Source organism: Cnephaeus nilssonii (genome assembly GCF_951640355.1).
Source record: "Cnephaeus nilssonii genome assembly, chromosome: 4".
Lineage (NCBI taxonomy): Eukaryota > Metazoa > Chordata > Mammalia > Chiroptera > Vespertilionidae > Cnephaeus > Cnephaeus nilssonii.
In genome coordinates, this window is record NC_137075.1 from 35,996,086 (window position 1) to 36,068,174 (window position 72,089).

The window sequence follows — 72,089 nt, forward strand, 5'->3', positions numbered from 1 at the left end:
ATATATATATTTATAGTAAGGCAGCTGTGTTTTCCCACAGAAGATATGATACTGGATTTAGAAGTGAAGATGTAAAAGCAAAGGGTTCTACAAATCCCAAGAACAGAAAGGCAGAAGTTAGTTAATGCAAATCCTTCCTATATAACAAAAGGCTAATATGCAAATTGACTGAATGACAGACCGACCGGTCGTATGACACGCACTGACCACTAGGGGGCAGATGCTCAATGCAGGAGCTGCCCCCTGATGGTCAGTGCACTCCCACAGAGGAGCGCTGCTCAGCCAGAAGCCAGGCTCATGGCTGGTGAGGGCAGCAGCGGTGGTGGGAGCCTTTCCCGCCTCTGCGGCAGCTCTAAGGATGTCCAACTGTCAGCTTAGGCCTGCTCCCCGCATCAGTCAGACATCCCCTGAGGGCTCCCAGACTGCGAGAGGGCACAGGCCAGGCTGAGGGACCCCCTGAGTGCACGTTTTCATATACTGCACCTATAGTAACTTATAAAACACTTCAAAGACTCTCTTCATCTATTCTATTCTTTCCATAATTCTATACATATCCCAGCCCCAGGTCTGCTGTGGTAATGTTGGGATTTTTGCATTAGTTTCATGAGGACTTGACTGTCAACTACTGCCTCACTTGTTTTGTGAGTTTGCCCTTTTAATCTCAATTGAGCCAAAGAAAAGCAAATAAAACATTTGAATCAACATTTTTTTTTTGCCACAATGTGACTTCAGAATGTATAAATGGAGGGAATGATCTCATCCTGTTTGATTCTACAGAGATCAGACACTGTGCCTTTACAAGTTCTGGGGTTAAGCAGTACCTGGGCAAACTGCAGTGCACTTGGACTTAGAGGGGCTGAGAAGTATGAAAAATGAGTAACAGTGGAAGGTACTGGGATATTTAAATTGCTGAAATAAATGGAGGGTGATTATTTAAGAACCATACAATCCCTTTGTTCTATTGGAACAGTGGAAGGGTAATTATTTAAGAGCAATACAATTTGTGCCATTTGATCCCTGAAGTTCAGAATTAAAAATAATAGTTAAAAGTTATAGGGAAACACCTTGTAACTCAATATGGAGGATGACTTTCTTACAGAGAAACCTACCCAGTGATGGCACAGGCTGCTTCAGAAGACTACTTTATATCATGACTTTGTTAGATACAGGCTGGGAAAGTAGTAGAAAGGATTTAAGCATCAGAAGCAAATTTCTTTTAATACTGAAATTCCATTATATGAATCTAAGATGTGTCAAGAAAAAAAGAAAACTATCCAGATAACGTCAATGAAATAAAACAAACAAAAACAAACATGTAATGGGAAACAGTAAGGTTAATGAGAACTTGAGGTTTTTATCAACACTGACAAAAATGAACCGTATTTTCTAAGGATCATTAGTTGACAGCAGACAAAGGGGCAGGGGGAAGGAATTCTGGAAGGCATTCTGGATTGCGGATTGGTCAGCAAAATCCCAGAATTATGCCATGGGACTACAAATAGTCTGCTATTAACTGAAGAAATTGTTATTTTTTCCTGAAAAAGAAAAAAAAGTGTGGAACTCTTTCACTCAATGAGCCAAAGACTGGGGTTGGGTGGCGGGGGGCAGGGGGTGGGGGGGGGGGCAAGGCCCGGGGTGGGGGGGGGGTGGGGGTGGGGGGAGGGGGGGAGAGAAGGGGGGTTGGTGTTCCCCAACTGAACAAGGAAAACAGATATGACCACGAGGTGGCAGTAGCACACACAGTTTATTTGGTGCCTTTGCTTTGACAGATTTGAGGGCAGGGGAAGCTGTTTGCCTGCTTTACCTTTGTAGGAAGGTAAGTTGTCATTGGTTAGAGATAACTGAAAGACAGAGTGGAGAATGTAGACTTGGATGTGACTCAGAGGAACTGGGGCCAAAGCCAAACTTTGTGATATACAGCTGTACCAAGGTCAAAAATCACATAAACTTTATGTACTCAGATTCCTCACAAGTAATATAGAATCAAAACTATTGTTCTCCCCATGCAAGACTGTTATTGTGAGAGCCTCTTCGAAATTTTGGATCTTTGGTGAATTGAAAATATGGCTTCAATTTAGCTTCAACACAAATACCTCATTGATTCTTGCCCCATTCCACTAGAATAAAGTACTTTTTTTAAACAAACAAGCAAATACATTACTTTCATGGGGCAGAATGAATTTATTATGTGTAATGCAGACGTGGTTCTAGAAAACATTTTATGTATTATTTTTTAGGGGATGCCTTGTGTTCAGAGGACTAGCAGGTATCACAACTGTTTTTTGAATGAATATCTCGTTTCCAAGTGCTAACATGTTATCCCATTGGGATTTGGTTTCTCCGTGTATCACTTTTAGTGTGGCAAGTCGGCTTGAGCTGAGCATTGCCTGTAGAGCACTGCCTTCTGAGCCTGCCCTCCCGAGATGTGCTGGGTCCAGGTCCCTGCTGGGAGTCCTCTGGCTTGGCTGAAACTCCTTTCCAGAGTCCCTAGTCCTCTCTCTCTTGCCCAGCTTTCCTTAGCCTTTTCCGGAGCTGTTCACAGAAGGCATCCCACTCAACCCTCCCTTGGGACAAATCAAAGTAATCTTCCTTCTGCAGCCACCGGCCCAGGCGGTGGTAGCTATGCAGCTGCCGCCGATCAATAGGTTCCAGAAACAGGAGCAGAAGACAAGCAGTCCCAGGCTTGGCCACCAAGTTGTGGGTGGCAATCCTCAACTCCAGACTGCACCAGGGGCTTCCCAGGGCCTGGTGGCTGAGCACACAGAGGGTGGCTCTGCTGCTCTCCATGCTGGCAGCCGTAGCATCCATCCTGTCCTGCCCAACCCCAAAGTCCCTCTCAGGCAAGCATAGCCTCAAGCCCTCGCCATCTGGAAGAGGCTGCTCCAGCGCAGGAACCAGTTCTTCCAGCACCCAGGCTTGGTCCTGCTCACAATAGGATATGAAGACATCATAGTGGAATTGATTTCTGGGGTGCTGGCCACCCAATTTCCACCACCAGGCATGAAATAGTGTCCGCAGGCGGTGAAGCCAGGGCCATTTAGGACAGCTAAGCAGTGCAAGGAAGGTCAGCAGGAGCACCAGAGTGGTGCTGGTGAGAAAGGCCTGAAACTCAGAATCATGTGAGCAGTGACCAGAAAGGAAGGTGAGCAGTGGCGTCTTGGAGTAATCAGAGGCATTGGCCTTGCAGATGGATTTCTCCAGCCCATACACAAAGGTGTTTGGGGCCCGTGTTGCCCAAGGCCCCACCCAAGAGCTTTCACACTGGCAGGTGAAGGTGACATCTGAGAAATAAACATATTGCGGCATCTGGGGGATTAGTTCCTGGAGGCTGCTGTCCAACCCCAGGGCCCATTCGGAGTTGAGCAGCAACAGGCGAAGGAGGCCCAAGCCCCTGAAGCTGGAGACGGAGAGGTTCCCGAGGTTCAGGTTGCTCAATGCCAGTACCTGTAACTGAGGCAGCTCTTTCAGTAGCATCTCCAGCTGCACGGGTCTTGCATTATAGAAGAAATCCAAGTCCCCCAGCTCCAGCACTCGCAGCCTGGGCATTCCAGATAGACGCAGATCTCCTGCGCCATTGTGATCAGACCAGAAGTGCAAGTGCTCCAGGCGAGGGAGCCCGAGGAAGACTCTCGGCTGAGAGAAGATGAAGGTGCTGCAGCCTCGCAGAGTGAGATGACGCAGGGAAGGGAAATGGAGTGTGGCGTTGACCGGACGCAACAACATATAGGTAGTTTGTAAGGTAAAGTTCTCCAAGAACAAGAAGGGTTCTGCCTTGGGGACCCTAAACTCTATAGAACTCTCTGCCCATAACTCCAAGCTGAGCAGTGCTGGAGGCCAGGGAGGGTAGATCTCCAGCATATTAGAGGAACCCAGCTTCAGATGGCTCAGCTTCAGGGGACCCTGGAGCTGTCTGCCTGAGATATGCTCTAAATGGGTGCCCAGGAGGTTCAGTGAAGTAAGGGCAGGAAGAGAGGAGAGCCAGTCCAGCTTTAGCATCTTAATTTGGTTCCAACTCAGGTCTAGGGTCTTCAGCCACCTCAGTCCTTCCAGGCTCTCCCTGGATAAGTTGGAGATGTTGTTACCACTCAGCCAGAGCTCCTGGAGTTGAGGAAGAGAGGAGAAGGCCCTGCAGGGCAGCACGCAGAGCTCATTGTGAGACAGATCTAGCACTCTCAGATTTGAGCTGGCCAGCCCTCCTGGGAGCACCAAGGTTGGGCCCAGCTTATTCACTGACAGATTGAGCCTCTGAAGCTGGGGCAGGGCACTCAGGAAACTGGAGGGAAGTAACTGAAGGCCATTGGCATGAAGGCTGAGGAGTTCCAGGGAGTGGCACCTTAGGAGATCTCCACCTTCTAGGTTCCGGATTTGGTTCCTCCCGAGGTCAAGTGCACGAAGTGCAAAGTAACCTGTCACATTCCCAGGCAGTTTTTGTGCACCAGTCCCCACAAGGTAGAGGGAGTCCAAGTGGAGCAGTCCTGAGCCTAAAAGGTCTAATGCACTTAATGGGGTGCCATCCAATATCAGGGAATGGAGCTGGAGGCCACGCAGAGCCTGGCTACCCACACTGCTCAGTTGCAGGTTGGCAGACAGATCCAGCAACTCCAGGAAGGGAGTCCGTGGGCTGGGGCTGGGTGTGTGTGAGGAGCCAGAGACAAGGTTTGGGAAGAGCCCTTGCAATTCCTGCAGGTCTGTCAGACAGCTGTGCCTCAGGGTTAGACGACTAAGGCTGATGGGCAACTGGACATCCTGGCTATAATTCAGGCAGTAGCCATGGAAGGAAAGGGTGTTGAGGAATCCGAGGGGCTCCAGTGCATCTGGAGGGAGAAACAGGCTCAGGCAGCAGGGAGCTTGATGCTCAAAGGAAAGGTGCTGTAGCTGGCCCAATCCTTGAAATGTCCCAGATGTAATCCTGATGGTGCCCAGCTGCAGTCTCAGGAGCTGTAGTGTGGGGAAGTGTCCAAAGGCATCGGCAGGCAGGATGGTAACTGTGCCCTGGAGACATAATGCCTCTGTATCCCGGGGCACTGCTCTCAGGGTCTGAGCCAGGTTTTTAACATTGGAGCATGATGCGAAAAGGTGCAGTCCTGGGGCCAAGGTACAGAATGGGATGTAGTAGGAGATGTTAGGTAATAAGGAGCTGTCTCCTATGGTGCAGTTGGGAGCAGTCCATGCCCAGCTCATCAAGCCGAGGCTCATCAAGGCCAGCAGTAAGAGTGAGAGGAGAGGGAAGAAGAACCGAGGTCTTTCCATCGTTGGTCCTACTTCTAGGGAAAGAGGGGACAGAAGATGAGCGTCAAATCCTACAAAAGCCAACAATCCCAGGTCTGGGCCTTCTGATACTGACAAAACACAATATGTGTGGGACAGTTCTGTGATTACCATATAAAGGAGACATTTGGCCAAGCAGAGGACTCAAGCTATGCTCGAGCGCTTAACTATGCCCCTGTGCAGACAGAAAGCCAGTGGAGAATGAAACAGAGACAGACCAGCAAGAAGAGCCTGCAACGTGTGAGAGATCTCAGCAGAGAAATTGGTGTCACTTCCCAATTCCACTGCTGGGGACGATCAGCTCAGGTTTCTAACTTCTTTGGAGGGGAGCTGTGAGCTCTAAATGGGCTACTTTCAAGACTGGGCAGCAACTTTATTTATTACAAAGTAGATTGGAGGAGAAACAAATGGTAATGATACAAACATAATAAGATCTGAACATACACTCTTTTTAAAAAATATATATATTTTATTGATTTTTTACAGAGAGGAAGGGAGAGGGATAGAGAGTTAGAAACATTGATGAGAGAGAAACATCAATGAGCTGCCTCCTGCAAACCCCCTACGGGGGATGTGCCCACAACCAAGGTACATGCCCTTGACTGGAATCGAACCTGGGATCCTTCAGTCTGCAGGCTGATGCTCTATTCACTGAGCCAAACCGGTTAGGGCACACTCTTTCTTTCTTTGTTTTTTTGGTGTTTTTTTTTTTTTTTAACATACACTCTTATTTGATCCTTAGCCAAGTGATATACATGGGCCCAATATTAGCCTTATTTTACTCACAAATGTCAAAGAAGTTAAGTGACTTGCCCGAGGTCACAGGAGTAAAAGTGGTAGAGCTGTGGCTACAGTCCAGGTATTCTGCCTCCAAATCTGATGGTCTTTGCACTCAAAAGTCCTCAGGCAGGACTAAAGAAACATTCCAAATGAATTCTACCATTGAGTTTATGTTGAATTTATATATAGAGAGTAAAAGTTAGTTCAGGTGAAATATAAAGCAAGTAGAGAAAGTGGGTGGGAGAATGAAGTACAAAACGCAGTAAAAGGGAAAAACAAAGCCGTGATACTTTTGTGTTGAGAACATAGTGCAGAGGGAGGAGGTCCCACTGACCCTTTCTCACTACTGACTATTCCTTTCCAATGGTAAGGCCTCCAATTCCCTATCGTGAAATGAGCAGTAATCATATATCTCCAATCTAGGTCACTGAAAAGATAGGAAGAGGCAGGAGAGCAGACTGGTCCTCGGGGGGAATTAGAGGATAGTTAACCATAGTGAAGGGCACTGTCCTCCTGACAGGGTTTGGGATTATTCAGAATTCATGCCTTTGGCAAAGGAGGATTTGGACACTTCCCCTTGAGTTTGTCATGAGGATAACCTGCCTGGGTGATCGCATAAAACTGCCTTTCCTCAAGTCCTATTCCTTCAGCTAAGAGCATCATAGCTGTATGCGCCTCAGACTTCAGTGAAAAGTTCAGAGGAAGTCTGAGAAGGGCTGGGGAATTCATCATCTGGGTGACTCAACCTTGAAAAACTACCAGTCTCATTGCGAATGTCACTCAATGTGCTCAAATGCTGCACCGTTCTATTTCAATGGCTACTCTGGAATGTTTGAAAGGCTGTTTCTTGAGCCCACACTGCAGTCCCTGACTTGTCTAATAGCGTGCCCCGTTCCTCTTGAATTAGCCTCTCTAATCTAGTATTTAGGGGGATTTTAGGATCTGGAATAGATCTCAAACCAAGGAGACACATGGCCTTGGGGCAGAGATCCTAGGAATACAGAACAATTCCGGGTTGTGGAATGGTCTGTTGTCCGTAGGAAATCAGCTTTGATGGTATTACTGGAGGCAGCACTGAAAAGCTCCACATTGACATTTCCTCATTTGGACAGTTCGATTGTGACAAACTTTAACCCAAATGTTCCCCTTAAGTTCTGTCTAACCCCTGCCTAGCTTGAGGCCTCCAGCCTCCCCTGAAAAAGGCCAGGGGCACTGTAGGGGGAAGGTCCCCACTTTTGCTTTCTTGCTTGCTAATTTCACTACTTGCTCACCCACCTTGTCCACAAAACTTACCTGGCACTCTGTTTACCACTGAGCAGAGGAAATGGAGGGCAGCCGAGACAAGTTGAAACTTCTCAGGATTTTTTCTCACCTTCTCCTGCAGGAAAGGCGTAAAAGCCCTTTCTTCCGTGGTTCTTTCCACTCCAGTGGCTGTGCCCTCTCTCCCACATGGGACCAGCCAGGGCAAAGAGGAGAGTGGTTTGCTAAGCTCTTAACTTCTCCCCAAAAGTTCACTCTTCTCTCTCTTCCCTCTCAATAACTTTTTCTATTTTATTATTTCCTCTTTTTCAGTCTGGTTTGGGGATTTCGGTTCTCACTATTGTATCATATCCTCCTAACGCCTGAAATAACAATTTTTTTTTCTCCATTTTCCAGGATCATATTCTTTCTTTCTCACAAGAGTGACCCACTATTCCACCATTTTTTTTACCTCTTTCCTCTCAGTCCTCACAATATTCTTAAGATTAAGCTCCTTTGTAGCAGGACTATCGAAGAGGTACTGGAGGGAACTGGACCTTCAATTCGAGGTTAGGAGTGCAGAGGAGAAGAAATAAGAAAGAGAAAGCATTTCTATCTAAATGGCTGGATCTTCTTTTCCAGAAGATATACGCCATTTTGAGATTTCTGGGAGGAAGTCATGAAATCGGAGCCAGGACTGGGTTTGGTAATTTAATATTCCCAAAAGGGAAGTGTCCCCCACATTGTAATTCATATCATGCTTGACTTGACTAAAACTCTTTTTGGATATATAGTTTTATGGCTTTGTTTTTTGGAGTAACAATTGCATAAGCTTAATTATGGCAATATTAAAATATTTCTCTCATCATTTATCCCAAGCATTCATTTTTTAAAAAGTATCACATGAGTTGCTTTTGTTTATTCAGGATTGGAGAAACAAATTTACGTTTATTTTTTCACACCCATTCATCAATTTTGACTAAAATCTTAGGCTCTATAGAGCCTCATTTTATTGTTTTTATTAATATGTTTGTCTTTCAAAACTTTTCTATCCACTAAATCTGTCTCTCTTCTTGTGTTTTTTGGATATAAACAAAATATAACATTGAGAAAAGGGGCTATTTCTAAAATGTCATCATTTTTTTTACTTATTTCATCATTTATTTACTTATTTTACAGCTAATACATGCGTATCAGAGTATGTTAGCTGCATACTTACTACCCACTTTTCTTATTTCCTGATTAATACAGCCTCAATTCTATTCTGGTGGCAATGTGCCCAGCTGGAAAAATGATATTATGACAGCCTTCCTTGTATGTAGGGGTCATTGACACTTCAGTTCAATCAAAAGCTTTTGCTGTTAGAAGCTTTAGCTGCCATCTTCAGATAATAAGGTGGTTTTGAGAATGAAAATATGTACTAAAAATGGTTTGTCAAAAAGCCAGGAGAACCTGAGTCCCTGGTGGCATCTTAGAACTGCCTAACTCTGGACTGCCTATCTCTACAAGTTTATGTGGGAGGAAAAAAAGCTAAATATTTTGCATTAGCTGCTGTTACTTGGGTTTTTATTATAAGGAGCTAAATCCAAGTCTAATGTCTAATGTCTATGACAACTCTGGGTCCATGGATAGATCTTGAGTTTCCTTTTTGTTTTCATCATTCAAGTGGGTAAAATGTAGATTAACTGAATTATTTAATGCAAAATATTATTTGTTCTTTTAAGTCTGAATTCTTTTCTTCTTTTGAAGTAGTGGAATGGTCATTTTTTAAAAAGTGTGTCTGTTTTTATTAAGATGATTAGAGTATATATATATATATATATATATATATATATATATATATATATTGGCTTATATTTTTTTAAAGAGATGAACATTTGAAATAGGTTGTTAAAAAGAAACAAAAGTAAATAAAATATAGGTGTTCAAAGCATCATAATTCAAACTCTCTTTAGTGAAAATTTGTTCTTATACTAGTGGCAAGCAGGGGGCTCAGGTGAGAGATAGGAAAATGTAGATAGGAGGTCTCTGGGGAAATTTTTCCTGTTTGGAAAGATTCATTTTATTGCACGATATGTTTCTTTATTTCCTCTCTTTTTCTGTCCCAAGCATCCAGACCAAAAACTGTAAATCCAGAGTTTTCTGCCAAGAACCCCTCTCTCTTTTAGAGAAAGAGCTGATTCTGAGCGAAATAAAAGCACGAGGGAGCCACATTTACTCTTTTCCACAAAGTGAACCCTATATAAAAGTCTTATAAGAAGCTCTGGAAAGGCATATGTTATAAGGACCTCCAAAAGACAGTTGCATTATTTTTTCCTAATTCATAAAGTAGAGGGAAAGCTTAGGTAAGTAATACGTCTGAAAGTACCACTCTAAATTACATATCCCTTTCTAAACATTACATTTTAAAAATATATTTTTATTGATTTCAGAGAGGGAGGGAGAGAGATAGAAACATCAATGATGAGAATCATTGATTGGCTGCCTCCTGAATGCCACCCACTGGGGATCAAGCCCAGGATCCTTAAGTTCTCAGGCCGACCCTCTATCCACTGAGCCAAACCAGGTAGGGCTAATCATTATGCTTTAAACTTCCCATTCTTTTTTCTTTGCATTAGATAAAATATACATGTTTATCATGAAAAAATGAGGAAACAGACATCAACATAAAAGAGGAAAAAAAAAGAATCTAAATTGCCCATAATATCATCACGCAATACTTAAGTAAGCTTATATGATAATAGTGTTTCATGATATGCCTTTTTCACTTGGGACATATTTTACTTATTAAATATTTTTAATAATTTGTATAGTAATTGTCTTAAAAATGAAAAGTGTAATATACAAATTATACAAATTACTATACAAATTATTTGTGAGGATGAACTGAGAGAATATGCAGTCTTTTGTAAATGGCAAAGAGTTTCACAAAAGAAAGATATTTATAATATTAACTGAAATAAATTACACTGTATTTATAAGATCTTATTCTGGTTAACCTAATTTATTCATCACAGTGACAAAAGTATTGTCAATAGCTCTATTTTATAGATTAAAAAATTAAGTTCACACGAGTAATTTGCATAAGCCCACACAGTTAGTGACAGTACTTAGGTCTGAAACCAGTCTATCTGATTCCAGAGTGTTGGTCCTTCTTCCCTATGGCAGTAGAAGGGTGTGGGCTCTGTAGTTGGTTAGCCTGCCTGGGGTCGAATACCATCTCCAACTAATTAAGTTATTCTGGGTGCCTGTTTCATCCTTAGTAAACTGGAAATACAATAATTCTGACCTGAAATCATTGGGTTGTCATGAGTAGTACATAAAGTAACACATGTAAAAGACTTAGAATGGTGCCTGGCACCAAACAAAACCAGTGGCTCACAGTGTTATTATTCCTTCCAATGTTGTAGTGGTGAATTTGCACATCTAAACTTGCTAAAATAATAAATTCACCTTTTCGTTTTTTTATAATATTGTTCTACCATGTGCCCCATGCCCTTATTTTTCCTGAAATCCTGTACATACAAAATGTTTGTTTTATAAATATTACTTTGTGAGGGAGTTAGTTGCAATTGAGAGAGATTCTATGTTTGGTCAGCTTAACAAGGGTTTGAAGGCAGCTAATAAACACAATGACTCATATTTGAAAGTAAAAAATATTTTCTGTTTTCATTTCCTCTGAAAGAAACCATTAACCAGAACAACTATTTTAAAATATCACCTTGCTGTGTCCTTTTGAAAGCTTAACTGTTCAGAACCAAAAAAGAACACTATTTTCTTACAGCCACCCCTAATGCTCTTTCTCTCTCCCCATCTTTCTCTTTGGGATGCAGTTGGCTTAAAAAAAACAAAACAAAAACCAATCACATAGAAGTTATAGTGGTATGTCCAATATTTAATGTGGAAAGGCTTGTGAATCAATCATAGTGTTTGGGGTTGCAAAAAGAGGCTCTTGAAAAGCCAGTGAAACATATGCGCTTAGTAACTCAAGGCAGAGAGTGCTGACATGGGGGACATAGTTCCAGCTGTTTCTACCTATTCTTGAACCCTTTGCTTATCTGATCTCAGGCAACTTAAAAACCATGTTCCCTGGGAAAGGGTGTGGAGTTAGAAAACATCCTCAGTAGACCAGATAACTGGGAGATATTTGGCAGCATTCTGATAAGATTAACTAAAGAGCTCGATAACTTCTCACATCAAAGCCTTTAAAAACTGGAAAAGGCAAGGATGTGGGTTCTCCCTAGATGATTGCACCCCTCCTACACCTTGATTTTTAGCCCAGTGAGACCTTGTCAAACTTCCAACGTACAGAACTGTAAGATGATAAATTTATTTGTTTAAGCCACCAATTTGTGGTAATTTGTTACAGTCCCGTGCAACAGAAAAGTAATACAGTTGTTTTTGTCTTTCCTGCTCATTGTTCTCAAAAAGTCATTGTGGGATTCTCTGAGGCCTAGGAGGAACACGCCTTCCTCCTCAGAGGATTTGGGTTTGTGACTGTCAGGCACGTGAGGACACTATTTGTTAGGGACATCCTTAAGCCAAGGCAAAGTCTGAGATTCCCACTATGTACACCAAGGCTGCCACATCTGTGAGGGCTTCTCTGTGGCCCTAATTTCTCAAGGATTATTTTCTCTCCCTTTTTCTCTCCCCCTGTACTCATTGTCAAAGCAACCTTCCCTACAGTTCTCTAGAATTGGGATGTAAAATATGCTTAGCTCTTTGTATGTCAGCTTAAGTTGCAGAGTATCTCCTGTAAGGCTTCTCATCTAGGGGAGATCGTGGGCCTTAACTCTGATCTTGTTTACAAAGCTTCTGAAGTGAATCCCAAATTTGTCATGGTTGGGAATGCTCTCAGGGAAAATGAAGGTTTGATACTCCAGTTTTTTGCTCATCTCTCTGACTCTGAATTACCCAAAGAGTCCAACATTGTTATTCCCTTCTATCTGTTAACTTACTGATACATTTTTTTTTCTGTTGGTAGTAGGTCTAAATAATCTAGTTCTTCATTACTTCTGTCATTTCTACTTCTAAAAAAAAATCTTAGTTTGGCAATTTCTCTTTACTTCTGTTTTCTTATATTTCACTTATTAATCCATACCTAAGAATGTCTAATCGCTTTAAAATATCTAATCTATCCATTTATGCCTATTTTCTTTGCCAGTACCCTAGTGTAAGCTATTATTGGTTCTTTTTTTTTTGGAGAGGGGAGGCAGCCAGTTACCTGCTTTCCTGTTTTCCCCTATCTGGATTTTCCAGTGATATTACAAAAATATTTATGAAATAACTGCAGTCATCTTTTAAAAACCTTTCCAATTTCTTTCAACTCCTCTTAGAACAAAGCAAATAATTCCTCACTATGACTTAGAAAACTCTGCAGGTTCTGACTTCTGGTTACCTTTTCAAACTCATGCTCTCTCTTGTTCACTGTATTTTAGTCACTATGTTATCTAACTTGCCTCTTATCAAATTAATTCATGCAATTATAAAAATCTGTAATTATTTTGTGTGTTGCTTGTCTTCCATATTAGAACGCTTACTCTGCGAGTGCCTCTTCTATCCTATTTAAAACCTTAATCACTTCAGACATTAGTCAGTGCCTGGCATATATTTTCAGCTCAGTAATATTTGTTGAATAAAAATATATTTTCATTTGAGCCAGTTTCCAGGAGATAGAGGTATTCATAATGAACACTTGGATAAATCAGTTTGGTTTGGTCATTTTGGTTTAGAAAGAGCTATATATTTTTTCTCCATCATCTTATAATAGGTTGGAATATAACAAACATGCATTTTATTTTTTGTGTGATTTTGCTTTGTTTTCACATAGAAATACTGGTTAATATGATCTTCATAAACTTCCTCTACTAGTTTCACTTATCAGATGAGCTAGCATTCCTTCTGCATATCTAACATTATCAAAAACTAGAGGCCCGGTGTGTGAATTCATGCATGGGTGGGGTCCCTCGGCCTGGTCAGCGATCGGGGCCAATCGGGGCCAATTGGGGCTGGCTGGCCAGGGGCAGGGACCACGGGAGGTTGGCTGTGGGAGCTCACTGATCACCAGGGGGCAGCTCCTGCATTGAGTGTCTGCCCCTTGGTGGTCAGTGCGTGTCATAGTGACTGGTCGACTGGTCATAATGGTCACTTAGGCTTTTATATATATAAACTAGAGGCTCAGTGCATGAAATTTGTGCATGGGGGTGGGAGGGTACCCTCAGCCAAGCCTGCACTCTCTCCAATCAGGGACTCCTCAGGGGATGTCCAACTGCTGGATTGGGCCTAAACCAGCAGATGGACATCCCTCTCACAATCTGGGACCACTGGCTCCTAATTGCTCACCTGCCTGCCTGCCTGATCACCCCTAACTGTACCCCCCGCTGGCCTAGTCACCCCTAACTGCCCCTCCCTGCTGGCCTGGTTGCCCCTTACTGCCCCCCCTGTCAACCTGGTCACCCCCAACTGCCCCCCTCACCAGCCTGGTTGCCCCTCATTGCTCCCCTCTGCTGGCTGATTGCCCCTCATTGCCCCACCCCTGCTGGCTTGGTGGCCCCCAACTGCTCTCCGTGCTGGCCTGGTTGCCCCACACAGCCTGCTGTTCAGTCCTTTGGTCGTCCCTCACTAACCCCCCTGTCAGCCTGGTCACCCCATGCAGTTTGCTCATTCAGTGGTTTGGTCATCCCTCACTAAGCCCTCTGCTGGCCTTGTCACCCCTCGCAGCCTGTTTGGTTGTCAGTTCGGTTGCGATGGTCACTTAGGCTTTTATATATATAAACTAGAGGTCTAGCACACAAAGTTTGAATGTGGGTATGGTCCCTAGGCCTGGCCTACAATCAGGGCCATCTTCCCCAGCTGCCCACAGCTGGCCCCACTCCCCACTGCCACCTACCCCTGGTTCCCCATCGGGTGATCAGAGCCTGCTGGCAGGGGAAAAGGATCAAGAGGTGGTCAGTGCACCTCACAGTGACTGATCTAGTGGTTGTTCTGCCATTAAGGTCAATTTGCATATTACCCTTTTATTATATAGGATAGAGGCCTGGTGCACGGGTGGGGGACAGCTGGCCTGCCCTGAAGGGGGCCCTGGATCAGGGTGAGGAGTCCCCGCTGAGGGGTGGGACCAGCTGGGGGAGGGGCCAAGGGGTTTGCAGGCCGGCCCCGCCCCAGATCAAGGTGGGGGTACTCACTGGGGGCGGGGCTGGCCTGGGTGAGGGGCCACCGCGGGTTTGCAGGCTGGCCACAACCCTGGTCAGGGTTGGGGCTCCCCGCTAGGGGGCAGGCTCAGCCTGGGTGAGGGGTTGCGGGTGGTTTGAACACCCGCTATGCCCTGGCTTTGTTAGTTAGGATGTCCCAAATAACGTCCGGAAGACGTCAGGTCTATCTAGTCTAATCAGCATATTACGCTTTTATTAGTATAGATGTAAAATTATGTGTTCAACTAAATTGAATTTTATTTTTGACAAATGTTTCTGTTATCAACTGTGTTGGTCTGCAATGTGTTATCTGATACATAATTTCCAATATTCTTTCTTAATATTAGATACCTAGACAATTTTTAGTAAGATAGAATGCAAAAACATTGATTATCAGGCATAGTTTAAATTTTCTTTCTATTTTAACATATTATAGAATGGTTACCACTGATGAAGTGATTAACTATCTTTAGAGAATGTTAAAGCACATATTTATTTTGGTATCTTTACAAAACATAAAAAGGGATGTGTGTGACTATAGGCATTCATAAAATATATGCTTATTGCTGATCTGCTGAAATGCTTGTGTGTGACAGAAATAAGTATCAACTCCTGTTTTTCTTGATGCTGGTGAGGAAATAAAAGTGAGTTACTGTGTTAGCTTGTTTGAGCTGCTATACAAAGATACCATAGATGGGGTGGCATATAAACAACAGACATTCAGTTTCTATGTTTCTGGAGGCTGGTAAGTCCAAGATCAAGGTGCCCACATATTGGTGTCTTGTGAAAACTTGCTTCCTGTTTAATAGATGTGTCTTCCCATGGAGAAAAAGTGAGGGAGCTCTTTGGAGGTCTCTTCTAATCATGGCACTAATCCTATTTATAAAGGCTCCACATTTATGCCCTAATCCTCTCCCAAAGCCTTCACCTCCAAATACCATCACACTGGAGGTTAGGTTTCAATATATGAATTTTGAAGAAACACAAGCATTCAATCTATAGCAATTATTTTGCTTAAAAGTTATTTATGAGTGGTTGAAACTGCTAAATACATCAGTGGCAAGGAAACACAAATGTATATGCAAAATAATGAATATGTTTTTGTTTTATGTGTAAGTTTTAAGAGCAAAGAAGACTTATTTGTTTTAAGGTGTAAGTGTCTGGTTGTGCCAGGATGTGAAATAAAGTGGTAAATGCTAAAATGATAAAAGATAGAAGTTTCAAGGAAATTACATTTTATTTACCTTAAAGTACCCACAAAGAATTTTTTCTTAGAAGAAATTTTACTTCAGGTTAATTTCCTAGCTCTGTTCATTGGAAACCTAATAATGGTAGAATGTTAAGTAGTCTACTAGGAAATATTTCTTAGGTAAAAATGAGTTAATTGGTAAATTTTTTATCTGGAGTAAGATGATGAATGACTTATTACTTCTTGGTGAAAAGTCTAAGATTTGGGTTTTCCTGAGAGCAATGACTCCAGTGACTGAACATGTCTCTTTCAGGGATTTTGGAAGCTAATCTGACAGTGTTGGGACAGGAGCTATGGACTCCTACGGGCCTGGATCTTCTAATCAAGGTGGATTCTACACACTCACCTGTGTATATCTCATCTTGTCCCCCTGAGCTGTCACGTTGCAGAAAAGAGGAAAAGTCTGACAACTGGAACGCTGTGACAACTCTGCAAAAGAGAAATGTCTGATGCTGCTCTGCTGGTAGGCTGTGCTTCCTGTCTTTATCCTAAGTGAAATCCAAGTATAAATGTGACTTTTTATTCATATTGTCACATTAAAATATTGTTTAACAAGCTTACTCAAGGTCATCTAACTCTAGGGGATGTAATTTTGTTTAACTTAGTCCTTCCTAGTGCTGGGATCTCTGATGTCAAACAATTACAGAGTTAGAGGTAATAGAAAATTGCTAAATTATGTTAATTTCCTTTTCAATATGGCAGAAAAGATAATCCCAAAGGTTATGGTTGTATTGCCGTATTGCCCATTAGAACATTAACTGATTTACATATAAATTACTTCAGTGTTCTTTTTTATACTCTGACATATAAAGTCACACAAGTCTTTTGAATTGGCTTTCTCATCTTACCATCCCTCTTAAGGAGTTAGATGCAGTTTTTAAAAACAATTTTATTTTTAAAAATTTTTTTTAGAGAGAGAGGAAGGAAGGGGGAGAAAGAGAAACATAGCTGTGAGAGGAAAACCTCTATCAGCTGCCAACAGGGAGTCGAGCCTGCAAACTGGACATGTGTCCTGACCGGGAATTAAGCCAGCGAACTTTCAGTGCACAGGGCGATGCTCCAACCAACTGAGCCACGCTAGGGCTCAAGTGCAGTTTTTGACATGTATTCATCACCTATTTGCTTGAGAATTACATTTTGTAACAATTAAAAATTGTACTTCGACAGCAGCAATTTATAAAAATATTAAATTGCTAATGACAACAGCTGTATTTTCTGTATATGATCCAAGCACCAATTAGGTAAAATGTTGAGGTGTTGCCAGGAGACTTGGGTATTGTTTTAAGGCTCTGTAGCACCTTGAAGGGTATTTCTGCTTCTACAGTTTCCAGTGATAACTCGGAATATATCATCCAGCCTAGCCCACTCCAGGATGTATGGTTGAGATAGAAACCAGTGAGAAACATTTTACTCAGGTACAGATTGACATGTGGAAAATTGGTAGCATACCTTGCGTCAAATTAGTCAATCCAAGGTAGGTAAAAGGGGTGAGTTGTGTTATGCAATGAGGTCTGACTGTTTCAGAACCTGCAGGGCCTACGGTCACCTTTCCAGCAAGAACTGAGATGCAGACAATTCAAACAGCAGCAGCCTTGGGAATCCCAGGGCTCATTAAGCTGAGCAGTGGCGTAAGGACTATAAAATCCTCAGACATACTCAGAGCCCTAGGATGAGAGATCTTTCCAATCTGTACAGCCAGCTCTCCATTAGGGCTTGACTTACTAGTATCAGAAAGCAGTTAGGCACAGACTGGGCAACTGTGATGGTTATCTCAGAATTTCTCATTTTGCTGGCTTGGAACTATGAAGAAGGGTCTGGGAGATGAATAACAGGGTAACATATCCCTCCCTTAAACCCGCATGGCTCCTGACATGCAATGATGTAAGTTTCTTAGATATATTTACTAAAAGATCCACTCACCACCCCTTGCTCTTCTTTTTGTCTCTGAAACCATTTTTATACCCCCTGTTGTCTGTATTTTTTTCTGTATACACTCTGTCATTCATTATTTTTACATTTAAGAAATCATTGGAGATTTCTTCCTCTAGGTTTATACTCTTAGGCGCATTCACATAATAATGAAATTCCTATAGCAGCAGGGAGTTCTAGGACTGGTGGTGTCTTCGAAGGTGGTTACAAGGTTTGGATTCAATAGGATCAACTGTATATAACAAGGCAATGGATTGATGCAATATTGTGATAAGACTACCTAATTCTACAATAGTTCCTCCTAGATTCTATTTTCTATTTCTTAAATCCTTTTTGTTGCTTTTTTTTTAAAAAAAATCTTCTTCACTTCCCACAATTTAAAATGCAATAATTCAAAGCCAAAAATGTTTATTTAGAGCATAAAGATGATGTCTATCTTCAATGAATGATGTCTATTTCTTGGTGTTTCAGACGAAATTAGAAAACACATCAGATATCTTCAAAAGGAGTTCACATGGCACTTAAATTCCAACTAGACGATCACTTTCCACCATTGTTTTGAAGTTTCTTTTTCTGAGAATGTTTTAGTTCACAATAGGCAAAAATAAACAGGCAAACTAACAAAATATGTGCTCTATTTGAAAAAAATCCCTAACAACTTTCAGGAGGAAAACTTTACTTCCATTTTTAGTATTTTCTGCACAGATCTCCCTAGTTCCCTGATTAGAAAAACTAGAGAATAGCTGCTCAGCTATCCACAAATAGTCCTCGACTGGGTAAAGAGCTTGATTTTTGTTCTCTCCCCTTCATGCCACATTTGGGTCTTTCCACAGAGACTTTCATTTCCTTGCTCTAAAGCAGGTAAAGAGGATGGTCCCATATTTGGTGTGAAAGAGACATCCAAAAGTTCCTTAGGCCTCCAAATCTGTCTTCTGCCTTCTTATCTTGAAATAATGTACACAGAGAAATTTCTTGATATTAAGAATTTTTCTTTTTGAAATTCAGGTACTTTTCTGCATTGTCTATGTAAATCCTTGACACCTAGTTTGAATGACTATCAGATAACTTTCCCTGAATGATTTGAAAGAACCAAGTGCAACATTGAATAGGTAACTAGTACTGAGGACAGAAAAATACAAATTCTGTCTCACTTAACATTTTGCCTAGAGCTAGTTCTAGATGGAAAGTATCCTAATCTGGACAGACAGCATCTACTAATTCTTAAGTGCTTCAATGGAAAAAATGTATCAATGTTTCCTGATTTTTCATTTGTAATCCAAGATATTCCCACCCCATGTTGGGGGTGACTGTAGGTGTAGAGCAGGAGTAATGGATATACAATATCTTAGTATGTTCTTTATTTCTCTTAAGTGGATATACAATATCTTAGTATGTTCTTTATTTCTCTTAAATGGGTGTTGAAAAGTCCAAAAGCAGCATAATTCTCATTTATCTTATTATCTTTCCCTACAAAATGGGTCATGGTGAGCCTCTTTTGTACATGCCTCAATGTTTTTTATTTTGGTAATTAGTGTGTCCCAGCAACTATCCTACTCATCCTGAATTTGTTGTTTTTCTAAACTTTAAAGGCAAAGATTTATTTCTTCTAACCTAATCTCTACAAACTTCCCAATTTTTCCTTCCTAAATAATTTGTTTCTTAACATGCTCATTTTTAATAACTACTAACCTTTGTACATTACAATTCACAGCATAAAATATTCTTCCATCAATTTGACAAATTATGATGCAGTAAGCACTATAGTACCAGTACAAAGGCAAATAAGAAATATTTCCTCACTTTGAGGGACTCAGTCATTTTTGGGGAAAGTGTTTGTTGCTCAAAGACAGATTACATTTGATTCTCAAAGCAACTTTGGGAGATATTATCCCTGTGTTAGACTGAATAAACAAAGAATAAAACTCAGGTTTAATACCTTGCCTGAGATTACTCCATTGGTGCATTAGAATTGGGCATTGGATCCAGATACTTCATTCCAGAACTCTTGTCCTTAAAGAATATGATTCTATCTATTTAAAAAATGAAATTATTTTTATGCTCTCATCATCTCATGCCCAGGTTATTGTCTATCTTCCTAGTTTGTTGTAAATACAATTTAGAGGCATTGCAGGAATAAAAAGTTGGAAAAGATACAAAATATTCCTTGTTCTTATTTATATAGAAATGTATATTTCCTACCTCACAGAAGTTGCTTAAGTTTTCAGTCTTAGAATATGATTTATAAACACCAGATTAAAAATCTGATGACTTTTTCCCCTTTTGTCTAACTTAAACCTCTCTTGTTCCAATTTAATTCTTCTAGGTCACTTGGTCTTCTTGACTTAGTGAAAAAAGAAAACAATTCAAAGGTGACAGAATTTGTTCTTCTGGGCCTATCATCCTCGTGGGAGCTGCAGCTATTTCTCTTCTTCTTATTTTTGTTGTTTTACATGGCTATTGTCCTGGGAAATCTCTTGATAGTGGTAACAGTGCGAGCTGATGTCCGCTTACTCCAATATCCTATGTACTATTTTTTGGGCCATCTGTCCTTCATTGACCTATGCCTGGGCTGTGTTACTGTGCCCAAGATGTTAGGGGATTTTCTACAGCAGGGCAAGATCATCTCTTTTCCAGGATGCCTAGCTCAAATCTACTTCCTGCACTTTCTGGGAGCCACGGAGATGTTTCTGCTGACAGTCATGGCCTATGATAGGTATGTTGCCATATGTAATCCTTTGCACTACCTAACAGTCATGAACTGCCAACTCTGCTTTCAGCTGGTTTTTGCCTGCTGGTGTGGGGGCTTTATCCACTCTATCACACAGGTCATACTGGTCATCCAGCTCCCCTTCTGTGGCCCCAATGAACTGGACAACTTCTACTGTGATGTCCCACAGGTCATCAAGCTAGCCTGCATGGACACATACGTGGTAGAGGTACTGATGGTCTCAAACAGTGGTCTGCTGTCTCTTGTCTGCTTCTTAGTCTTGCTCTTCTCTTATGCTGTCATCCTCATCACCCTGAGAACTCGCTTCCGCCAGAGCCAGAGAAAGGCACTCTCTACCTGTGCCTCCCACTTAACAGTGGTCAGCCTGATCTTCGTGCCGTGTGTATTCATCTACCTGAGGCCTTTCTGCAGCCTCTCTGTGGATAAGGTGTTCTCCGTCTTCTACACGGTGATCACACCTATGCTGAACCCCCTCATCTACACACTCAGAAACGCTGAAATGAAGACAGCCATGAAGAAACTGAGCAAAAAGCATGTGGCATCCTGCTGCTGCCATGTTGAAGGTTGAGCAGGAAGCGGTGATTCAGAAACCATACTCTTTCTTGGGACACTCTTAACTCATCCTGTTACCTGAGTACATGCATGAAAATCAATTTGGTGACTTTGGTAGAAAAGAGAAACCAGCATAAAATTATCACTCTTGATTATAGTTGGAGGTATACGTTACTGTCTCAGGTGTTGAATATTAAGCAGGGAATAGAGGAGTGCTTACTGCCCCACAAATAAGAGCAGTAATTAATTGAATACTAGAGGTAAGAGGATGCCTTAAAAGATCAACTCTTCTATCCTTTGCCTATTAGTAGTCTTACTTTATTTAATTCACTTTACTTTTAAACTCTATCCAAGTGAGAAAAGATATCACATCTCCTTTGGTGTCCTGCTCCAGGGTTTCAGAATCCGGGGTTTGGTGTCAGGAAGTTCCTTCTGATGTCTCATCAGAGTCTTTTCAGAAGCAGTGTGACTCCCTTTTGTCCTGTCTCTAATGAAGCCTGAAAACATCACTAACTCCCTGAATAGGAGGGATCACCCAGGAATTGTGTTCTGTATTGTATCAAGTTTTAGAAATGAAGTTGAACAACTCACAAAGTTTATGTGTAAAAAGGAATCTGGGGAGTATTGGGTGATGGCAGCTTTTTAGTATTCTGCTCTAGAAGAGGCACCCCATTTCATTTTGAGGTTTTCTTTGAGTGGAATTACGGTGAGGGAAAGTTGATAACCTGACTCTTTAACTGATTATAATATTTAAGAGCTACACAGTCTAAAGAAAAAAAGAAAAAGAAATGAGCTGTCCCTGCCCTTGAGGTTATCATAGTTATTACCTCTCAGTCTCAAAAGTGCTTTGAGGAGTAGATAATATTATTCAACTTCATTTTTATAAATAAACTCAGATTTGTTAAGTGTCTTGCACAAGATCACTTAGAAAAAATGTAGTCAACCAGGAAAGCTAGTAATTGTATTATAGTTAAGATTAAGCTAATTTTTTCTCCACAGAAAGAGTATTTATCCCAAGTACATGGACTAATTGCTTAATTTTGATTATATCTGTATAGGAGCTCCAGAACTAGGATGTCCCTAAAAACTTTCCCTTAAACATTTATATTTAAGGTTATCTATTTCTGATATAAGGCTCTTTGCAACTTTATGGCTAGTGAAAGGCATTTATTTACTAAACTAGAGGCCCAGCGCACAAAATTCACGTGTGGGTACGGTCTCTAGGCTTGGCCTGTGATCAGGGCCATCTTCCCCAGCTGCCTGCAGCCGGCCCTGCCCCCACCCCTGCTCCCACTGTAGGTTGCCCTCTGTGTGTGGGACGACCGGCAGGGCAAGGGCCTTGGCTTGGCATTGCCCAGGTCCCCCACCACCCATCCTCAGTTCCCCATTCACCATCAGGCAATTGGAGCCTGCCAGCTGAGGGAAGGGCCCAAGAGATGATCAGTGTGCTTCATAGTGACTGGTCCAGCAGTCCTTCTGGTTGTTACTCCATTAGGGTCAATTTGCATATTATCCTTTTATTATATAGAATAGAGGCCTCGTGCATGGGTGGGGGCCAGCTGGCCTGCCCTGATGGGGGCCCAGGATCGGGGTGGGGGTCCCTTCTTGGGGCCGGGGCCAGCTGGGGTGAGGGGCTGCAGCTGGTTTGCAGGCTGGCCACTCCCACGATCAAGGTGGGAGTCCCCACTAGAGATGGGGCCAGCCTGGGCGAGGGGCCGTGGTTGTTCTGGTCTCTGGTCATTCTGGTCGTTCTGCCTTTTCAGCCACTGGGCTTTTATTATATAGGATAATAACATAATGATGCACTTTTAGGAGTATTTTTATATTTGCTTTATTTCCTAATCAATTGCTATAGAGAGACTTCTCTGATTGCTTAGCTGAAAAACATACCTCAGAAAAAAAATTTCTAAAATCCGAATACTAGGATTTTACTATGCAATTTGTAATACCCTTCAACACATAAGAGCTTTCTTTACACTGAAATAAAGAATGGACTTTCATTTTTGTGCTGAAAGTTAGTGACTTTATGTTTAAGAAAACATGTATATATCTGTATGTATATTTGTTTGTATGTATTGCTACAGAAGGACTCTTAACAGACCAGGAACAAGGCTACCTCTTAGATGATTTCTTTAGAGAATGATTGAGGGTGAGAGTAGCATCCCTGGTATGGATCACACTCTCCTCTTTCTTGTTCACTCCACAGCATTTCCATAGAGATCCATTGCCCACAGTTAATATCTAGAAGAGCAGACAGGAGGAAGCTGCCAGACAGAAAGGAGCACATGGGCTGGCAGGAAGGCTTAAGTGATGCTGTGAGCCAGCCAGGCACATTGCGGGAACAGGCTTTCTTTTTGTATCAGCTGACTGCAAAACCTCATTTTTCTAATGTCCTTCTTTCACAGCAAAACTTAAGTTCTTAGGGAATAATTTTAAATGTCTTGTTGATAGTTGGGATTGGTAGCATAATATTCAGAAAAACAAGAACTTTGTATATTCCTCTTGGCATTTTCAATCCTCCAATACTTACTTGATCAATGGCCAATATTAATTATCTTAATAAGCTGATAACACTTCTGTTCTTTAGACTGTACATGATTGATATTATCTATAGAGCTCCCTGCTCAAATGCTCTGAGCTCACTTCCAGGGTCTGCCTGAGTCTCTTCCTTGGGCCTGTCCTTCTGAGGTTGGATCATACTGATGTGTAGCTGAAGGGCACTGTATGTAAAGAGTGTGGGTAGAGCCATCTGGGATGCAGAGTCCACAATCATACATGGGGACTTCTTGTGTTGGGATTTGGAACCAGGAGAAGAGGCGGGCTGGGGACTGAGAACCAACACTTGCTCTACCCACACTGCCATGCCTATTGTATATTTCAAGGAGTCTAAAGATTTTAAATTTGAAACTAGACTTCCAGTAATTACAAGAGTATGAGAACACTATTCTCTCAGAATGTTTTCAGGCTTTGTTAGAGACAGGACATTTAAAGTTTATTACTTTGATTTATAGTTTTTAGATATATGTACCTGGGTTCCATTTGTATTCTTGCTCTGAGTCCCACAGATATTTGGGGTGGGCCTTCCCCTTCTTCTAGCTCTTGTGGTCCTTGGGCTACTGAAATAACTGAAAGGAGACAAAGAGAATCCTGCTTTATGTGATCATTGTGATAAGATTATTGACTTCATATTTTCAGAACACATGGGAATGAAGAATGAATATTTATAGCCTAGCTTCAAACTACACATTGTCAATGAGCCAATAATAGTGAGGGCAATAATAGTAAAGAGGCCAATAATAATAAGAAAAAGTAGTGTTTTATTTGTTATTGTTGTGTTGGGTTAGCGGTCAATACAGTAATACTTAGTGGTCCAATATAGCAACACTATACCACTTTCCTTGCCCCAACTTTGAGTAAATTGTGCAAAATTATATGAAAATGACCTAAATATTTACTAAATAGTTATTTACCAATTACCCTTTAATATAGTTTTATAAGGAACAATTTAGTGGGGATTTTTAGAAGGAGAAGTTTTTCTCTCTAAAATTCTTAGAAACTAGGAAGTATTATTGGAAAGAAATCAGCATGCCATCACATTTACCTCAAATTAAAAAAACAACAACATTTCCTGTGAGATGTTCCTCTAATAGATAACTCATAATGGTTTTTTGGATGTTTTAATATTAATTTAAATTTATTATCCATTTATTAATCTAACAACTGTTTGCTGAGTATCTTTTATGTTCCTGGAAATGTGGGAGACATCTTTTCATTTGGGCGTTCCTCCATGCATCAATAGACCACTGAAATATCTAATTAAAGATCTCTCAGTATTCACAAGAGGAAGGTAAATAGCACTCCAAGACAATATGTGAGCCCAGATGACTGGGGGAGTAGAGCAGAGAGATCAGAAGCATGAATTCTGGAGTCAGGTAGCCTCATCATGATCCAATTCTATCACTTTCCAGAGGGCAAGTGACTTAATCTCTCAGCACCCCTTTGACTGTAAAATAAACAATAGTATCTGCTTCATAGGATTCTCAGCAAAACGAAACAAAATAATAATTGTTAACCTCTCATAAGCGTGTCTGCATATGGTCAGAACTCAATAACTCAGAACTCAATTGACTGCTTATGTTATTATTATTGCTAATTGTTCTGTGACATTAAAAGGGAAATAGAGACTGAAAGAAGACTGCACAATTGTTTGATCTTAGAGAACCACCGGACAAAATGCTGAATTAGAGCTTTTGACTCCAGAACCCTGACATGTGACAGTAAAAGCCCTAACTCCCCCATCCATATTAAAATCAGCCCCAAAACAAGACATTTCGTGTTAGGTGATAGTATATGCTTCCACAAAATTATGTAAAAAGTCACATTTATAAGTCCTTTTTAAAAATTAAATGTTCTGTGTTCTTGGGATAAGTATCTGCTCAGGTCCTCTACCCATTTTTTTATTTGGATTGTTTGTTTGTTTGGTGTTGAGTTGTATGAGTTCTTTATATATTTTGGATATTAACCTCTTGTTGGAGCTGTTGTTTGCAAATATCTTCTCCCATTTGATTGTTTGCTTTTTTGTTTTGTTTTCAGTTTCCTTTACTATGAAGAACTTTTTAGTTTGATATAGTCCCATTCATTTATATTTTGCTTTGTTGCTACACAAAATTAGCCTCAAAAGTTTTAATGAGATTGAAATCATACCAAGCATATTTGCCAACCACAAGGCTTTAAAATTAGAAATCAACTGCAAAAAGGAAGCAAAAGTCCCCCACAAATATGTGGAGATTAAGCAACATGCTATTAAAAAATGACTGTGTCAAAGAAGAAATAAAAGATGAGATCAAAATATATAGAGAGACAAATGAGAATGACAATACAACATATAAAAACTTTTGGTATGCAAAGCAGTAATAAGAGGGAAGTTTATATAATTTCAGGCCTATTTCAAGAAACAAGAAAAACCCCAAATAAACATTATAGCATTACATCCTAAAGAACTAGAAAAAGAAGAACAAAAGCAGCCTGAAGTCAGCAGAAGAAATGAAATAATAAAAATTATAGCAGAATTGAATGTAATAGAGAACAAAAAGACCATCATTTTTAAATTTAAATAATTAAAAACATTTTTAGAATAATTTTAAATTCACAGAAAAGTTGCAAAGATAAGTACATAGAGTTTCTGCATACCTAAGTCCATTTCTCCTTTTGTTGACATCTTATACTACTCTGGTATATTTGTCACAATTAATGAGCCAATGCTGATACATTATTATCAACTAAACTCCATATTTTATTTATATTTCAATAGTTTTTACTTACTGAATACGCTTACCCAAATTATCTAGCTTTATTTTTGTGATAGTTATTGATTTATTGTCTTTATGCTCTTTATGTTCCTAAGAAGCATTTTGCAATTATTCCATGAACAAACACAGACATGTGGTGAGTTTCTTTTACTTAAAGGAAATGGCAAAATATATAATGTAAATACAGTGCATTCAGTTTCTATCTCGTAAGTGAATACTGGTATATACTGGTACAGTGCAGTCCTTGCTCAGGCTAAAATCAAACTAGCTGCAGCTGGGTTGGGGAGCCCCAAACCTATCAATAAAAGGCCCAAGACCTGGCACCAGCACCAGCCTGCCTTGCTTCATAGCTGGGCCTCATCGGGGCACTTCTAAACCCAATACAAAGAGGAGAAATCTGCAGATCTTTCTGTAGCTCCTGCTGGGTGGCCCCAGGCAGTGGCTGACTTTGTACCTTCCTAGAGACCCAAGAACCAGTGTACCCAGTGGTCAGTGTCAGACCATGCCAGATTACAACTCTACACATCCATAAGTGACACACTCAAGGGGCAGAATCAGTGAGCACCAAAGCCCCACTGAAGCAAGTCCTGTTCATAGGGGTGTCTCCTGCATAGCAGCTCTTCCATTGTTAACACAGCTGGTCTTCATAGCCAGTTGGTCTGGAGGTCAATTCCTCCCGGTGACACTAACAGTAATCAAGTCTCAACAACAACAAGACTGTGATCACAGCCAACAAAGGGGTGCACCTAGAGGGCCCAGCTCAGGTGACTGGGGAGGCTGAGCCACTGGGCTCTATAGGACACCTACTACACAAGGCTACTCTACCAACTCAAGGAGACATAGCAGCTCTACCAAATACATAGAAAGAGATACAGGGAAGTAGCCAAAATGAGGAGACAAAGAAACATGTCACAAATGAAAGAAGTAGAAGAAAGCAAACTACATGATATAGAGTTCAAAACCACGGTTATAAGGTTAACTCAAGAATCTGCTAGAAACCTCCAAAGGTCTTAGTGAGACTTTCAAGGATCTTAGCTAGAATGCCAAGAAAAATAAAAAATAAAAAAGATGGAAAAGGACCAGTCAGAAATTAAGCATACACTGAGTGAAATAAAGAATAATATACAGGGACTCAATAGTAGACTAGAGGATCCTGAGAATCAAATCAATGATTTGAAATATGAGGAAGCAAAAAACACCCAACTAGAAGAGCAAAAAGAAAAAAGAAAAAAAAAATATGAAGATAGTGTAAGGAGCCTCTGGGACAACTTCAAGCATACCAACATTTGCATTATGGGGGTGCCAGAAAAAGAGAGAGAGCAAGATATTTGAAGAAACAATTACAGAAAACTTACCCTACCAGGTGAAAGAAAGAGACTTACAAGTCCAGGAAGCACAGAGTCCCAAACAAGAGGAACTCAAAGAGAACCACACCAAGACACATCATAGTTAAAATGCCAAGAGCAAAAGACAGAGAATATTAAAAACAGCAAGAGAAAAGCAGTTAGTTACCTACTAGGGAATGCCCATACGACTGTCAGCTGATTTCTCAACAGAAACTATGCAGAGCAGAAGGGAGTAGCAAGAAATATTCAAAGTGATGGATAATAAGGACCTACAACCAAGATTACTCTACCCAGCAAAACTACCATTTAGAATTGAAGGTCAGATAAAGAGTTCACAGACAAGAAGCTAAAGGAGTTCATCACAACTAAACCTGTATTCCATGAAATGTCAAAGGATATTCTTTAAGAAGAGGAAGAAGAAAAAGAAAAAGATAGAAATATGGACAACAAAATGGCAACAAATAAATACCTATCAACAATTGAATCTAAAAATCCAAATAAATGAATAAAAAATCTAATGAACAGAGTAAACTGGTGAATAAAATAGAATCAGAGGCATGGAAATGGAACAGACTGATGATTCTCAGAGGGGAGGGGAGTGGGGGGCAGGAAGAGATTAAACAAAGATCTTATATGCATATATGTATTACCTATGGACACAGACAATAGGGTGGCGAAGGCCTGGGGTAGGGCAGGAACCAGGTGGAGGGGGTTTATGAGGGGAAAAAAGAGGGACATCTATAATACTCGCAACAATAAAGATTAAACAAAACAAAACAAAAACAAAAAACAAAAATGACAACAACAAAAAAGAAATACATGGTACAGTATTGTTAATTGTAATCACTATGCTGTTCATTAGATCTCCAGAATTTATTCATATTCTAGCTGCAAGTTAGTACCCTTTTAATATTGCCCCAATTCTTCTTCCCTTAATCCCTAGTAACCAACATTCTACTCTCTGATTCTACAAATTTGGCTTTTTCAGATGCCACATATAAGTGATATTATACATTATTCACCTTTGTCTTGATAAATTCTTTTTGAGTGAAGAAAGGAAGGGAATAAAAAAAGAAGGAACATAGAAAGAAAGGAAGATAGGAAGGAAGGAAAACAGAACAAGATAAATTCCTTCATCTCAAAAGGAATTGAATAGAGAACCCAGTAAAACCAGGACTCCCACAGTTAGCCATTTCCTTGTATAAACAGCCCTTTTACTTATAAAACAGAGGCATAGGATAATAAACTGTTGCCAACAACAAAAAAGCACTTTATGCTGCAACATGACAATCCTTTTTGTCTTAAAAAGTCACTAACTAAGTGAATGTTATTTGTATTACTACATATTTTCTATTGTATGGTTGTGCTATTCAAACACATGGAATTTTAGGCTTGAATTGAAAGTTTATGCTGTAATTTAGTGATATATTTTACAATTGATTCCAGAAGTATAATCCTCATCTCCAACAAGCTCCCTTGACCTACATACTTTAGAAACTCATTCATGTAATAGGACTGAGGCAGTATCTTCACAGTGCCTTGAAATTAAACATTGTGCTTGCCTACTTGAGCTTTAGCAAATCTGTATATTTAAAACCTTAATATGCAAATAGACCGAACTGCAGAACAATCAAACAACCGAACACCCGGTCACTATGATGTGCGCTGACCACCATAGGGCATGTGCAGAACATGGAGGGTGTCAGTGCAGCGGGATGGTGGAGCAGGTGAGCGGGCTGCCAGACCAAGGCAGGGGGGAGGGGGTCGCTGTCATCCAGGCTAGCCTCTGATGGTTACTGGAAATTCTTTGCTCCCGTGCGCCACGGTCCTGCCTGGTGCCCACACCTGCTGTTTGCACCCACTGTCAGCACTGGCCCCACTCGCAACTACAGCTGGTGCCAGAGCCATCACTAATACCCGCTGCTGGCACCTGGTGCTGGTCCCGATGGCTTAGCACTATCAGTGGGTTCGAGCAGCAGCTGCTGACCCTGATCACCCCTGAGGGCTTCTCCACCTCTCCCTGCTCCTGAGGAGTGATTGGGGCTGGCAGCCACTGCTCACACCCGCTGCTGGCTCCAGCCCCAATCACTCCGCGCCATCAGCAGGTGCGAGCAGGACCAGCGCCATCAGCACGTGGGAGCAGAGGCAGTGGCTGCTGGCAGACAGGAGACCAGGGGTCACGGCCCAAGGGGCTGGGCAGGGGCACGGAAGATGGGCTGAGATCCACCCTTGTGCCCATGGCAGCCTCACGGCCCACAGTTCCTTTCAAGGTGCATGAATTAGTGCACTGGGCCCCTAGTTTTAAAATAAAGTAAAATATTTTAGTAGTTCTAATAAACCAATATTTTGTTGTTCAGTTAGTGGTTCAGTATGGTGGCAAACTGTAGAAATAGCCTCACTATTTATCAACTACTTACCAAGTAGCCTTTTATATACTTTAATTAGGAGTCATTTAGTGGTAATTACACTTGCACTTTCTCTGCTTAACAATACTTTCCAGCTGTTACCCAATCACTGGCCCAACAATTCCCGCAAGGTTGTTACGAGGCATAAAGCTTGCTTATCGTTTTTCTCTCTTGAAATCAGGAACATAAAAAGCAGTTCTTGCAGACCAAGATCAGAAGCCATGGTATGATGATACTAGTAAACTTATAAAATCGAGGCAGGGTGGGTGAGGGGGCAGGGGTGGTCAGGACCTCTTGTTAGGCTGCAGGCATAATCCTTTTTGTGAAATGTGGCACAGATGTCAAAGAATCATCACTAGATGTACTTAAATTTTTTAGTATGAATATCTGGAAATAGATCACATTTCTATCTCAGAAAAGTTTATTGATCCCATATCTTAGATTGTCTAAATCCAAGTGGTGGGACCACGCTCAAGAAGACAGCTGAAGTAAGTTTTCCAATTGGAATGGCAAGTTAGCCAGTGAAAGAGACAAGTGAAATTTTCTTTGATTCAAATCATATTCAAAGATAAAGAGGAATTTTCAAAAATTTTATATACTTTACAACATATGTTCTAGTAATTCTATTAAATAGTGCAGAAAGTAGTTTTAAGTGTGTATAATATTATTTCAATTGGAATTTAGCCCTTGTTGTAACACTAACAGTGAAAGCTAGATAATTCAATTTCTTCTCTACTCCTAAATGATTGGAATAAAGCAAAGTGACCTTTAAGATCCCTTTAACATATATGAATATTGATCTTTACATAAATCTAAGATGATTTGAGGAGGTTATTTAAAGGTATTACTCTAAAATGAATGACTTATGTCAGGAATATGGTTTTATTTATCCTTTTATATTTACAGCACAGTACCAAACACAGAATATGTGTAATAAATATTTATTAAGTGAAAAGATAAATAAATATTGCTGCTGTGTGAAATGTATAAATATGTATATATTGGTCTATATTGTGTTGCATTAACTTATTTGCAGGTGTCTCAAGACTTCACTTGCTCAGACATTATTGCACAAAGAGCTTACTGTGAAGCTTGCTGTTAGGGGAGAGATCCAGAATATTTGATCTCTGCCCTTTGCAAATTGCTCATAGGAGAAATTGTGACTCAATCTCTTTACAGAGGATTTCAGGGAGGTGCAGTCTTGCTATTTGTTCTATTTGAAATAATTTAGCTGGGCTCATGGTGGTAAATAAAAGAGCAACCTTGTTTCTTTAACAGTATAGATACTATTATAACTAGTATATATTCCTTGGCATCATCCTAGAAAGGTCAAATTTGACCTAAGAACCTGGGATAATCAGTCCCATGGAGACTGGTCTACAGAGTTCAGATGTCTGATTCTAATGCTTTTGAAATCCCACCACTAAAGTGATCATGATCTAGATGCGCAGGTCACTTATTGCTTTATGTCTATTACTGTAACTATTGTCTAACAGGGGAGGACTCTGAGGTTAACAGAAGTGAGGAAAATTGTGTTAAGATCACACAGTCTGTAAGAGGAAGAGCTGTGAGCAAGCCCAGTAACTCTATCTTTAAATCCTGTGCTCTTTTTCTCAGTGAAGCAAGTAGAAAATTCTTGGGTCTTAGACTTGGATTAATTTTTTGGGTCTCTAAAGGATATCCCAGATAAAGTCATGATTATCACCATTCTGGAAGAATAGAGCAGCAGCATAAGCATTTTTGGGTATCCCTGTTAAAGACAGCCATGCAAGGATATGGAATATATTTGAGAGAGTGGATTTCAGAAGCAGATTAAAATTTTCTGTGATTTTGACAAGCATGGAAATATACATAATGGGAATTAGGAGATGAACGTGGTAAGGAGTTTAGTGTCTTAAGATGAGTCCTATCCAGGCTTCTCTCCCTTCTTGCAGTTGGCATGTTTCCTAGTTACTAAAATAGGTAATGATAATTATATATTTACCTACAGTGTGCTGTGTACATAAGTGCCTTATATGTAGCACACTGTTAAACTATAGAAATTATGTGGTATGTGATATTCTTACCTATATTTTACACTTGAAGAAACTGAGGCCAAAGAAAGTTAAGTAATTTACCTGATGTCATAATGTTAGCAAGTAATAGAGAATTTGAACCTAGGCAAACTTGGTTTCAAGCTTCTTCTTTTTTTATTTTTTATTCTTTAGCAAATACTCTCTACTACCTCTATTGCTGTTGCCCCCTGCCATGGGAGAGATCTTTCTTTATGATCCCTCAAATCATTCAAAATACATTTCAGCTCCTCAACTTTTTAAACTAGACTTTATGATCTGAGCACTCGTCTTTTTTAGCCTCATTTCTTGACACACCTCTTCATGGATTCTGTGATGAGTCATATAAAATAGTTTGGCATTCTTCATAGAGGATGCTATGATGATTTTTACTCTTTATCTTCATATTCACTAGTCCTGGAATGTCCTTCCTGCCCCATCCACTATTCTGTGCCCACACCCTGCAGTCTCTTCAGGTTCTACTCAATGAAGACCTTCTCTGGAAAGGTGTCCCTGACTCATCTGGCTTTTTTACCTTTATCTCAGGTAACTGTGATTGTGAGTTTACACACAGCCTCCTCTATTTGATAGTCAACACATGTCAAATAAAATAATGTCTAGATTAACAGTTAATTCACATACTTGTTACTGCATTCTTATTGTAAGCTTAATTTGAGCAAACTTGGGGAAAACTGTATGTTGTGATGATCTTGCCAGTTGCAACTATAGTCTTTGTCTCTAAATACAGGATGTAGTTAAAAAAAGACACCCAACTTTCATAATTAGCAGGAGATAGGTGACTTTAATACCATCAAACTCAGGAGTATGCATATTCATTAAAAATTAAAATTTGAAGTCCCATAGCCTAAGTTCAAATGCTAACTCTGCCAATAACTAGCTCTATAGATGAGAAAACCAAGATTCAGAAAAAAAACCAAAAAGCCAAAAATGGATTTAGCCAAAGGTACCAGTTGGTGAGGGTGCTCAAACTTGGATTCACTCAGCTCCTGGGCAGTGCTCTTTCCACTGTCCATGCAGCAATGAGATGTTCCTACTAAAGATGAAGAATAGTTAATACTTTGCATGATTCAGAAGTGTTATCTTTATTCTGAACAATTCTTTATTTATTTTTATTTTTAAAATTTTTATATTTATTGTTGAAAGTATTACAGATGTCCTTTTCCCCCTGTAAGGAATTTCTTTAGATCTTGTCTCATAATCCATCTTTTTAAGAATTCTTTCCTGATTGTTTTTATCCAATAGGTTTTTTTGTATGCCTTAGGTATTTTTGTATATAGTTTGTAAAACAGCATCAGACACTTATTTTGTAAATGCCATTTATAACATCATCTGTATAAAAATTTTTATTACTAATACAAATTCTTACCTAAGATTGCAAGGATGGAGAATTATCTGGGGCTTTTTCAAGGCAAAAGGATTAAGGATGATAGGGACTTCGATAATTTTTAAACTTTTCAAGTCTTTAGAGCAACATAGGAAAAAGTATTTCTCTGTATAGTTTGACCACTCCTCATGTAGTCCTTCCTGGCAAGCAAAATTGAATTTTTACATGCAGTTCAAATCTTAGGACTCAAACTGCTCCAATGTTGATTAATAAGCATAGGTTGTTGATAAGCAGGAGGCCATTGTATATGCTATTTTCAGTCACTAAAAATGACTTAATTTCTAATTGTGTTGAAAATTCCAACCTAATTTAGAAACTGGAAATGGAGTATTTCTCACTTGATTAAGTAGAATGTTATTATTTTAAAGTTCACCTGTATATATTATATAAAAAAGATTGAGCTAGGAATTTTAGAAATCATATCTCAGATTCCAACTTCTTGCTTTTATCTCCAGCTTCAAAAATTAATTTTCCCATTTAATAATTAATTTAAGTTTTTCATCTCAATGAGAATTTCTATGAGAAAGAGGGAGGGAAGAAAAGAGAGAGATGATTAGGAAAAAAAGCCATTAAATTCAATAGAAAAGAATTCATATTCTCTAGATTCTTGTTTGGGAAAAAGAAGCTGTCAGTCTAAATGTAACTGAAAAATCAAATGTAAGTCAATAATGTAGTCAGAAAATTAATGAGAAAAAATGTCCATTAACTAAATTCAAGAAATATGAATAACTTTTTCTACTATATTTAGCATCACCTAAATATTTTACAAGACTGTTTGTTTTAGGCTTTACCACACTTACAGTGGTTCATAAACATTTATTTTTGCAGAGAACCAGAGCCACTCTACCAGTCTTACCTGGGTCCCCATGGATGTGGCCAACAATGTCACTGAGTTTATATTCCTAGGACTTTCCCAAGATCCTGGGATGCAGCTGATGTTCTTTGCCCTCTTCCTCCTCTTCTACATCGTGATCATGGTGGGAAATCTACTCATTTTGCTGACAGTCTTCTCTGTTTCCCGGCTCCACACACCTATGTATTTTTTCCTCAGTAACCTGTCTTTTGTGGATATTGCCTATTCCTCAGCCACGGCACCCAAGATGATTGCAGACTTTGTTTCTGACGAAAAGACTATATCCTACTGGGGCTGTGTAGCTCAGATGTTTACCTTCCACTTTTTTGGTTGTGCAGAGATTTTCGTTTTGACTGTCATGGCTTTTGATCGTTATGCTGCCATCTGCCAACCTCTCCGTTATACTACTATTATGAGTGCCAATGCTTGTATTGTGCTTGCATCACTGTCCTGGTTGGGAGCCCTGGGTCATTCCTTTGTTCAGACCCTCCTGACCTTTCAGCTGCCCTTCTGCAATGCTCAGGTCATTGACCACTACTTTTGTGATGTCCACCCAGTTCTAAAACTTGCCTGTGCTGATACAACCCTGGTAAATATGTTGGTGATTGCCAATAGTGGTCTCATTTCCCTGGGATGTTTCCTCATTCTTCTAGCCTCCTACATAGTCATTCTATTGAGTCTTCGGAAGCGGTCTGCAGAAAGCCGGCGCAAGGCTCTCTCTACCTGTGGGTCTCATTTTACTGTGGTAACTTTCTTCTTTGTCCCTTGTATCTTTATCTATCTTCGTCCATCTACTACTTTCCCACTGGATAAGGCTGTCTCTGTGTTTTACACAACCATCACCCCAATGCTAAACCCACTCATCTATACTCTGAGGAATGAGGATGTAAAGAATGCCATGAAACGGCTATGGAGTCGCATGGTCTCCTTGAGAGAAAAGCAGCATGGGTAGATTGTCAGAATTGCAAAATCAGAGAACTAGCTGATACATTCAGCCATCCCTAACATTAATAATTTTAAGGAATTGTCTCTAAAATTCAATTATCTCATACTTTTAATTTAACAGGGAATATTTCATTTCTCTGCATTTAGGTGGGTTTTTTTCATTATTGATTAAGTTATTACATATGTGTCCTTATCCCCCCATTGCCCCTCCCGCCCCCCATTCATGCCCTAATAAACTGATGAACAAAAACAGATCAAGAGACAGAGAAGCATCGATTAGACCGTCAAACCTGAGGGAAGGTAGGGGAGGGTGGGGGTAAAGGGGAGAGATCAACCAAAGGACTTGTATGCATGCATATAAGCCTAACCAATGGACACAGACACCAGGGGGGTGTGGGCATTTAGGTGGGTTTAACCTTAAATCTTTCCATATTGGCAAGGTTTATCCTCTCTTACTTCTAGAGTGGGAGAGTAAACACACCTACTTGGTATTTCATTTAGTCCCTTCAATTCAAAATCAAGCTCTCTTAAGCTATCATTTAATGGTTTAGAATGGGGATACAAGAGAAATATATCTCTGAGGAATCTAATAATTTCTCCTAAAATCAAAAGTCCAACTTGTCTATCCTCTCTCACTCTTTCTTCTCTAGACTTCCTCCAGAAATATTCTATAATAAAGTAGAGGAAATAGATTCATAAAGAGAGAATTATAACACAGTATAACAAATGCAGAACATGCAGACATAGAAGTATACACTGCAGGCATGGAAGAGGCTAATATTAACTGACAAACTGCACAATGGATGGTTTCTGTATGAGTGGGAGGTGAAGAAAGGAGCATTTTACATGTTTTGGTCTTGAGCATTTTTTAAAAGATCCTTTTGGAGAACTCAAATACTCTATATCATCCCAGTATCATGTTATTTTATTAAAAGTAATCTTATTTTATATTTTTCAATACATGGAAAAGACTATGAGAACTAAAAAGAATTGACATTTGAACTATTAAAGTTACTAAGTCAAGAAGATATATTTCTATTATAAAATTTTAGTTAAAATATTTTCTTTAAAAATATTTACTAATCATTTTTATTAGAATAGAATAATTACATATATTATTAAAATTAAAAGACAAAATGGATTAAGCACATTTTTTTCTTTGTGTTCTTAGTAAAGTTGGAAAACATCTGGATATTCTAAATTCTTCAGAACAGACATTTTTGTCCTGAGGAACTTTCTAGATATTATTTCATTACTCATATCCTTCAAGAATTCTGCCTGATTTTTTAACCTAACATTTATTTTTTGTACTTCTTAAGCATTCTGTATATATTTTGTAAAATGGTATTACATGCTTATTTTTTTCTGTTTCTTTTTTATTTTTTAATATTTTTTTAATCTCACTTCCATATATTGAGGGTATAAATAATGTATCTTCTTTGTTATTCCCCGAGAATGGCATAGCACTGGATGCACAGCGGATACTTGTGACAGAGTCTGCTGGTTGTCACACAATACTCATTGTTCCTTTTTTCCCCCTTAGTAATAGAGACTTAACATTATTTATGGTGACCCCACTAAAATATTGCATTTACCAGTATCCCCTTTGCAGCTATGGGGTGGAAAATATGATGTTCATAGTAGCTGGTGAGTGGGACTTTTGAAACCTCTTTAAAACTCTTCTGCACCTTCAGCCCTTCCATACATGATCACCACTTTGTTGTGTTTCCCTATAGTTATTTTTCATATTGCCTTTCCTCTACAAAAAATGAACATTCTATCCTCTTTATAAATACCTATTTTTTTTTTAAAATCTTCACTCAAGGATATTTTTCCCCATTGATTTTTTGAGAGAGTAGAAGGGAGGGAGGAGGTGGGAGAGAGAGAAAAACAACCTCACATCCACATGAGAGAGACACATCAGATTGGTTGCCTCCCCCCCCACACCCCAACCTGGGCAGGGAATCCAACCTGTAACTGAGGTATGTGCCCTTGACTGCCAATCGGATTGCTGCGACCTTCCAATCAGCAGTCCCACTCTCTAACCATTGAGATAAACTGTCCAGGGCAAGTAAATATCTAATTTTTCCCCCATATTCCCCTCACTTATCTCACTGTATTTATGTTTTTTAAATTATATTTATTGGGGTGACATTGGTTAATAAAATTTTATAGGTTGCAAGTGTGTGATTCATGATACATCATCTATATATTTCATTGTATGTTCACCACCCAAAGTCAAACCTTCTGTTACCTTATATTTGACCACCTTTATCCTTTAATACCCCTCCCCACCTCTTTAGTTTTTATTTCTAAGAGCCAAACAAATAATGATAATAGTAATAATAATACAAACAACAATAAAAGGGGGGAAAATTTAGACTCACAAGAACAAAGAAAACAAGACAGAAGTTAGATGCAGGCAAAAGATTCCAACAAATGTTTGGAAAAGAGTAGACAAAAGTATGGTTACTGATTTGACAGAGTAGGCAAGGCTGTAAAGTAGCAACCAAGAGGAATACTCAGGAGAAATACAGATTTCTATACCAGAATCTCTGGCATCTTTGGGATGTCAAGACTCCGGGGAAGGAAGATGGTGGCATTCATGGCTAGTAATAGAGAGAGTAAGAAATATTAATGGTTCAATCTCCCATTCTCTCTTTCTACCCATCACTCCCAGATGCTTACACAGTCATATGCTTCCCAAACAGAGTGTTGACATATTTGCAGTATAGAAATTGAATGATATTAGAGAAAAGTCTTTCACATTCTACCTTCGGAGATCACAAATGAAATGGCTGCCTCTCTCTGGAACCCTCACCAGAAGGTTTCTCTTTCAGAGAACATTTGGAAGGGCAACAGGATGATTACTTAGGTTCTCTGACCTAGAGCAACTGCCATGCATTCTTCAATTGGTCTCTGTTTCATGAAGTAGTTCTAGGGCATTTTACATGTTAAAATCTAGTTAGATTAAATAATGAATTCAGCATTATTTTCTTATTAATTAACATTTATTCTCACTAGGATTTGGAATACATTATTTATTAGTCTTAATAACACTTTCATTTTTTTTTCATTATCATGATTATAATTTATGGCATTAATATGTGCCAGACTCTGTTCTGGGTATGTGACATATGTTTTCTTGATTTTATTTCATACTTTTATATGCTTTTAGCATCTCAGTTTACAAATAAGAAAAATGATTTTCCAAGAGGTAGGAACTTGCCCAAGGAAATTGAGTTAGAAAGCCTTCTAAATGAAAAATCAGTTGGAAAGAAACTCAAAATTTTCTATTATTTTTGTGATAATCTGGTAGATTTGTAGGTAATCTCACACTTTCATTGTTTGTGTATATTTATGTGCATTTAATAAAAAAGTTGAAGAAAAATTAAAGTTTTCAATCATTTAAAATTGAATATAAGCTAAACTTTTTGAAAATATTTTGTTTAACCAAATTCTTTAAAAATACACATTTGTGGGAAGAACCAAGATGGCAGCATAGGTAAACACCTGAACTTGCTGTCTCGCACAACCACATCAAAACTACAACTAAAAGAAAAAATGGATATCATCCAGAACCACGGGAAGGCTGGCTGAGTGGAAGTTCTATAATAAGAAGGAAAAAGAAAAGCACATCTAAACTGGTAGGAGGTGCAGAGGTGCAAAAGAGCAACGGTACGTAGGCGTGGAAACGGGCTGGCAACTGGGTATGCTGTGGTCTTTTTAAATTGGGAGGGAGAAACAAACTTCCGACTGCTCTGAATTCCACCAGTACTGGGCGAGACTCTGGGGACCTAGACTCATACAAGGAGAAACTGGACTGTTTGGCATCGGGCCGGGACACGAGGGCGGCTTTCTCTCAGAGGTGGTCACAGCGTTCATTGTTCCTGCACGGGGCCACAGGACACAGAGATTCAGGGACCTATCCGGGGCAGGGCCAACGGGCAACCATTGCTGTTTGCACCACCGTGTGATTCCCTGAGACCACGCCCCACCCAATTTACAACCCTACCCAAGCTGTGCACAGAGGCGTTTGCATATGAATGGCATGGCCTTTTGCAACCTAACCTAACAAACTGCAGCTGGGTCAAAGGACCCCAAAGCTTCCAAAAGAAAGCCTAAGGCTCCTCAGCAGCCTGCCTTGCTTCACAGCTGGACCTCATCTGGGCACCTCCAAACCCCAAACTAAGAGGAGGAATCTGCAGATCTCTCTGTAGCTCCTGCTGGGTGGCCTCAGGCAGGGGTTGACTTTGCACCTTTCTGGAGATCCAAGAGCCAGTGCACCCAGTGGTCAAAGTGAGACCACACCAGATTACAACTCTTCACATCCATAAGAGACACACTCAGGGGGCAGACTCAGTGAGCACCAAGGCCCACTGAAGCAAGTCCTGCCCCATAAGGGTGTCTGTCTCCTGTACAGCAGTTATCCCATTGTAGACACAACTGGTCCTCACAGTCAATTGGTCTGGAGGTCAATTCTGCCCAGTGATACCAACAGCAATCAAGGCTTAACTACAACAAGACTGTGCACACAGCTCACAAAGGGGTGCACCAAGAGCGTCCACCTCAGGTGACTGGGGAGGCTGAGCCACTGGGTCCTATAGGACACCTAGCACACAAAGCCACTGTATCAACACAGGGAAGTAGCCAAAATGCGGAGACAAAGAAACATGTCACAAATGAGTTCAAAATCATAGTTATAAGGTTACTCAAGAATCTTCTAGAAACCTCTGAGAAATTTAGTGAAACCCTCAAGGATATGAAAAAGGACCAATTAGAAATTAAGCATACACTGACTGAAATAAAGAATAATATACAGAGATCCAACAGCAGACTAGAGGATCGCAAGAATCAAGTCAAAGATTTGAAATACAAAGAAGCAAAAAATACCCAACCGGAAAAGCAAAAAGAAAAAATAATGCAAAAATATGAAGATAGTGTAAGGAGCCTCTGGGACAACTTCAAGCGTACCAATATCCAAATTATGGACGTGCCAGAAGAAGAGAGAGAGCAAGATATTGAAAACCTATTTGAAGAAATAATGACAGAAAACTTCCCCTACCTGGTGAAAGAAATAGACTTACAAGTCCAGGAAGTGCAGAAAACCCCAAATAAGAGGAATCCAAAGACGACCACAACAAGACACATCATAATTAAAATGCCAAGGGCAAAAAACAAAGAGAGAATATTAAAAGCAGCAAGAGAAAAACAGTTAGTTACCTACAAGGGAGTACCCATACAACTGTCAACTGATTTCTCAACAGAAACTATGCAGGCCAGAAGGGAGTGGCAAGAAATATTCAAAGTGATGAACAGCAATAACCTACAACCAAGATTACTCTATCCAGCAAAGCTAGCATTTACAATTGATGGTCAGATAAAGAGCTTCACAGATAAGAAAAAGCTAAAGGAGTTCATCACCGCCAAACCAGTATTATATGAAATGCTGAAGGGTATTCTTTAAGAAGAGGAAGAAGAAGGAAAGGTAAAGATAAAAATTATGAACAACAAAGTGACAACAAATACATATCTATCAACAAGTAAATCTAAAAATCGAGTGAATAAAAAATATGATGAACAGAATAAACTGGTGAATATAATAGGATCAGGGGCATAGAAAGGGAGTGGACTGACAATTCTCGGGGGGCGGGAAGGGGTGTGGGGGACGCAGGAAGAGACTGGACAAAAATTGAACACCTATGGACGAGGACAATGGGAGGGTGTAAGGGCATGGGGTGGGGTGGGAACCGGGTGGAGGGGAGCTATGGGGAGAAAAAAGAGGAACAACTGTAATAATCTGAACAATAAAGACTTATTTAAAAAATAATAAAAATACACATTTGTTTAGATTTGTCCTGTTGAGGTCATTCAAAAGAAATTACATTTAAGCTCTCTCTGATTCTTTCTTTCCATCTCACAAGGCATCAGAAATTTATGGGAAAATACCTGATAGACTTTAGTGGATCACTGAGAATACAATATTTTAAAATCACAAGGTAATTCTCATCCTCATTTTATAAACGTCAAGTATGGTCATTGAGAGCATAATTTGGAGATCACTTTGGGACAAATTTCTGAAAGATTTGAGGTGGAGATCATATTGATAGAAAATTGAGATAGAACCTAATTTTATTTCTCATAGAATATTTCTAGATCAGAGATACAGACAAGTATTTGTAGATTCATAGGTGGGAGAATTAACTATAGGTTGATTTAGGGAAATAAGGACTATTTTTTGTTCATTATTATATGCCTTGCCTCATGCTGTGTCTGACATGTAGTAGATATTGAGTAAGCATATTGGATAAGACATTGGATAAAAGAAATAATGAATTATTACTTAAGGCCTTCATCACAACCATGTTTAAATTGTTCAAGCAATTTATGTAGTATTTATATTAGATTTGAAAAGATTTCTGTTTTCCTAAGTATACAACATCTTTAAGCAATACAGTCCTTTGGGACAGTAGAATGGGAAATGCACATCATATTGTAGAGGGCATATCACACATCATAATATTTTCCTCTCCTCATCCAAGGAAATTAGCCATTTATCTTGTTCTGGGCAATGCAAATGTTGTGTTTCTATGGTCCTTGGATGAAGCATAAGTCAACTTTTAAATTATTCCCTCAGGGTTTTGATTCCTAGCTGGGTAGACCTGGCCTCCTGAGAAATGATTTTCCTAGTCACAATCCATGGTGCTAGTTAACTCATTGTTACATCAGGGAAGAAACTGATATATACCAATATAGAAGACAAAGCTTTCTGTGTGGATGGGGAAAAAGGCATCTTCTACCTCCTCTATTGTTCCTGACTGCACCAAGACTAGCACCAATAATTGGTAGGTGGAAAAATGGTGTAATAATATTTACATCAACCACTCTATTTTGGGGACAATGTGATGAATATAATGATTGGAATAACTATATAAAATCTTCATGTAATAATGTTAAGAAGTCAGAAAACCTTCAGTAAGGAAAGGTGTTAGAAAAATGTAGAGATTGAATACAGCAGATCTTAAACATAGAGTTAATTAACAAACATTCTTTTCTTGCTTGATACCCACAACTAACCTATTTAAACTCAAGGCTGAAAAGAGCATTGAGAAGACACCTTGGTCATCTCATAATTAAGAATGAGCCTTCTTAAACAACCTCAAACAGAGAAGGTTGTTTTGGTTTATGGGTCTTCAGAGTGCCAAATAATTAAAATAACTTTCCAAAAATTTCAATCCTGTCACTCCTGAAATGAAATCAGGAAAAAACAAACTTATGATGGTTTTTCAAGATTCCCACTGTGAAGAAGGTGGGGGAGATAGAGACTGAAATGTTTCATTTTGAAGGGATTAGAGTTGGTAGTAGCAATTACTTTGGAAGTAAATAAGAAAAAAAAGAAACTTAAAAGCAAAGAGCCTCTTATTTGAAATTAATATGGATAGAATAGGTATTTTAAAAAGAGGTTCCAGGAAATAAAATTAGAAACAATGAAGCAGAAAACACTAAAGGAATATAAAATAATTTTATTTGGAAGGATTTGACAATTTTTTCTACTAAGTCATTAATTAATGTATTTTTTTACTTGAAAATCTGTTTTATCATTCATTCTTTCATTCATTCATTCATTCATTCATTCAATAAATGCATATTAAGGATCCTAGTGTGCCAGGAGCTATCCTAGGCACTAGATGGACATACAAGTAAGGCATGCTTCATGACCTTGAGGGGCTTAGCGTTTCTGTTATATGTTGGCCAATATATAAACTGAAAAATTACAATGCAATCAGTAAAGTTTTTATAGGGGATGTGAACAAAGTACTACTATGGGAGCCCAAATTTTTATGGTGCTAAAGGTTATTCATTTAAAATTTCAGGCATTTTGGAAAAAAATCCTCTTGAGAATAGCTGGAAGATTTAATAATAATGATTTATCAACACTCACATAGGACTGTTGTCTAGAGAAAATGAGAGGAGATGCCAGTGTTTAGAAGTCAGATGTTCTTGCCCTCTTCTCTAAGGGTAGTATTTGGGGATAGAGTAAGGATAAAGAAGTATGAATAGAAAATTAAAGGGTAATATTTTGGAAATCATATATTAATTAGCATGATAGTTTCTCTCTTAAACTTGCTACTTTCCAAGAGAACATAACATCAACAACAACAATAAAAATGTAAGCTATGTACCACTTATTTTTCTGAGCTTTACATGCATTAGTTCATTAATCCTTACAATAATACTATTATTGTACTATTATCATATCCTGTCTATTGATAGGGCACATTAAGTCAGAGAGAAGTGAGTTGCTCAAGATCTGACAGCTAGTAAGTGGTCAGCTCTGTTAAAATGAAGGCACTCATGCTTCATATTTAAGTATATTATAAGAGAAATGTTCAACCAGTAAATGATCCTCAAAACTCTAATATTGAGATCAGCCCTTGAGTGATCCTAATGCTTTCTTCTTGCCTAGTATACTGTGGGCAGCAAAGTATATAGCAAATCAAGAAAATGACTACATCTTGTCATTTTCTGCTACTGATTTATTTATGAGACTCAAGGTTTCTGGTCTCCATATACCCATTTATATGGTGAAGATATTTTTGTACACTATCTCTTCACTATCTTACAGGATAAGATAGGTGAGTTTGAAAAGTTAAGAATAGAAAAAATTGATTCAAATTATTTTTTATGTGCTGGGCAGATCCACAATGGTGATTATAACACTGTCTCTCCACATTATCACCAAATAATAAAATTATTTTTTATTTTACTTTATTACTTTTAAAATATATTTTTATTGATTTCAGAGAGGAAGAGAGAGAGAGAGAGAGAGAAAAACATTAATGATGAGAGAGAATCATGGATCAGTGCCTCTTGCACACCCTGTACTGGGGATCAAGCCTGCAACCTGGGCATGTGCCCTGACCAGGAATCAAACCGTGACCTCCTGGTTCATAGGTTGGTGCTCAACCACTGAGCCACTCCAGCCAGGCCATATTATTTTTAATTTACATTTCTGGGACTTCTATTCTCAACACACTTTCATTTTCATAGAATCCTAGTACTATGTAACTAGAATATTCTTTAAAGTTCTAAAAAAATCTCTTATGTTGTTAGGAAAAAACTGCTATAGAGGAAGGTTGAATGATCTTCCCAACATGACACAGACTGGTGGCTGAGCTATGATGAGAATCCAAGTCTCTCAATTTTTGCTCAATGCTCTTTATAGCCATTTCTCAATATGGAGTAAAAATCAGATAAGTATACTGCACTTCCTGAAATTAAATTCTATATGAAGATTTTGGAGAAATTTAAAAATTATTATGTGTGTGCATATATGCAACATTTATATAGTTGTAAAGATAAAACAAAAGCCTTCAAATAACAACTTTGTTTATGTGATTTCTTAGCTAGTTATAAAAATGCTAGAGGCTCAGTACACGAATTTGTGCACCGGTGGGGTCCCTTGGCCTGGCCTGTGCCCTCTTGCAATCCAGGACCCCTCGGGGGATGTCAGACTGCGGGTTTTAGCCTAATCCCCACAGGCCAAGCCAAGGGACCTCACCGGCGCAAGAATCTGTGCACCAGGCCAGTTTCAGCCCGATGGCCACAGGCCAGGCTGAGGGACCCCACCAGTGCACAACCTGGTCGAACGGTCACTTAGGCTTTTATATATATATATACTAGAGGCCCGGTGCACGAAATTCGTGCACGGGGTGTGGGGTGTGTGTGTGGGGGGGTGTTGTCCCTCAGCCCAGCCTGCAGTCTCTTCAATCTGGGACCCCTCAAGGGACCTTCGTTTTTTCCTCCAGGAGTGTGGTGGAAAAACCCTAGATCACCTTCTTGGATTCTTATAATCCAAATTACCAAGAACACTGCAAGTGGCAGCCTACAGGGAGCTTAGCCAATGAGTTGTCAGAAAAGGTATTTACTCTCAAACTGGTTTGGCTCAGTGGATAGACCGTGGGCCTGCAGACTGAAGGGTCCCAGGTTTGATTCCTGCTAAGGGCATGTACCTTGGTTGGAGGCACATCCCCAGTGGGGAGTGTGTAGGAGGCAGCTAATCAATGTTTCTCTCTCACTGATATTTCCGACTGTCTATCCCTCTCCCCTCTTCTCTAAAAAAAAAGTCAATAAAATATTTTTTTAAAAAGGTGTATCCTCTGCAGCTCATGCAGCCCCTGGGTTGTGACCACTGAGCTAGAGGCATGTCCCTGCCACCCAGTGGTGAATGCCGGGGTCTCTGCACACCCCAGAGGCCAGCAGCTCTCCCACTGTGGACACGAACCACCACTTGGTGCTGGAGCTTGGAAAGCCTCTGGGGCAGGGCGGGAACATCCCCGTCTCCAAACTCCCCGAGGCCAGCAGCCAGCCCCACCATGGGCCCCAGGCTGGGGGCATGCAGGGACCCTGGGCAGCATGCAGCGGTGGTCACCAGGGTCTCAGCACACCCCAGAGGCCAGCAGCCAGCCCCACCATGGGCCCCAGGCTTGGGGCATCCAGGGACCCTGGGCAGCACGCAGTGGTGGCCACCAGGGTCTCGGCACAATCCAGAGGCCAGCAGCCAGCCCCCGGTCCTGGGCGCCTGGCTTGGGGCGTGGCCCCAAACCGCCGCTTGGTGCGTGAGCCTTTGCAAGCTGCTGGGGATGTTCCCGCCTGCCAGGCGGCTTGGGGCCTGCACCCATAGGCTTCGAGTGACCAGGGGGCGTTCTGGGATCCCTGCCGCTCAGGACCTAAGTACAGGCCTACAGGCTAGGAGAGGCCTGGGTCCAGAGGATGTTTCCCAGACCCAGGCCGCTCAGCGCCTGCATATGCAAATTAACCACCATCTTGTTCGCTCTGATTGGCTGTGGGCATAGCGAAGGTACGGTCAACTTGCATGTTTCTCTTTTATTAGGTATGATATATATATATATATATATATATATATATATATATATATATATATATTTGAATGATTTTCCCTAACATGGATCTTATGGAAGTAGAATACTCTCTAAAAAAATAAAACTTCACATATCTTTATTTTCTAAAAATTTAGTACCTTCTTATTGTACTTACCTTCACACTCCCTCCCTTGCCTGGACTCACTCCAAATTTCTGTGTTTCCTTTGCTCCTTGCCATAGTTCAGGTGAGCTAAAGCTCTACTGCCTTCACCATATTCCCATGATCAGCAGTTTTGAAAGACTAAGTATTTTCTCTGGGAAAGGGTTTTCAATAAATCATCACTTGAATATATTTATAAACACTTTCCTTTTTTATTTTATAAAACTACTAGAGGCCCGATGCACGAAATTCATGCACAGGTGTGTGTGTGTGTGTGTGTGTGTGTGTGTGTGTGTGTGTGTGTGTGTGTCTCAGCCCAACCTGCACCCTCTCCAATCTGGGACCCCTTGGGGGATGTCCGAATGCCTGTTTAGGCCTGATCCATAGGATCAGGCCTAAATAGGCAGTCAGACATCCCTTTCACAATCTAGGACTGCTGGCTCCCAACTACTCACCTGCCTGCCTTCCTGATTGCCCCTAACCGCTCTGCCTTCCAGCCTGATCACCCCCTAACCACTTCCCTGCCAGCCCCTGATACCCCGGTCACCCCCAAATGCCCTCCCTTGCATATTCCCTCTTTATTAGATAGGGTTTTTTCTTTAGCATATTGGACAGTCCTAACTGTTTTGGCTCAGTGGATGGATGGAGCATTGGCCTGCAGCATCAAGGGTCCCAGGTTCGATTCTGGTCAAGGGCATGTACCTTGGTTGGGGGCACATACCCAGTGGGGAGTGTGCAGGAGGCAGCTGATCGATGTTCCTCTCTCATAGATGTTTCTAGCTCTCTATCCCTTTCCCTTCCTCTCTGTAAAAAATCAATAAAATATATATTATAAAAAAAGAAACATTTAAGATTCCTCCATATCTGCCTGGCTGGTCTGACTCAATGGTTGGGACCCCAGGCTGCCACCGCTGGCAGGGGATGGGGCCCTGGCCAGGCTGAGACCCCAGCCCAGGCTGCCGCCTCAGCCCAGCCAAGCTGAGACCCCTGCCCAGCCTGCCATCTCAGCCTGGCTGTGGATAGCCCGGTGAGGGTGTGCGGCTCCAGCCCAGGCTGCCTTCACTGGCCTGAAGATAGCTTGGTGGGTGTGCACTGCCCTGCCGCTTCAGGCTGCTGCTGCTGGCTGGGTGATCATGCAGTGGGGGTGCCCGGCCCTGCAGGCATGAGACCTCAGCCCAGGCAGCCGCCTCGGCCAAGGGATCATGCAGCTTGGGTTCCAGGCCCTGCAGGTCTGAGACCCCAGCCCAAGCTGTCCTCACAGCCAGGGGATCCTGCGGCTTGGGTGCGGGGTCCTGGTGGCCTGAGACCCCCAGCCCAAACCAGCACAGTTTGTAAGCCATCGCGCGGCTTGGGGGCGTGGCCCTGGTGGCCTGAGACCCCCAGCCCAAGCCGGCACAGCTTGCCAGGGATCACTCGAGAGTCCCCGCTCCCACCTCCTCCTGCCAGCGCGATTGGCAACCCCGAGTCCCGCCCCCGTGCCTCCTGCTGGCCCAATCGTGGGCGTAGAGGAGTGAAGGTTAATTTGCATATTACCCTTTTCTTATGTAGGATTTTTTACTTTTTTATTTAAATAACAAAATGGCAATGTAACCCATAAAGATGGGCTGTTTTCATCTTCAGAAGAAATACAGGACTAATAACTTCCTTTTTCTTTTATAGCATTCTTTCTCTTCATCAATACAAACTTTTTCTTTTCTTCCATTTTCCTGCTTTTCCAGTTTTAGCTTAATCCTCCTACCTGAAGTTATTGAGGTAATGTCTAAAAGCATTTCCTTCAGTTATGAGGTATTTTGGGATTTTTCAAGAGGGGTTAGGATTAGTGCCTTTTTCTCAGGGAGATATGGGCTTCTCCAGTCACATCATCTAAGAAAAAAGAGTGGACAATGGTTACAAATGATAGCTTTTTTTTTTTTTTAATAAACTTCTTGCATGAATGTAACCCAGTATCCCTTGAGTCATTTAATCTTTTACTAGTTCAGGATCTATGTAATAGCCTCCCTAAATTTCTCAAATTAGCAAAGTGACTATTCTCCATGTGATTACCAAGAGCTTGACTAGATGCAAGGATGAACATCGCCTTGTTAGTAAGGAAGAATTTCTACACAGGTTCTTGTTTTTCCACCAAAGCTTTTGTTCCCTTGAGGAGAGTTCATAGTTCATTCACCTATGGGAATGGCCTCCGCAATCCTAGGTATCTCCATAGTCATCCTCTAGATACTACATCCCTGCAGGTTAAGTACAGAATGGGAATCCACTAGATGTTGTGAAAGGAGGAGCAGGCTTTTTAAGATTCCACACGTAAGTGAAATCATCAATGTCTGGCTTATTTCACTTAGCATAACACCAGGTTGTTTCAAAAGGCAGTATCTTCTATCTATCTATCTATCTATCTATCTATCTATCTATCTATCTATCATCTATCTATCATCTATCCATTTATCATCTACCTCATATTTTTATACATTTAAGAGTAGAATGGTGCTTACTGGATGGGGGAGAGGTAAGGGAAATAAGGGTATGTTGGTCACAAGGTACAAATTGCAGTTATGTATGATGAGATTTAATGTACAGAATTATGATTAAGTTAACAATACCATATTAAATACTGAACATTTGCTATGAGAATGGATTTCAGATATTTTCATCACAGAAAAAAGTGGGAACTATGTGAAAAGATGTTAATTAACTTGTATTCATTAGGTAGTACTCATTGCATAATGTATATGTATATCTAATCAGTGTGCTATACACCTGAAATATATACAATTTTTAATTTTAAAAAAATAGCAAAAAAGAGGAGAGAGAGAGAGAGAGAGAGAAGTAGGCTTGCATCCAGAAACTTAAGAGGTGTAGATGGGTGAATGTAGGATGAACTAAAACCCTCTTGACTAACTGATACGGATGCTTTAAGAGTAAGCACTCATAGATACAGAGAGTTACTAGAGGGAAGTGGATGGGAGGGTTGATAGTAAAGAGTAAAGGGGGTTAAATATATGGTAAAGAAAGATTATTTGACTTTGGGTGGTGGGCACACAAAGCAATATACAGATCATGTATCATAGAAATGTACACTTGAAACCTGTATCTTACCTTATAATAGAGAAACATGCAAATTGACCGCACCTCCACTATGCCCACGATTGGGCCGGCAGGAGGCTGGGGGCGGGACTCCGGGTGGCATATCCGCCGTTGAGATCAAGATGGCGGTGCCCAGTGGCCGGGCCCATGCCGCCGCTCCCCGGGGTGCCTGGGGCGATCAGCACTCCGGGGGGCGTGGCCGGGCGATCGGCACCCCGGGGGGGCGTGGCCGGGCCCATCCTGCCCCTCCCGCCGCTCACGGGGGTCCCGGGGGTCGATCGGCCACCTGGGGGGGCTTGGCCGTGCCCATCCCGCCCCTCCCGCCGCTCCCGGGGGTCCCAGGGGCCGAGGCTTTCCGGGCCTTGGGCACCAGCGGGGAGCCTGCACTGATCGCAGGAAACCACTGGGGGTCGGCTCCTGTGATCAGTAGCAGGGACGTTGCGGCGAGCCCAAGGCCAGGAAAGCCTGGGGCGGAGGCTTTCCCGGCCTTGGGCACCAGTGGGTAGCCTGCAAGGATGGCAGGAAACCACTGGGGGTCGGCTCCTGCGATCCTTAGCAAGGATGTTGGGTGCCGCGGAGCCCAAGGCCACCGCCCGGGGCCAAGCCCCGACCCTGAAAAAGGCAGAAGGCGGTGGCCACAGCCAAGGCCTGGGTCCCTGGTGCCGGCAGAAAACTGGTGCAGGCAGCCAGGTGAATGAAGGTCTATTGCACGAATCTTCGTGCAAACGGGCTACTAGTAATCTTATAAACAAAACTTAAGCTTTAAAAAAAAGAATAAGCACTGGTATGGAATAGCTAGCCCTCTCTAAATGGCAGCCTTGAAAAGAAATTCCCTCAGTCTCCATGGATGGCTTATCTCCCCAAGAAATCCCTTAAAACATAATTCCTTGCTCTGGATTTTATTGGCATAATCCCAAGCTTTTCTTAGAGTGTGACAGGGCATTCCTAAATATTTATGGAAGATTCAGTCAAATTTTATTAAGAATCTGGAATGTGCTGGGAAAACCTCATTTTAGACACAATATATAAAGAAAGATAGGTTCCTTAAAAGTTTGCACTTACGGTGCTCAAATTCCAGCTGACTTTACTAGTATGACAATAAAAACATGCAACCAACATTTAATCCTGCCAATTGCATTTCCTAAATATTTTCTATACAAACAATTCACTTCTCTAAATAGTTGTTGCTATATCTTTAATTTAAGCCATATCATCTCCCCTCCGGCCATAATCCCACTTTAATTTATTTGTGTAGCAACCAGAGTGACATTTCTAAATTGCAAATCTTGTTAAGCTATTCTTTAGATTTTTTTTCTAAAATATATTGGAAGCTGTTAAAATCTAGTTTTCTCACCATAGACTACATTTCTGGGCCTTTGACTATCTCTTTATTTTGTTCTTGTGTTTTGATCAGTCACAGGTCTTCTCCAGTTCCTAGAAACTCTTCCCTGCCATGAGGCCTTTGCATTTGTTCTTCTCTATTTCCAAAATGCTACTCTCCTACTTTATTATTTTTAATACTAGAGGCCTGGTGCATGAAATTTGTGCCCTGGGGGGGTGTTGTCCCTCAGCCAAGCCTGCACCCTCTCCAATCTGGGACATCCCTCTCACAATTCGGGTCTGTTGGCTCCTAACCACTTGCCTGCCTGCCTGCCTGATTGCCCCTAACTGCTTCTGCCAGCCAGCCTGATTGCCTCCTAACCACTCCCCTGATGACCTGATTGATGCCTAACTGCTCCCCTATGGCCCATCACCCCCAACTGCCCTCCCCTGCCAGCCCGATCACCCGCAACTGCTCTCCCCTGCCAGCCATTTTGTGGTGGCCATCTTGTGATGATGTGGGGGTGGCCATCTTGTAATGACATGAGGGCATCGCAAGAGGGCATGAGGGCCACCTAGGCTTTTACTAGTATAGATATATTCTTTATTGAAATTATTGGGGTAGCATTGGTTAATAAATTACATATGTTTCAAATATACAATTCTATAACACATCATCTGTATATTGTATTGTGTGTTCACCACCCAAAGTCAAGTCTCCTTCCATCACCATTTATTTGCCCTTTACCCTCTTCTATCTCCCCCTACCTACTTCCCCTCTGGTACTCACTATACTGTTGTCTGTGTCTTCTTTTCTTTTTCTCTTAATTCCTTTATGTATTTCACCCAGCATCCCAACTCCCTTCCCTTCTGACAGCTGTCAGTCTGTTTTCTGTATCTATGAATTTGTTTTTCATTTATTTATTTCATTCATTCAATTCCACATATAAGTGAAATCATATGGTATTTGTCTTTCTCTGACTGGCTTATTTGACTCTCCAGGTCCATCCATGCTGTCTCAAAAGGTAAGATTTCCTCCTCTCTCTCTCTCTCTCTCTCTCTCTCTCTCTCTCTCTCTCTCTCTCTCTCTCCTCTCTCTCTTTTACAGCCAAGTAGTATTCCATTGTGTAAATGTACCACAACTTTTTTATCCACTCATCTACTAATGGGCACTTGGGGCTGCTTCTAACTTTTGCTACACCAGTCTGCATTCTCACCTAAAGTTCACAAGATTTCCCTTTTCTCCACATCATTGCCAACACCTCTTGTTTGTTGATTTATTGATGATAGGCATTCTGACAGGTGTGAGGTGGTATCTCCTTGTGTTTTCAATTTGCGTTTCTCTGATGATTAGTGATATTGAGTATCATTTCATATTTTTACTGGATGAGGGCCAGGCCAGGAGCGGGTCTGCCTCAGGCCAGCCTGTAGTGCGTGGATTCTTGATTTTGTGCAGGAGAGATTTCACAACACAAGTCCAGGTGATTTTGAGAGTTAAGTTTATTAAACTAGGGATAGTAAAACAAAGGAACAACTTGGATAGAAGTAGTAACAGGAGAGAGACTAGGCTGTACCTTGCTTTGGCTCTTTAGGAATGTTATAGGAAAGAAGTGAGCCAAGGTGGGGCTGCTGGTGGCTCACTGGGAAGTGAAAGTCACAGTGACAGAAGTGAGCTAAAATGGGGCTGCTTTTAGTTCACTGGAAAGTCAGAGAAAATGGGGGGCCTTGGAGACAGGTTCAGGAGGTAAGCCCAGGGTAAGCTGTTGCTGCCTGCTGCTTCTGTGGTTGCAAGTTTCTTGGGGAGCCTTAGAGTTTAGAAGAAAGTAAAATTTCATGCCAGAGAAAAGGCATGGGTATGCTCCAGAGTGAACCCATGCTGGTATCCTTTGTTTTGGGAGTTTTTATCTTTCTTTTGCAGGCAAGAATCTTAGGTTTCATCAGAATATCCAACAGCTTTCCAGGTTCATTTTTAATATGCTGATGCATCAAAAGGAGCATATAGGGAAGCTTGGGATTATTCTCTGGTCAGCTTCAGTGTTTTACTTTTATCTTGGGTCTGTCTGGCTCTAGTTGGGTTTTTGTTATTTGTTCCACTGACTTCATCCATCCTTGGTTTGGCTGGCATAAATGACATTAATTTGGTCTCTGTTCTCTATCTCCCTCATCAGTGTGGTTTATTCTCTGGTCAGGGAGGAGAGGTATATGCTATTTGTTCTCAAGTGTTCTTGGTTGGGGAAGATAAAGTCTTACAATTCACTAGCTGGCTATAAATTGGTTAAATTGTTTGGACTTTCTAAACTATTTTGTCTCAGTTTCCCCATTCTATTTGCCTAGCAATGTTTCTACCTCCTGCCTCAGTATGTCTATTGACCATTTGTAAGTCCTTTTGGAGAAATGTCTATTTAGATCATTTGCCCACTTTTTAATTGGATTGTTTTATTTTCTGTTTTGTTTTTTTTTTGTGTTTTTTTTTGTGTGTGTGTGTGTGTGTGTGCGTGTGTGTGTGTGTGTGTGTGTTAAATTGCATAAGTTTTTTTTTATTTGTTTTGGGTATTAACCCCTTAGCAGTTGTATTATTGGTAAATATGTTCTGCCATTTAGTGCATTGTCTTTTCATTTTGTTGATGGTTTCCTTTACTGTATAAAACCTTTTTAGTTTGATTTAGTCCCATTTGTATATTTTTCTCTTTTGTTTCCCATGCACAAGGAGATATATCAGAAAAATATTGCTATGAAGAATGTCCAAGATTTTACTGCCTTTTTTTTCTTCTAGGAGTCTTACATTTTCAATTCTTACATTTAAGTCTTTAATCCATTTTGAGTTTATTCTTGTGTATTCTGTAAGGAGGTGGTCTAGTTTCATTTGTTTTGCATGTATCTGTCCAATTTTCCCAACATTATTTATTGAATAGACTGTCTTTATCCCATTGTATGTTCTTGCCTCCGTTGTCAAATATTAATTGACCATAAAGAGGTGGTTTTTTTTTTCTGGGATCTCTATTCTGTTCCTTTGATTTTTATGTCTGTATTTATGCCTGTAGCTACTGTGGAAAACAGTATGGAGTTTCCTTAGGGAAGGAGGTTGAGGGTAGGCAGATGAGAGTAAAGAGGGGATAAATGGTGATAGAAGGAGACTTGACTTGGGGTGGTAAACACACAATACATTATACAGATGATATGATATAAAATTGTATACTTGAAACCTATATAATTTTATTAACCAATGCCACCCCAATAAATTTAATTTTAAAAATAAGTGTTCTAGAAAAAAGTAAATAAAAAATAAAATAAAAAACAGAATAGCCTCATGACCCAGCTATTCCACTTCTGGAAATATATCCAAAGAAATGTGAAACATTAATTTGAAATAATATATGCATTCCTATGTTCATTTGAGTGTTATTTATAATAGCCAAGATTTGGAAGCTTCTCTCCTACCTTAAAGTTAGATGAAATGTCACCAATTCAGAGAAGCTTGTCTAAAAATGCCAATACCATGCATCACTACAACATGCCACCATCATTTATCCTCTATCATAATTCCCTTTTCATTTCCTTCTTGTCTCTTGTCAATAGTGGTAATTATTTATTTTACTTACTTACATTTCATTCATTTACTGTTTGTTTAATAATTTATTTTCTGTCTGTATTTCTAAAATGTAACTTCAGTGAGGCAGAAACTGTCATCCTTGTTCATTGTTGCATTCTCAGCAGTTAGCACATAATTGATACTCCCTAAATATTTGTTGAATGAACAAATGAGTAACTTTAGAAGTGACACAGAAGATATACATTTTGGTGTAGAGATTTCAATTTCATATGTGAAGTTTTGTTCTGACATGCATTAAATCACAAATTCAGGCCAGGGTAAAATTGTTATGGATTTTATAGCATTTCAGGTCATAGTCATGTTCATGTGGAAAATATATGTGTTGGTTAGTCCTTCATTGAAGAAGTAGCGTATCTTGGCTTATCAGACATAAAACAAATGTGTCCTTGTGTAATCTCTCAATGACAGAAAACAGCAAATGATTTTGAAAGCAGTAATATAATTCTAGTTTAATACTATTTGGAATAATTATAATTTCTTTATTTTTCATAGCCATATTATGAAAGAAAGTGAAGAAATGGAACCTGCAAATTATACCAGGGTGACAGAATTTGTTCTCACTGGTCTATCACAGACTCGGGAGGTACAACTAGTTCTATTTGCTATATTTCTATTATTCTATTTGTTCATTCTTCCAGGAAATATTCTTATTATTTGCACCATCAGGCTTGACCCCCATCTGACCTCACCCATGTATTTCCTGTTGGCTAATCTGGCCTTCCTTGACATTTGGTATTCCTCCGTTACAGCCCCTAAAATGCTCGTAGATTTCTTTGTGGAAAGGAAGATAATTTCCTTTGGAGGTTGCATTGCACAGCTCTTCTTCTTGCACTTTGTTGGGGCCTCAGAGATGTTCCTGCTCACAGTAATGGCCTTTGACCGCTACGCTGCTATCTGCCGTCCGCTCCACTATGCTACCATCATGAATCGACGTCTCTGCTGTATTCTGGTTGCTCTCTCCTGGATGGGAGGCTTTGTTCATTCTATAATACAGGTGATTCTCATTGTTCGACTTCCCTTCTGTGGGCCCAATGAGTTAGACAGCTACTTCTGTGACATCACACAGGTTGTCCGGATTGCCTGTGCCAACACCTTCCCAGAGGAGTTAGTGATGATCTTTAGCAGTGGTCTGATCTCTGTAGTGTGTTTCATTGCTCTACTGATATCCTATGCCTTCCTCCTGGCCATGCTCAAGAAACATTCAGGCTCAGGTGAGAGTACCAGCCGGGCCATATCCACCTGCTATTCCCACATCACCATTGTGGTGCTAATGTTTGGGCCTTCCATCTACATTTATGCTCGCCCATTTGACTCTTTTTCCCTAGATAAAGTGGTGTCTGTATTCCATACTGTGATATTCCCTTTACTTAACCCCATCATTTACACATTACGAAACAAGGAAGTAAAGACAGCCATGAGGAAGTTGGTAACAGATATATTCTATGTAAAGAGAAGTGAAAGATAAATGTCATATTCTATAGTCCTTCTGAGGTCATTGTTCTAAAGTAGGAAGCATTTGCAGTGGTAAGAATGCTACTTTTGCTAACTCCTTTCGTCTGAGTTCTTAAAATAGCACTACTTTTTTCTCTATTTGGTAAAGAAAAAAACCTACAAGGAAGTTAACATGGAAATAAATTTACTCACACCATCCCTGAAATTTCTGCTAGATCACTGTTAGAATTTACAATGTAATCATTCTCGACTACACATTTTTTACTAATAGTTTACTGATTGACTACACTGGAGAGGCTTTGACTGCGAGGAGAATGTGTGTTGAGAAATAATAAAACGCTTAAGACCTGGGAGGCATGCCCACTATGAATATGAAGAAGTAAGTAGCTTTAAGTGGCCAAATTATCTATTGCTGTCATGTCTTAATCTTAGCCTAGTGGCATGGTGAATCATCTTCCTGGGACTATAAAAACAGATGATTTTCTCCTTTATCTCTTCCCCTTGGCAGAATTAATGATCAAAATTTAGGACTCATTTATATAAGTTATTTCAACTGATATTTCAGGTGGAAGCCACATAGTATTGGTGTCAGAACATAAAATTTGCTAGAAACAAATTTTATTAATTCAGAACAGAGCATAGTACCAGAGACCCCTCTCTTTCCATAGTAAGTCTCTAGCCAATTAGTGGTTTTTATAGCCAGTCTCTACTTACATCCTCCAGAATGAAAGCAGACTTTGAGGAAAGGGATTCTAGGTTGACTGGGAATGATAGACATCTAGCTATGTGATTTTAAAAAGACTGATATCACCTTTGCCATTTTTGTGTGTTTTCTGTATTTTGCTAATTCTGCCTTTTGTGTTGAAATTAAATAAGTACGGTTCTGCTTTTATTAGCACTATAATTCAGAGTTATCGTTCATGAAACCATTTTTAGTACACATGGAAGAAACCTAGATATATTGGTTTTCATAATCCTCCAGTGAATTATTTATTAATGATCAGTGTGCTACTCCCTGGCACTCAGATTCCACCTATTGACTATGTTTCAGAATGTAAAAGACTGATTAGAATATTTTAGTTTATACACATTTATTTACTTAAGTTAACTTTTCAGTTTCAGAATGAGAGGTCTCTCCATCTAAGGGTGAAACATTTGGTGTGGTTTGAGCTTTAGTCTTATATTTTATTTGATAACATAACATGACTATATTTTGAGGAAAGTAGATTCCTGTCAGCATCAGGAATAAAGATATGTAAGTGAATGCTGAAAACAGTTCTAGGATAGTCTTTACTTATATTCAATTTATTAATTGAAGAAGTAATTTGTGCCTGACCCAGTGCACCTCAGGTACACAGGATGGAATGATGGTGTATAAAGTTTGTTCTTTGCTTTGGGAATTTTTCTCTATTATGACACTCTTTCATCTTCCATATTACAGTGACTTTCCTTCAAAGCACCCAAAGGCATTGATTAAAATTATAATTCCTGAATTTTGAGTTGATTTCCCATTGCCTGGAAATGTATAAAACAGTAGACTTCTTTAACATTTTACAACAGAATATGAAAAAAAGAACATAAAAATACACATATATAATAAAAATGATGAGTTGTTTCTAGGTTTTATGTTACCTTATTGTTATTTCTCTGTATCTGAATAAGCCAGATTTCTATTCATGTAGTCACTTATCTTTCATTTAGCTAAGACTGATGTTCTTGAGAAAAAGACTACTGACTTAATATGTTCTTCAAACATTAGTATATTGCTACAGAGCATATTTGTGGAAATTATTAAAGCTAGGAATAAGAAGAAAAGACATCAAAAATAGTACTGTAATGAAGAGTTTCTTAATTAGGAAAACTATCTGGAATTAATATTGGTAGAGAAGTGGGAGCTTTTGGTATGCTGGTGAGCAGAGACCTAGCTTGATTCATGGAAGATACAATTGCTATAAAAACTTAGGTCAGTAGTTCTCAACTGGGGCAATTTCAACCTCCAGGGGACATTTGGCCTTGTCTGGTGACATGTTTGGCAGTCACAACTGGGGAATACAATTGGCATCTTGTATATAGAAGCCAGAGATACTGCTAATCATGTCCCAGAAATTATCTGTCCAAAATGTTAATAGTGCCAATATTTTGAATACTGCCTTAGACAGTGAACGGGGATATAAGGCAGGCTATTGTAGGGAAAACAGGTATTAATACCATGTATAATCTTTTCATGCTTCTAAAAAACCCTATATCCTCAGTTACATGGGTAGACTCCTTCTCCCTATATAACCCCTCCTTATTTCTTCCCTGTTACATCTAAATGTCTTTTAATCTTTTATTTTTTGTCTTTCAGTTTCTTCTAGTTCTTCCTTCCAAAACTACTGTTGAGCTTCTATTTTCAATATCAGCAATATTTGGATTGAGTAAGTTAGTATCTTTAGTTCCAGATAATGGCTATACTTTCAATTACTCACTGACCTGCCTGAGATTTTTAGAACTCAAGTTTCACACATCTCATAGCTTTTTTCTAATCTCAATATTAACAAAATGGACGTTATATTGCATCTGGTAAAAAAGAAAAAACTTTATTATATGAACAAAAATAAAGTTCTCCTGTGATTTTTTAAATTACTAAAATAATACATGTTCATTACAGATTAAAAAATATATGAACTATATGAAAAAACCCCACAACTGTTACTGGCAATTTCTTCTCCTCAGGGATTAGGGTTTCTCTTTAACAAAGTTTGTGAAGTCTCGCCCACCAGCTCCATTGGAAGCAGGCTAGTTTGCCTATCTTGCATTGCTATGCAATATAATTATCTATCTTTAAGTAAATGGAGGTGAAGTGGTATAAAAGGTACAAAATTCTTCAGATCAGTAAGTGTAAATCTTAGGATTTATTTCTAGCAAAAGTGGCATTTAAATTAAAGATCTACAAATAATTTTCAACATTAAACAAAAACCTGTGAATGTTGTTTCCAAGAACCCTTTTGAAGAAACTACCAGAACAAACTTCAACCATGTGAAGACTGAGAAACTAAGACAAAAGGCAGGCACTGAATATTATTGTAAACTATATCTAAGACCAAAACTAATGTGAGGATTTGCATGACTAACCAGTATGAAATGTCACATGCCTCAACAACGTAGACACTATATAGTTGCACTCCACTGTCACATTAGTTTTACCAAACCTTTCACTAAGAAACAAATTCACATGTTGGATAAACATTTTTGGAAATACGTTGATGAGCTGCCTCCCCACAAAGGAGATGATATGGAATATGGAGAATCTAAAAATCAAATGAAATTGGGAATCCAGGGAAATATATGGTGAATAGAAAGCAGCTTTCACTGTGAGGACTTGTGCTCTGTTTTCAAGGCCACAAGTATTGATGGTAGAGACAGAGATGCATATGAGACAAAGTTCAGCTCACCCAAGGATATATTACACAGCAAGCTGAGCTCTCAAAAAACATATTCTCAGGGTAAAATAGATTTTTAAAAACTCACCACCCAAAAAGATGAAAAGGGAAAAAGAATTGTGAACTATAAGTGGACTCAGATTGTCTAAATACATTATTGAGTCCTCTGATTCACTGCTAGCTAATAATTTTGTTCACAGTTTCTGGTTCCAATGTTATAATGCCTCCTGATAGAAGAAAACACAAATATCCTTTATTCCATGACTCAAAGTATTCTACAGATAAACTCTGAAGAAATAAGAGCTTACAGTCAAACATCAATGAGCAGAGGGAAGGGGCATGGTAACCACCATGCTGTTGTCTGTGTCTATGAGTTTTTGTTTGATTTTCTTTTTTGTTCATTTGTTGCTTTCAGTTTTATATCCCCCATATGAGTGAAGTCATATGGTTCTTAACTTTCTCCATCTGACTTACTAGGGGAAGTAAGTTCCATTCATGGTGTTGCAAGCGGCAATATCTCCTCTTTTCTTATGACTGACTAGTATTCTATTGTGTATATGTACCACATCTTCTTTATTCAGTCATCTGTTGAAGGAAACTTCAGTTGTTTCCATGTCTTTGTCACCATGAATAATGCTGCAAAAAACATAGGGGTGCATATATCTTTGCAAATTAATGTTTTCAATTTTTTGGGTAGATTGCCAAAAGAGGGGTTGCTGGGTTATATGGTAACTCTATTTTTAATTTTTTGAAGAAACGTCATACTGTTTTCTATAGTGTATTTACCAGTCTACATTTCCATCAGCAGTGAACAAGAGTTCCTTTTTCTCCACAACCCCTCCAACACCTATTATTTGTCTTATTGATAACAGTCATTCTAACAGGTGTGAGATAGTATGTTGTACTTTTAATATACATATCTCAAATTGCTAGTGAAGTTAAGCTTTTTTTAATATATGAGCTGGACATTCGTGTGTTTTCTTGAGAGAAGTATCTATTTAGGCCTTCTGCCCATTTTTCTAAATGGATTGTTTGGTGTTGAGTTGTATGAGTTCTTTATATATTTTAGATATTAACCCCTTGTTGGAGCTGTTGTTTGCAAATGTCTTCTCCCATTTGGTCAGTTGCCTTTTTGTTTTGTTGTTGGTTTCTTTTGCTGTGAAGAAGCATTTTAGTTTGATATCGTCCCATTTATTTATTTTTTGCTTTTACTTCCCTTGCCTGTGGAGTCAAATTCACAAAAATATTCTCTAAGACCAAGGTTTAATAGCACCTATGTTTTCTGCTATGTAATTTATTGTTTCAGATCTTGTATTTAGATCTTTGATCCATCTTGAATTAATTTTTGTACATGGGGACAAATTGTAGTCTGGTTTCATTCTTTTGCATGTGACATTCCAATTTTTCCAGCACCATTTATTGAAGAGGCTTTCTTTTCTCCATTGTATATTTTTGGTTCCTTTGTTGAAAAGTATTTGCCCATATACACATGGTTGTCTTTCTAGGCTCTCAATTCTGTTCTATTGGTCTGTGTGTCAATACCATGCTGTTTTAATTATTGTCACTATGTGGTATAGTTTGAAGTAAGGGAGTGTGATACATCAGAGTCCATTCTTTTCTGTTGGGATAGTTTTGGCTGTTTGGGCTATTTTCTGGTTTCATACAAATCTGAGGATTGGTTTTTTGGTGTTTTTTTTTCATCATTTGCTTTAAAAAATGCCACTGAAATTTTGAGGGGGTTGCATTAAAACTGTATAGTGCTTGATACTATACATAGAAAACCCCAAAGACTCCATACAAAAATGACTAGACCTAATAAATGAATTCGGCAATGTAACAGAATACAAAATTAACACCCAGAAATCCATGGCCTTTTTATACACCAATAATGAACTCACAAGAAGAGAAACAAACAAACAAAAAATCCCATTTACCATTGCATCAAAAAATTAAGATACCTAGGAATAAACTTAACTAAGGAGGTAAAAGACCTGTACTCAGAAAACTACAGGACACTGAAAAAAGAGATAGAGGAAGACATAAACAAATGGAAGAACATACCATATTCATGGATTGGTAGAATCAACATCATTAAAATGTCCATACTATCCAAAGCAATCTAGAGATTCAATGCAATCTCCATTAAAATACTAATGGCATATTTCAAAGATCTAGAACAAACTCTCCAAAAATTCATCTGGAATAAAAAAAGACCCCAAATAGCCACAACAATCCTGAGAAAGAAGAACAAAGTTGTAGTGATTACAATACCAGATATCAAGCTATATTACCAAGCCACAGCTCTCAAAACAGCCTGGTACTGGCACAAGAACAGACATATAGACCAATGGAACAGAACAGAGAACCCAGAAATTGACCCAAGCCATTATGCTCAATTAATATTTGACAGGGAGGCAGGAGCATACAATGGAGTCAAAACAGTCTCTTTAATAAATGGTGCTGGAAAATTTGGTCAGATACATGCAAAAAAAATGAAACTAGGTCACCAGCTTACACCATACACAAAAACAAACTCAAAATGGCTAAAGGACTTGAATGTAAAACGGGAAACCATAAAAATCCTACAAGACTCCATAGACAGCAAAGTAGCAGACATATGTTGTAGCAATATCTTTACAGACACAGCTCCTAGGGCAATGGAGACTAAGGAGAAAATAAACAAATGGGACTACATCAAAATAAAAGTTTCTGCAGAGCAAAAGAAACCATCAACAAAACAACAAGAAAGTACACTGCATGGGAGAACATATTTGCCAACGATATTTCAGATAAGGGTGTAATCTCCGAAATTTACAGAGAACTCATTCAACGTAACAAGAGGAAGATAAACAATCCAATAAAAAAATGGGCAAAGGACCTAAATAGACACTTTTCAAAAGAGGACATACACTAGGCCCAGAGACATATGAAAACATGCTCCAAGTTACTAATTATCCGAGAGATGAAAATCAAAACAACAATGAGATACCATCTCACACCTGACAGAATGGCTATCATCAACAAATCAACAAATGACAAGTGCTGGCGAGGATGTGGAGAAAAAGGAACCCTCGTGCACTGCTAGTGGGAATGTAGACTGGTATAGCCACTGTGGAGAACAGTATGGAGCTTCCTCAAAAAACTAAAAATGGAACTCCCATGACCCAGTGATCCCACTTCTAGGAATATATCCCAAGAAACTAGAAACACCAATCAGAAAGGATATATGCACCGCTATGTTCATAGTGGCACAATTCACCATAGCTAAGATTTGGAAACAGCCTAAGTGCCCATCAGCAGATGAATGGATTAAAAAACTGTGGTGCATCTATACAATGGAATACCATGCTGTGGTAAAAGAGAAGAAATTATTACTATTTGCAACAGCATGGATGGAACTGGAGAGCATTATGCTAAGTGAAATAAGCCAGTCAGAGAAAGATAAATATCACATGATCTCACTCATTATGGAATATAATGAACAACATAAACTGATGAACAAAAACAGATCCAGAGACAGAGAAGGATCGATCAGACCATCAAACCTCAGAGGGAAGGTAGGGGAGGGTGAGGGTAAGGGGGAGAGATCAACCAAAGGACTTGTATGCAAGCATATAAGCCTAACCAATGGACACAGACAACAGGGGGGTGAGGGCATGAGTGGGGGGGATATGGGGGGTAATGGGGGAATAAGGACACATATGTAACACCTTAATCAATAAAGAAATTAAAAATAAATAAATAAAAAAACTGTGGTACATCTACACAATGGAATACTATGCCGCTATAAAAAAGAAGGAACTTTTACCATTTGCAACAGCATGAATGGTACTGGAGAGCATTATGCTAAACGAAATAAGCCAGAAGGAGAAAGATAAGTATCACATGATCTCACTCATATGTGGGATATAATGATCAACATAATTTGATGAACAAGAATAGATCCAGAGACAAATGGCAGGTGAGGGTTAGAGAGCAACCAAAGAACTTGTATGCATGCATATTAGCATAACCAATGGACACAGACACTGGGGTAGTGTGGCTTTCCCGGGGTGGGAATGGCTGCAGGGCAGGGGGTCAATTGGGGAAAAAGGAGACATATATAAACTTTAGACCAAAAAAATTATAAAAAACAACAACTGTATAGTGCTTAAAAACGAAAGAACTCTTATCATTTGCATCAGCATGAATGGACCTGGAGAGTATTATGCTGAGGGAAATAAGCCAGTGAGAGAAAGATAAGTATCACATGATCTCATTCATATGCAGAATCTAATGAACCAAATAAACTGATCATCAAAAATAGACCCAGAGTCATAGAAGCATGAACAGACTGTTGAATCTCAGAGGGAAAGCAAGGGAGGATGGGTGGGAAGAGACCAAGCAATGAACTTGTATGCATATATGCATGACCCATGGACACAGACAATGGGACGGTGAGGGGGGATGGAGGACAGGAGCAGGCTGAAAGAGATTAATAGGGGAAAAAAGAGAACCTATGTAACACTTTCAACAATAAATATTTTTAACACACACACGCACACACACACACACCTGTATATTGTTTTGGGTAGGTAATATGCTGATCCTTTCAATCCATAAAATTTCATTGGGTTTATACATGAAAAGTTTATTTCTTTATTATGCAAAGCCTGTTGCTGGTTTGGGTGACTCTCTATAACAAAGAAAAAAGAAAAAGTTTAACCAAAAAAAAAAAAAATAGCATATAAATTAGAAAAACTATTATTTTAAGTGAATAAGAATTCTTGTATTATTCTAGAGATATACTAATAGAGTAGCTACATGTGACTTTTAAAATTAATTAATTAACAGTGTGAAAAATGTGAAGGAATTAAAAACAAACAAACAACATATCATGGAGACAGAAAACAGCATGGTGATTACCAGAGGGAAAGGGGGGCGGGGGAGGTACAAGGGTATAGGTAGAATGAATGGAGATGGAAGGAGACTTAACTTGGGGTCATGAACACACAATACAATATATAGTTGGTATATTATAGAATTGTATACCATGAAACATATATAATTTTATTAACCAATGTCACTTTCAATTAAAAAAGAAAGAAAATAAAAAAATGAAATTTATTTCCTCAGTTCATAGCCAATGTTAAGTGCTCAATAATCACATATAGTTAGTGGCTACCACATTAGAAAGTACTACATACAATACAGCCTGCTTTTAGCTTATAAAATTGTCTAAGATGATAATTTTTTCCAGCAGAAATAAAAAGTTTCCATTCTGAAGAAAACTTTTATTTAATTTTAAGTATTGTGGCAAACTTTAGGAAGCAAGGTCCCAGATTATGTCTATAGTTATGAACAAAAACTACATTTTGGTGGCAATAAAATCTTTGGTGGCAATAAAGATTGCAACATACTTCAAGGTTGGATTTTTCTCCCCATATTTTTTAATAAAAAACTTCTTTTATCAGTTGAGTTTATTTGTATTTATGTTTTATAGAATATGTATTTCTATGCCTGTCTTCTCATGTTCATTTTCTAATTTCTTCATATAGTCTGTTATTCCTGTTTTTTAATTTCCCATTTCTCTTTATATTTTTCTCTCTTTCTTCCATTTTTTACTCCCATTTCACTTTGAACTGGACATAAATTAGAATGAAATATGTTTTATTATGCATTGTATGTATTTTTAAAATTTTATGTCAAACATTTACTTTTTTAAATAGTTAGAAAACCTCTTTAAAACTAAATCAAATACTAAAATTTAAATTATTTAAGTTAAAATTTCCTCCTGCTACATGATTCTTAAATAATTTTCTTCTATTTAAAATGATTTAATTAATCCACTCAACTGCTGATGGGCACTTAGGCTGTTTCCAAATCTTAGCTAAACTGGTATAGCTACACAATGGAATACTATGCTGCGGTAAAAAAAGAAGGAATTCTTACCATTTGCAACAGCATGGATGGAACTGGAGACCATTATGCTTAGCAAAATAAGCCAGTCAGAGAAAGGTAAATATCACATGATCTCACTCATTTATGGAATATAATGATCAACATAAACTGATGAACAAAAATAGATCCAGAGACAGAGAAACATCGATCAGACCATCAAACCTCAGAGGGAAGGTAGGGAAAGGTGGGGGTAAGCGGGATCAACCAAAGGACTTGTATGCATGCATATAAGCCTAACCAATGGACACAGACAATGGGGGGGTGAGGGCATGAGTGGAGGGGGGGGAATGGATGGAGAAGGACACATATGTAATACCTTAATCAATAAATAAATTAAAAAAAAATAAAATGATTTAATTAAAGAAGAAGTAGTTCCTCATCATTGTTTTAGCAGAACAAAGGAGGCAATTATTCCTAAAATGAAAGACACAAATACTAAGACCGCAATAGGGTCTATTTAGGAGGACATCTCCCCTATAGGAAGTGTCAGTCTTACAACATGCAGTTCTTTTTTCCTAAGAAGGATTATGTAAAGAAGTCTTTGTGAGCATCATTTATTTTCTTTTTGCCTATCCACCAGTAATATGTTGAATCTAACATATTTACTCCCTACTTTACCACTTTATTTTTGTTCTTAACATATCAATGATTTCCTTTCAATTATACTATTTTTTTCTCTTTTTGAATTGCTGTGTAAAACATAAATCACCTCCTTTAGCAGTCTACTCACTCAGACCTAATAAACATGCTTGATATTCCATTATCTCAGTCATTGATGGAATGTTGATTTTAGAACCCCAAGTGACATGGTGTCTTTTTAACTGATATATATTTGTATATTTGTTCCTAACAGATCGCTAGTCTAATTTTTTTTACTATATCTTGTTGGTATTCCAATAATTCCCATTGAAAGTGTTCTATAGCTTTGTTAGTCTTCAAATTCCCAAAGCACATTCTTTGTTGCATCACAAATTGGTTGTGTATTTCAAAAGGTAAGAGACCCCTCTGTGAAAAAAAGATATTTAAGAGCAAAGGTAGAAATTACTAGCAATTGTCCCTTCCATTAGAAGGTGATGTCTGCTGTGTGAGAGTAGTGTTAGATTGTTGAGGCAGAATAGTCAGAAGCTAGGAAAAATCCTGGGTGAGTGGAATAGGGAAACTGAGACAAGATAATTAAACAAGGTCAAACAATTTGACCAGTTTACAGCCAGCTAGTGAATCACAATACCTTATCTTCCCTAACAAAGCACACTTGAGAGCAAATAGTTTATACCTGTCCTCCCTAACCAGAGAATACATAGCTTTAATCACCCTGGTCAGGGAGAAAGATAACAGAGACCCAATTAATGTCATTTGTGCCAGCCAAACCCAAGGACAGATGAAGTCAGGGGAACAAATAATAAACACCCAATTAGAGCCAGACAGACCCAAGATAAAAGTAAAACAGTAACGCCAAAGAACAATTCCGAACTCCCCTATATGCTCCTTTGGATGCATCAACATATTGAAAACGATCTTGGAAGGCTAATGAATATTCTGCTGAAACCCTCCCCTAAGATTCTTGCCTGCAGAAGAAAGATAAAAACCCTCAAGACAAAGGATACCTGCACAGGCTTGCTCTGGAGCACGCCCATGCCTGTTCTCAGGCATGAACTTTTTACTTTTCTTCTCCTAAGCTCTAAAGATCCCCACGAGACTTGCAACCAGGGGATCAGCCAGAGGCAGCTTGTCCCAGGCTACCCCCTTGAACCTTTCTCCAAGGCCCCCCTTTTCTCTGACTTTCCAGTGAGCCAAAGCAGCCCAGCCTTGGCTTCTTTCCTCTAAGGTTTCTAGGGAGCCAAAGCAGAGCACTTCCTAGGCTCTCTCCTGTTGCTTTTTCTGCCCTAAGTCCTTCCTTAGTTTTACTGTCCCCAACTTTAATAAATATACTCTCAAAACCACCCGGACTCGTATTATGAACTCTTTCCTGCACAAAGTCAAGAAGCCACACTCTACAGGCTGGCCTGAAGCAGACCTGCTTTGGGTTTGGTCCCTATCTGGTGACATTGCTAGAGAGGTAAATGCTCTTGTCATTCTTCATATTTATAAGGAACGAAGAGAAGAAATTAATTGGAAACATATTACAACTCTTTGGGTCGGACATCTGCTGTCTTGAAATGAAATGACCAGAATGACAGTAGAAGTAGACCATTATATGAAATCGGAATTCAACAATACAATAGCACCTTTTATCTGTTTTTTAGTAGTATAGCTCTAGTTCCTTTTAATAGTGACAATGACTTTATTGGGGATATATAAAACCCTTATTAAAATACCGATTGTCTTGGGGATGTTAATACTTGGTCTTAAGTTTATATATCATATATTAACTGAAAGAAGTGAGGGATGTTAGATGGTAATGAATCCCACCTGTTAAAGAGTGAGTTATTTAATTGTTTGACCATTAAATAAAGTAGAAAAATAAATAGAACAGAAGTACATGATAGGAAATAAAATACAAAGCACAGTGGAAGAGCCTGCAACTTTTAACCTTAGAGGTACTTAAAGGTTTCTTCTATGTCCTAAAGACAGTCTCAGTGTTTGCAAGAGTGTGAAAAAACCAACAGTATAATAGTTTTCAAGATGTGCAATACTTAGGAGTAAGTACAGAGGAATTCCTAATTTACTTATCTAACAGCAAGTTTTATACATTGAAAGAATGATAAATATCAAAGCCAATAAATGCCTAAGGATAGAAGGAAGGAAGGAAAGAAGGAAGGAAGGAACTGGGGTGGGGGGAGGATGAAGGAAACAGAAAAGCTAATTTAAATGGTTCCATTTGTAAATTTTCATGCTTCAGTTTTGCTTAGGAAGCAATGTGTGTGCTAGTGTATATGTGTATGCATGTGTGTGCACACAAATTTGTATTCACATATATGTGCCTTTGTGATGTAAAATATGTTTTTCATAATTCCTAATTTTGACTATATAAGAAAACCTCTATTTTTAATATATTTGGGTTTCAATGTACACAAAGCAGATATTTTTGTTTTAAATGTGTGTCATTGTAAATATTTTTTTATTTGAGACTTTTTTATTTTCTTTTCCTTCTTTCCATCTCTTCTCTTTCATTCTGTCTCCCCTTGCAATTAGTGAGTGGATCCTTATTTTCCCTCCTCTCTACACTCCATGTTCCACAACACTATTTAAAAACAAGTGTGCCATCTAACTGAAAGTATGTGAAATATTGTTTTATATTTTGCTCTAGTTTGAGATGTCAATCTTTTAAAATTTTTATCTCAATAATAAGCCAATTTGAGTGTGCACTAGCAAGATATATATTTTATTTGTATATTTTATATTCAATTATATTGATTGTTTCTATATAAACTGTAGGACTTTCTAAAAATAAACTTTAAATAATGGGATATAAAAATGTATGTATAGAAAATTTACTATTATTGTTTTCATACCAATAACATAATGTTTGTTGGGTCAGCACAATCTCAATATGAAAACCACTGTACAGGTCAGCCTCAAATTTTAATTTCTCCGGAATAATCAGGATTATTTTTAAAAAGATTTTTCTTTATTGTTGAAAGTATTACAGATGTCCAGGATTCTTCTTATTTAGATTAAGTTGATAGGCTGATATTCTATAGAGAAAAATGAAATATTTCAGGTAAATACAAGTTTGTTTGTTTGTTTTTTAGCATTTTAGGTAAATATTTCTAAGGTATAATTCACATTGACTAAATATTCAAATATCTGTATAGTTTAATAAATTTTGGCAAATAGAGACTTGTAACATAATTAAGGTATAGAACAAATCTGTCACCTTAAAACGATTTGTCATTTCTCTTTGCTGTCAATCTTCACTTCACCACCATTTAAATAAAGGAAACCTAAAGAACTTAATAATTGTGGTTATGTTTTTCTCAATCAGAAAAATTTTCGTTTGCCTAATGCAAATAATCAATCCAGGACAGAGGCATTCCAGACTCCCACATAAGGGAACATAAACAAAAGCATAGGACTGAAGCAGAAAAAGAGTGTGGCTTCAAGACCATACTCTTGAAGTTAAATAAAGTAAAAAAATAAATAAATAAAGGGAAAAATATGTCTTAGGTTGTGGGAGAATGAGGACATCATATAGATGTGGCATACACTGATGTTAGTTATAGAAGAAGTATGATCTAGATGAAAAAGATGGAAATAAACTCTATTCCTTGATGTTTTGTAGGCAGAAGAAATGGAGATAGAAAATAGCACAGTCGTGAAAGAATTCATCCTTCTTGGTCTGACCCAGTCTCAAAATATTCAGCTACTGATCTTTGTGCTAGTTTTAATTTTCTACCTCATCATCCTCCCTGGAAATTTCCTCATCATTCTCACTATCAGATCAGACCCTGGCCTCACAGCGCCCCTCTACTTCTTTCTGGGCAACTTGGCGTTCCTGGATGCATCCTACTCCTTTATTGTGGCGCCCAGGATGCTGGTGGACTTCCTCTCTGAGAAGAAGGTAATCTCCTACAGGGACTGCATCACTCAGCTCTTTTTCTTGCACTTCCTTGGAGGAGGGGAAGGGTTACTCCTTGTTGTGATGGCCTTTGACCGCTACATAGCCATCTGCCGTCCTTTACACTATTCAACTGTCATGAACCCCAGAGCCTGCTATGCCTTGCTGTTGGCTCTGTGGCTAGGAGGCTTTGTCCACTCCATCATTCAGGTGGCCCTCATCCTCCGCTTGCCCTTCTGTGGCCCAAACCAGCTGGATAACTTCTTCTGTGATGTGCCGCAGGTCATCAAGCTGGCCTGCACAGACACCTTTGTGGTGGAGCTCCTAATGGTCTTCAACAGTGGCCTGCTCACCCTCCTGTGCTTCCTGGGCCTTTTGTCTTCCTATGCAGTCATCATCCATCGTGTACATCGGTCGTCCTCTGAGGGGAAGAACAAAGCCCTGTCCACTTGTACTACTCATGTCATTATTATACTTATCATGTTTGGACCTGCCATCTTCATCTATACTCGCCCCTTTAGGGCCTTACCAGTGGATAAGGTGGTTTCCTTTTTCCATACAGTGATCATTCCTTTGTTGAATCCTGTAATTTATACCTTTCGCAACCAGGAAGTGAAATCTGCCATGTGGAGGTTATTGAGTCAGTATGTGGTCTGCTGAATGGATTGTATAGTAAGTCAAAACAGGGGAAGTTGGGTGTACATTATTTATTCATTTAATAAATATATTTTTTGCATTGATTCCCTCCCATTTGTCAGCTATTATTGTAGGCAATGAGGGAGAGTTATGTGTAACAAGAGAAAAAACTTGATATCTTTGAAGACTATAAAAGAAACACCAGAGTGGTTGATGTATAAAGGGTGATAGAGGAGTTAAATTTTATCTGACTAGAAAGATCAAGTCACAAAGGTCTTTTAGGCTAAGATAAGAAGTTTTATTCTGTTTTAATTGCAGTAAGAGTTCATCTTAATGTTTTAAGCAAGGAAGTCACTCATTCACAATTGTCTTTTCTATGGTTTAGATTGAGCAACATCAGATTCTGGGCAGAGATCAATAAGCTGCAAAACATTAGTAAGAGCAAAATATTATTTGCAGACCTATATATATTTCTTTCTATATATATTTTCCTCCCCTCTGCTCAAATTTAGTAGAGGACTAAGATACAATGATTATTGATTTTATGGAAAAATATTATGACATTGATTTCATTAATTTTTTAGAGCTTCAGGATTATTACTAGTGGGTTTTTACAAATACTCCCTGGTTGTTAAAACATGTCCTTAATTAATTTCACTCTGCTTATGATAGTGATAGTTAATTAGTACTACAGATTATATTGGAGATTACATAAATCAAACCAGTTATTTTTAATACAATGGAGTTTAATGCAGGAAATTAGGTATATAGAAATTGTTTTAAGAGGTGGAAAATCACTCTCTACGCTGGGCATCCAGACATAATTGCCCAAAAATATACATAACTGCCAATAAAACTAAGCTGCCCAGCGATCCATACCTACAATAGTTAGGAGACTGGGAAAACAAGAAGCCACTTTGGTAGCTCCTGTCTGAAGAAACATATCACTTAACTGTGGTCTGGGATCAAGAGAATGATATGCCTTTCATGTTATTGCCTTTTTCCAATTAATTTTTTTTCTAAATTTAAGCTTTACATGAAAACATTTGATATGAACCTTAGATACAAAAGTTCTAGAAGAATGTGTTTATATGTTCACAGCTTCTTTGGAAAACTACACAAGGCAAAAAATAGTGGTAAATATAGGGTTATGGATTTATAATCTTTTTTTGTTTTTCTTTATTGATTACTAGAGGCCCGGTGCACGAAATTCGTGCACTGGGGGAGGGGGTGTCCTTCAGCCCAACCTGCACCCTCTCCAATCTGGGATCCCTCGGGGAATGTCTGACTGCCTGTTTAGGCCCGATCCCTGTAGGATCGGGCCTAAACAGGCAGTCAGACATCCCTTTCACAATCTGGAAGTGCTGGCTCCCAACTGCTTGCCTGCCTGCCTAATTGCCCCTAACCGCTTCTGCCTGCAAACCTGATCACCCCCTAACCACTCCCCTGCAAGCCTGATCGATGCCTAACTGTTCCCCTGCCAGCCCAATCATCCCCAACTGCCCTCCCATGACAACCCGGTCACTCCCAAATGCCCTCCCCTGCATATTCCCTCTTTATTAGATAGGGTTTTTTCTTTAACATATTGGACAGCCCTAATTGGTTTGGCTCAGTGGATGGAGCATCGGCCTGCAGACTCAAGGGTCCCAGGTTCGATTCTGCTGGGAGGGGGATCGCGCTGTGGGGGTGTGCGGCCCTCGCAGGCTGAGACCCCAGTCCAGGCTATGGCTGCTGGGAGGGGGATCGCGCTGTGGGGGTGCGCGCTCCTCGCAGGCTGAGACCCCAGTCCAGGCTATGGCTGCTGGGAGGGGGATAGCGCTGTGGGGGTGCGCGCCCCTCG

General features: G+C 39.5%; 5 protein-coding genes across 5 annotated transcripts; 4 read left to right on the top strand and 1 right to left on the bottom strand.

Moving 5' to 3' along the window:
- Positions 1–2,487: 2,487 nt before the first annotated feature.
- On the bottom strand, positions 2,488–5,250 carry LOC307097950 (toll-like receptor 11; the record flags this gene model as incomplete). The annotated part of the gene is made up of 1 exon (XM_079768278.1): positions 2,488–5,250. The coding sequence occupies one exon, from the start codon at positions 5,248–5,250 to the stop codon at positions 2,488–2,490; it is 2,763 nt and encodes a 920-aa protein (XP_079624404.1).
- An 11,903-nt stretch (positions 5,251–17,153) lies between these two features.
- Positions 17,154–20,944, top strand: LOC307097679 (olfactory receptor 4Q3-like; the record flags this gene model as incomplete). Its single annotated transcript, XM_079767745.1, is given in 3 exon segments — positions 17,154–17,200; positions 19,979–20,904; positions 20,907–20,944. Coding segments are annotated over 3 exon segments (1,011 nt in total).
- Positions 20,945–34,317: 13,373 nt separating this feature from the next.
- LOC307097967 (olfactory receptor 4S2-like) lies at positions 34,318–35,256 on the top strand (the record flags this gene model as incomplete). The annotated part of the gene is made up of 1 exon (XM_079768298.1): positions 34,318–35,256. The coding sequence occupies one exon, from the start codon at positions 34,318–34,320 to the stop codon at positions 35,254–35,256; it is 939 nt and encodes a 312-aa protein (XP_079624424.1).
- Positions 35,257–54,800: 19,544 nt separating this feature from the next.
- On the top strand, positions 54,801–55,759 carry LOC307097958 (olfactory receptor 4M1-like; the record flags this gene model as incomplete). Its single annotated transcript, XM_079768289.1, is given in 2 exon segments — positions 54,801–55,728; positions 55,731–55,759. Coding segments are annotated over 2 exon segments (957 nt in total).
- Positions 55,760–69,346: 13,587 nt separating this feature from the next.
- Positions 69,347–70,273, top strand: LOC307097976 (olfactory receptor 4N4C; the record flags this gene model as incomplete). Its single annotated transcript, XM_079768307.1, has 1 exon — positions 69,347–70,273. The coding sequence occupies one exon, from the start codon at positions 69,347–69,349 to the stop codon at positions 70,271–70,273; it is 927 nt and encodes a 308-aa protein (XP_079624433.1).
- Positions 70,274–72,089: the final 1,816 nt, after the last annotated feature.